At 35.6% G+C, this 59550-nt stretch overlaps 2 protein-coding genes across 2 annotated transcripts in view; one reads left to right on the top strand and one right to left on the bottom strand.

Moving 5' to 3' along the window:
• The window catches only part of LOC113111812 (rasGAP-activating-like protein 1), a 29144-nt gene extending 28143 nt beyond the window's left edge, over window positions 1-1001 (top strand). The window contains exons 20-21 of the mRNA XM_026276910.1: window positions 561-637; window positions 747-1001. Coding sequence (XP_026132695.1) covers window positions 561-637; window positions 747-874 — 205 coding nt within the window. The 3' untranslated portion in view covers window positions 875-1001. The remainder of the gene's footprint in view (window positions 1-560; window positions 638-746) is intronic.
• Window positions 1002-11110: 10109 nt separating this feature from the next.
• LOC113111811 (E3 ubiquitin-protein ligase DTX1-like) lies at window positions 11111-50947 on the bottom strand. The gene is made up of 10 exons (XM_026276909.1): window positions 50775-50947; window positions 48953-49665; window positions 29981-30695; window positions 25347-25408; window positions 23645-23806; window positions 22182-22243; window positions 21949-22107; window positions 19887-20048; window positions 14921-15010; window positions 11111-13765 (listed from the first exon to the last, which is right to left on the bottom strand). Exons 2-10 carry the CDS (start codon window positions 49428-49430, stop codon window positions 13541-13543), a joined length of 2115 nt encoding a protein of 704 aa, XP_026132694.1. The 5' UTR covers window positions 49431-49665; window positions 50775-50947; the 3' UTR covers window positions 11111-13540.
• Window positions 50948-59550: the final 8603 nt, after the last annotated feature.

Below are 59550 nucleotides of genomic sequence, written 5' to 3'. Positions count from 1 at the left end.
CATTAATATTATGGTATACCATTTAAAAATATATTAATTAATATATATTTTCATTTCCATTTTAATTAAACTTTTAGTTAAAGTTTTAGTAATTTTTTGTCAAGTCAAGTCTTATTCATTTTCATTTACATTATCCTTATTAAAGTACTAAATTAAGTAAAAATTTACCTTTTGTCTTGGCAACTATAGTTAAAATGATATAAAAAATTAAAATATGTTTTCTATTAAATAAAAAAAAATGCTATTCTATTTCAGTTAACATTTCAAGTACACATGAAATTATTTTTCGTGGTTTTAGTTTTAGTTGATGATGATAACCTTGAGGTTTTATTTTCTGTGTGCAAAATATTTATTTATTTATTGAACAACCAATGTTTTGGACAATCATCATGAAATTCACCATTTTGCTACAGTTTTGCTACCACCATCACGAGCAAACAATCCCATATTAATTCAGATTTTACGATATGAACAATAACTACAGTAACTCAGGTAAATGTCTATTGGTTAGAAATCCTTGCTGCTCTCCATTACTGACTCTGCTGATGTTTGGGACACAGGAAGCAGTACCTGGAGACACAGGAAGTGGAGGCAGAGGGACAGGAAGTGCCGCTGAAGGCCAGTCAGCCGTCATCAGGTCAGAAACACATTTCAGTTGATCTGTAGATCGGATGTGAGAGGCAGCACAGAGCATGCGTTAAAGCATCTCCTCTCTCTCTCTCTCTGTGTGTGTGTGTGTGTGTCAGTGTCTGCACAGGGCCGATCTCAGCGCGCTCGAGCCCTCGTCGCTCGTCTGCTGGACGCTGTGCTGGATTTAGAGCGAGCGCATTCATCCTTCCAGAGCCGAGAAGCAGACGAGAGCCTGAGCTCATAGAGACCTCGAACTCACTCCAACTGGAAAATCAATCCGACTCCAGTTATTGATGAATGTCCATGGAAATATTTTTATTTTTCAACCTATTTGTACTTAAAGTGTCTTTATTATCTTGATGCTCTGGGATAATTTTATGTATTTAAAAAATGTATATCAATTTTATAAATTAGTTTTACAATTTTAATTTAAAAGAAACTGCATTCTATTGAGATGTATTTTAAAATATTAAATGTATGTGATTATTTTTGCTCGAGAAACATTTCTGTTCATTATCAATGTTGAAAATATGTTGTTCTTTTGAACTTTCTATTCATCTGTGAGTCCTGAAAAATATAATGCATCAGTTTCCACAAAAATATTGAGCAGCACAACTGTGTTCAACATTGATAATAATCAGAAATGTTTCTTGAGCAGTAAATCATCATATTTTCATGATTTCTGAAGATCATGTGACACTGAAGACTGGAGAAATGATGCTGAAAATACAGCGGAGCATCACAGAAATAAATTACACTTTAACAGATACTCACGTAGAAAACAGCTATTTTGAATAGTAATAATATTTCTTTATTTTCTACCATATTTTTGATCAAATAAAAGCAGTCTTGGTGAGCAGAAAAGAACAAAAAAGGCCTCCAATGTGTGTATATATATATATTAAGATAATAATAAAAATAAAACATAATAACAAACTATTGATATGCAAGTGCAAAAACTATATATGTGTGTGTGTGTGTATAAGAAACTATAATAGTATGCCAATCCCGCTCAAACAACACTGACACACATTATAGAAACAGTGAGTAGCATCTTGTTTCTGCTCGCTGGACTCCAGAATCTATTTTGTGCAATTTGCTTTCATGCAGGTGAACTAGTTCTTGACCAAATGCATTCGATTAATATAGCAATTGTAATATATTGCTGGCTTTAAACAGCTGTTTTCTAAATGTTCTGTAAGTGTCAGTGCAGTGGACAGAAGCAGGTCACACTGAATCAGGTCAGCAGTGTAAAACTGAATCGAGGCCGGACGCTGCTCGTGAGTTTGGGTTTGCTTCAGATGTTTTTATCACTTCTCTGGTTGTGGCATTTGGTTGATTTAGGCTGATTTGCTGGTTTATTTATATCTGTGGTTGTGTGAGCATGTGTGTGCTGGAAAACGGCCGAATAGAGTTGATTTGTTTTGTTTTTGGCCAGATATATATTTAAAACATTTGTGCAGAAATTATTTATTTATTTGAGCATCTGCTGTGCCTGTTGACCATAAAACACATCTTCATCAAACTACGGTCGTTTCTTTCTGTCGATCCAGTCTGACCTCAAATAATTGCTTATTGACCTCATAAAGCTTGTGTCTAGCATTTGCACAAGCTCTGTGCTGTTCGTCTCCAGGGCCGGATGACAAAAACAATTTTTGATTTGACAGGAAATATTATTATTACCTGCTGGGAGTGAGAATGAAAAACGAAAGGAATCAGATGCAAACGGTTCATCACCAGTAACGAAGCAAGCTTCCAGCGACGAGTGAAAATACTGCAGACACAATCACAAACAATCAGAGCAGGTTTCATGTGCGATATTAACCCCTGAGTGACCATGAATCAACAGTTAACAACTGATGGAACCAACCATATTTTGTACAATATTTGTGAATAAATATTTGACTCTTATATATATATAGGTCTGGTAACATTTTACAATAAGGTTCCATTTGTTAATTACATTATTTAACACTGAAAATACTTCTAAAGCAATTCTTGATCTTTAATTTGTGTGTGTTAATCTTTTAATGGACCCGAGATAACATGACCTATCAATGAACAGTCAACAAAAAAATTAATAGATGCTGTAACAAATGTATTGTAGTTTATAACTATAATATATATATATAGTGATAATAAAACTTACTTTAAAATTTTTTTTTTTTTAAAAACAATTAGCTGCTGAAAATACTAGTGTTCTAATACGTTTAGCCGCCACTGTATATCATCAACATCAGTAGTGTATCCAGAAAAGAGACTCTGGGTGTGCATATGAAAATCTGGGTGTGCCACATTTGTTGTCTGTGCAAAATTATGGGATAGTATTTTTGTCGCACTGCTTCCGTCCAACCATACTCCTAGTGGTAATTTGCAGGTCGTGTCAAAATGTAGTTGTTAAATGTAATCATTTTCTTCCAAATACGATAATTTTGAACTTTAGCTATCTCATTTTGTTTATTTTTCATTACAATTTATTCACTTTAAATAAATTATGATATATAATTATAGGATTAAAATGAATTGTAGTTGCTCAATATAGATCTTTCTTTCTCATGTTTTTGTAATGTCGAGGAAGCCAGAATGCGCATGCATCAACAGAAACATTTATTAGCTGAACGCTGTTTTTTTACGTGCCATTTATAGCAAGCCATACTACAGATGCTTTGTCAGATTTAAGTTGAAGCGCGTGCCGAACCGTGTGTGGTGAACCGAACGGTTTGGTTTTTTTATTTCAGCCATCCCTATTACCTCAATAATCAATCAATTACAGGACTAAAACAATCATGCCCGAGCAGACGGATATTAGTACATCTCATCACCCCGGCACCCGCGTCTAAATCAGTTGTATGGTCTGGTTTTCAGTCTAAAACAGTTGTGTCAAGTATAAATGTCTCGTCTGTTTCGGGAGGTGCGCGCGCAGTCAGCGGAGGCTCGCACCTTTTTTTCTCAGATTTTGAAAAATCTTAGCGATCGACTTAAAATGCTTCCAAGATCGAATTGTCGACCGCGATCGACGGGTTGGTGACTCCAGATATAGCGACCAACGTTTTTTGAGCAAGCATTGATTATGCGTGACACAGTCTCAATTTGTGGGAGGCATGTATTGGGCTCAAACGCTGTGCGCGCACGCGCTACGCGGGACGCGTGGTCACCCTACCTGGCACACCCGTCTAGAGTGTGTTCACCTTTGTGTGTGGGTCCATGTACATGCTGAATCGACAGGTAAAAAAAAGCCTCAAATCCAAATATTCATTTATCACCAATTAACTGTTTGATAAACACTTCCTGTTTCGATGTCCAGATCTGAATTTAAAAAAAATATCAAACATGCTCCGAAGTCCCGATCTGAATCAACCGAGTCGCGAACAGGCTCCGAAGTGCCGATCTGAATCAACCGAGTCGCGAACAGGCTCCGAAGTGCCGATCTGAATCAACCGAGTCGCGAACAGGCTCCGAAGTGCCGATCTGAATCAACCGAGTCGCGAACACGCTCCGAAGTGCCGATCTGAATCAACCGAGTCGCGAACAGGCTCCGAAGTGCCGATCTGAATCAACCGAGTCGCGAACAGGCTCCGAAGTGCCGATCTGAATCAACCGAGTCGCGAACACGCTCCGAAGTCCCGATCTGAATCAACCGAGTCGCGAACAGGCTCCGAATTGCCGATCTAAATCAACCGAGTCGCGAAAAAAAAAAAAAAAAAAAAAAAAAAAAAAATATATATATATATATATATATATATATATATATATATTCTAAGTAAACAACAATAGCCCAAGTTTTGTAAACATTTTTTATTGAGACTATAAAAAATAATTCTGCATCTATTTTTAGGTGTGCCAGCTGCCACTGTGGGAGGCACAGGCACACCCTGGCACACCCTTGGCTACACCGCTGATCAACATTTATAAATTTATGAGATTTAAAATAATCCCACATTATATCCAGGTTCTTTAATAACTGTGTGAACCTGTGTAATGTAATTAACATTAAGAAAGTTTATGGGAGGTGTAGGATTTTATGTATAACTATGGTATTTTTATGTTTTAAAAAAGTTTTGGTTTGTGACTATATATTCTTGCAAGACTTTTTAGTGTTTCACATATATTTTTGGCTTTTGTTTACACTACCATTCAAAAGTTTTGATAAATTTTTTATTAACTTAGTTGTTTATTTTATCAAAAATGCAGTAAAAACAGTAATATTGTGCAATAGTTGTACAATTTTAAATGTGTTTTCTATGTGAATATATGTTATTTATCTCCGTGATCAAAGCTGAATTTTCAGCATCTCCAGTGATCTTCATCCTAATATGCTAATTTCTGCTCAAGAAAACATTTGTGATTATTATCTAGTATCAGCTAGTGTTGAACACAGTTGTGCTACGCAATATTTTTGTGGAAACTGTGATGCGTTTTATTTTTCAGGATTCTTTGATGAATTGTAAGTTCAAGAGAACAACATTTATTTAAAATAGAAACCTTTTGTAACATGATAAATGTCTTTAATGACACTTTTAATCATTTTAATGTGTCCTTGATTAATAAAAGCATTACAGTCTTTAAAGAAAAGAAATCTCCCAGACCAAGCCCAAAGACACTTACATTACATTCACATTGGATTCATTTGATCTGTTCATACTCACGTCCTCAGCTCTATCCAACCCAGTCTATCCCTTCAGCTAGATCTTTTGTTTTCTTCATAATGATAACAATCACTCCCAACAAGCCAATATTCACTCATCGACTCGGCTCTATTTTAAGCTTTGGAACAATAACTGCTTATGAAACAGAAGAAATAAAGAGGCACTTAATTAAGTAAAAGTCCAGTGAATTAAATCTGCTGCCTCAGCCATGAAAGCTTCACACAATCACTGGACATTAATAATGCCAACAACAGCCATACATCCCAGACAAAAGAGAAGAGAAGAAATACAGAAAGAGCAAAGTCAAATCAATCTCCCTTTGTTGAAGGAGAGGGTTTATTTCACAGGAAACATGCAACAAGATCACAACAGATTCATTAAGACACGTATCATAAAAGCCCTTGTATTGTTTGATCAAACAATAATTTGTCTGATATTTGAAATCAATTCTTTTAATGTACTACATGTTGATTCTATGATATGAGGAACAAATCCATGTTCTTTTATATGACTTCATATGAGAGACCAAATGAAGAAAAAAATTAAAATAACAACTCTGCCCCCAGAAACACACATTAACATCAACCGCTTCACTATTTACCAATGTCCTCTACATATATATCCAGAAAGGTCTCTGAGAAGAGCAGGTTTGAGGTTGTGACACACTTAAATGTGTGCCAGCTACAAAATTATTCTCTTCAGAAAGCGCATTTCCTTCTGGGAAACAGCTTTTCTCGATCCTGCTATTTCAGTTCCATCAAATGCATTTCATTATAAAACGCTAATGAATCTGGGATGACTCGGATCAGCTCGTCAGTGGCTCTTTTTAGGTGCAATATGGTCTGAAATCACCTGCCTGATCCGCTGTCTCCATGTGAGACTCTCACCTTCCACCGCGATTCACGACCAAAGCCAAAAGCCGCTTTAAACACAGACACGCATCTATTATGGCAAGCCGTTTTAACATTTAATCCGTAAAACATTTTCACACGCTTCTAGTATCTAATCCATTAGGTGCTAGTTCTTATTCTTTAGCTGTTAGCACTTATTCTGTAGGTACTAGTACCTTTTTAAAAGAAACTTTTACTTATTCATTTGGTATTAAGCTTTTATTAATTAGATACTGGTAGTCATTTAAAGGCGTTTTAATATTTAATTTATAAAACATAATAGTATCTATTTCCATGCTACTAGAACCTTCTTTTTTAGAACCTAGCTAACAGTACTTAATCTTTAGGTACTAGTACCTTTTTGAAAAAAAATATACTGGTTGTCATTAATTAGATACTACTACCAATAATGGAATGCATTTTAACATTTCATTTTCTAAAACATACTAGTATCTATTTGACTGATACTTGTAAATATTTTGTTAGCTACTAGTATATATTCTATTAAGTATTATTACTTTTTTTATTAGATACTAGCTCTCATGTATCAGATACTAATACTTATTTCATCAGTGACTAGTAACTATTCTTCTGTAGTGACACATTTTTACCACTGGCTTCTATGGGAATCTTTCCTAACTATTCAGTTCTGACTAGTATGTGTATAGTATTAATAAAAAGTCATTAGATTATTATTAAGAATACATTAAAGTATTAATAAATAGTGTTATTTTTCTTTAGGTACATGTACCCTTTCAATAGATACCAGTAGTTATTCATTAGGTATTAGTTCTTACTTATTAGACACTAGTATTTTTTGTAATCATTACTAGCAAAAACTTGTATTATACTACTCACAACTGATTTTTACTTGTCGTATATTATGATTAGGACTACTATCTAAAAATAAGTACTAGTATCTAATAAGTACTAGTACCTGATGAATAATTTCTAGTATCGAAAAATATTTAATAGTCACAATTGGAAAATATTTTCTGCATTAAACAGAACTGAACAGTTGATATGTGAATGACAGATCCCATAGAATTTAATGGAAAAATCCCAAAACATAAAATGTGTTACTAGAAACAATATAATAGTTATTAGTCAAAACTGAAACAAGTACTAATATCTAATTTGTACTAACAAGTACCTAAAGAATAAGCACTAGTAACTATGAATAAGTATTACTACCTAATGGAATAGACACTAGTAGTTAAAAAAGAAGTACTAGTATCATGAAAATGGATATTAAATAGTCACAACTTGAATAATCAAATAGTTGATATCTGAATGACAGATCCCTTTATACACATTTGAAATGTGTTCAATGTTAATGTTAAAGCCCTAAAAACCTTCCTGCAAATGTGGAACAAATAAAGGGTTTCAATTAAATATGTGCAGTTTATTTCCTGTTTGCACCTTGAGATGATGATGGCTGCATCAAAGCTTCAAAACACAAGGCTTGTAAAGTATGTTAACATAAACATATGACATAGATTTTTTGTACATGTTATCTTTAAGGTATCTAGTATTGATATATGAATTCACATATATTTAGTTTTGCTGAGTGTGGTCATAGAATGAGTAAACATCTCAGTGGTCACAATAGTGATGAGTTGGATAACATGAATTTAGGTATACATATAAATGCAATTGCAGTTGTTACTGAAAATTACACAATGACAAAATATTGCACTAAATTAAAAGTTCAAATGATACAATAATGAAAAAATCCAATATGGATGTTTATTTGATAATGTATTTGACAAAAAAAGCAACAATTTAGAAAAACGTTGATGGTTCGTCTTTTATCTCAGTTTTCCTATCAATGTTGTATAAGGGTTTTTTATGCATAATATTAACCCTATAAAGTTTAAAATAGCTGGGCTAAGATATATTTTAAAAAAAATTATGACTGCAGAAATGTGTTAATTCAGTACACACATTATCCAACCGGTCACGACCATAAAATAACATTTTTCACTCTTTTAACAAAAAAAAAAAAAAAAAAAAGAAAAAAAAAACATTATTGATTCTTTCAAAGGGATACTAATGACATCTCATTTGGATATTTTCATGTCTGGGAAAAATTTGGGATTAAACTTGTTAAACTAGCTTGCCATACAACTATTTCAAATCAGTATTTCACCTGAAAGCATTTCTAATGTCCTAAAAGCTCATAATCAACATGAAGCTGAGAAGACGAAGCTCCGCCTCTATAAAACAGCCCATTGGCAGAAATATTATGAATAAAGTCGAAACTGAGTTATTTTGGGATGAAGCATATGGACAGGTGATAAATGATCTAATTAGGTCTAATGAGGGGGGTCTAATTAGTCACCTTTGAAAAGTGCACACAAAGCATGCTGGGTAAAAACACAACATCTGCTCACATGAAAACAATGTTGAACGCATCTCTACAGATTTGCATAATCGGTCCAAGTCTCTCATAAAGCTTTCACAGGATATTTTCAACTAAAATCCATTTCATCCTTTTTCTTTTTACCATATCTTTCATAAAGTGCACATAGACTATGAAAAATATGAAGAACAACAATGCATGAAAGCTACAATGCCTGTACAAACCCAGTTCAAATTCATATCTCAAACATGCCATTCAATTTACCCTCACAAACGTTGCTTAATGTCTGGTAGTATATTGGCTTTTGAAATGTCAAACAGTGACAGCAGTGTCGTAAAATACCACAAAACTTGTATAATTTCTATGAGTGTCATTCTTTTGAGCTTTATAATTGAGAAACTACATGGATCGTTCTTTTCTTACACTACAAAATGATTGAAGTGAACTGTAAAAAAGCTAAAATGAAGTTATAAATGTTTTTAAATTTGGTTAACATGGTTCTAAAATGTAACCTAAAAAGCCGTTATAGTCAAGATTTCTTTTTTATACAAATAGCTTCAGAACTGCATTAATGGTTTATTAACCAAACACATTTATGAGGGTTATTATTTATTAACTACGGTAAAACTACTGAAAAACATTTTTGTTAATTAAAAAATAAATAAAAAGATAACTACAATAAAATAAAATATTCTATTTCATCTAGTTGCCAAAGCAACCTTTTTATTAGATTTTTTGTTGAACTTAAAAATGTTAAACTACATAGACATTAGTAATAATAAAAAGGTTACATTTAAATGTAAATGTTACATTTGGTTAAAATGGTTAAACAAAGTAACCTTAAAAGGGTCAAGTGAAAATAAAAGAAATTAAAACGATACATGCATTTAATAAATGACAAATAATAAACACAAAAATTTTCAAAATACACAATGCAATTACTAACACAAGAAAACTAAAAATCTAAATAAAAAAAATCTAAAATATTAATAAAAAATGTTAACTACACTGAAATAATACTTTCATTCTCCAATCTCAAAGTTACACTGAAATTTGTACAGGCTCAAACAATGCAAAGGCATTATTAAGGAAGACGATGCATATAAAGCAGTGCTTATATGAATGACGAATGAAATATTCCCTGCAGATATATATAAAGGTACTCGACCCATTAGGGTGAGCAAGTTAAAGTCACACAAACAAACCCTTCCCACCGACTGACATCATCAACAGCAACAGCAATCATTGCTTAAACGGCACGACTAATATACAGTAAGACGCTCAGAAAACGGTAACAGTCCCTGACGTTATACTGACAAACTGTCAGATTCAACAAAAAAAGCATGTATCAAATATGTACACGTGTATATGTGTGTCATGTGTAAGTATAAAAATAATTTAAACACTTCAAAGATATATCACACTCTTAAATGTATGTGTTTATATGTTGACCTCTATATATTGTACTCTATTGAGTTCTTCTAAGCATTACAAGACACGAGAGTAATTAAAGATGCATACAGACATTTCAAGACACAGTCTGAGAGATTCTGCGTTTGGAGGAAGACTGCAGATCTGTGGCCTGTTCAATCATCCACAGCGTTAAAAACAACTTCATCTCAGTCCTAAGAGCCGTTCACATTGACAGCTAAAATCTCATGAAATACATTTTTAAATTTCTTTATTTGCTTTTTTTTTTTTCGGAAGAAATCGAACACACAAAATCGATTCAATTGACAGTTAAGACATTTCTGATGTTACAAAAGATTTAGATTTCAAATAAACACTGTTCTTTCGAATTTTTCTATTCATCAATGAAGCCTAAAAATTATGGCTTCTGCAAAAATAATCAGAAATGTTTCTTGAGCAGTAAATCAGTGTATTTTCATGATTTCTGAAGATCATGTGACACTGAAAACTGGAGGAATGATGCTGAAAATACAGCTTTTATCAAATCACATTTGATTATATGTTCACATAGAAAACAATTATAAGAACATTTCACAATTTTACAGTTTTTACTGAGCTTAGTGAGCAAAAGAGACTTATTTCCAAAACATTTTAACTTTAAAACTGATTTATATAATATGTGCAAAAAAAGAAAGAAAAAGATTCAGAATGCACAGATATTTCCGAATGGCTGTAAAGTGAGAAAAACAATTGTTATGAAAACCAAAAGCTGTAAAACGTTGTCAGAGTGAACGGCCCTTCAGAGACTGTATGATGGCGACACGATCTTTGGCTTCCAGATGAAACATAAACATGTATCAGAGTCACCGCAGAAATACAAACATCTCTGAACGTCACAAACTAAATGATTTTAACCTAGAGAGGAGTTTGAGTCATGATTTATCTGCTGCGGGCTCAGAAGCGCTCTGTCACCAAACATGAGGGCTGTGTTCAGAACATACTGCTGTTTCTACATCATCTAGTAAGTTAACATGTCAATTTTCTGTGCATGACCCAATGCATTTTACTGAATGTGCAACTGGAGCACACTGTATGAAATACTGTAAATGCACCATGCCAGTGTTTCTCAACCTTCAGGGCCCTCATTGCCCACAACCATATTTAAAAACCATAAAGCCCTAGTTTTGTTTTACAAAATGCATTTTCATTTTACAAATTATTTTAACTGCTTTCTGAAAATAAAAAAACACCTAAAATACTCCTAATTAAACTTTTAAATAATTACATTGCAGATTCTTTATGAGATGAAGTGTCCTGCTCCTTTTAAGATTTTATTAATTTATATGATTTTTCAAAATACTGAAATCACATTCTCATCCAGGTATTCGAAGACGAAGTTTTTAAATGATCATTTATATTATATTTTATAATTTAACCAATCATTTACTTATTTTCTCATTTTCATTTTTGGTTTAAAGGTTTATGATGTGTGTCGTGCACTAGTTTTTGTTTTTTATATGTCTATATAGTTTTATAAATTTTAGCATCAGTTTTTGTTTTAGTTATTTTAGTACTTCAGGTTAAACTAAATGAAAATTTTATATAAACTGGGCAACAATCGTATTTCTTCAACATCGTAACTGGATGCCACTAACATGCAATTCAAAAGGACAATTATTTAAAGCATTCATCATGAAATTAGGTCTACATTTTAAAAATAGTACTGTATACTGTGTGCAGTAGTCTAGTAAAGTAGTATGCCAGTATTCCAATCCAAACACAGCACAGACAAACCCGTCTGCAGCCAGAAAGACACGCTCTCAGATCAATGACATAAAAGAGAAACAAAGCAAGATAGGATATGAATCATTGCATATTTCAAAAGACATCCTATTCATCTTATTCACTCTAAAAGTTAAAATGCACACAGAAGGATCCTCAAATCTCAGCGTTCGCTCTGAGCTTCGCTAATTGCTCTAAAGTTCAAAAGTAGCACACGAGCCGGAGATAGTGCAGATATTTTATGCATCGCCTGCACAAACATCAAAAGCAGCCCCAAAAATCTACGTAAATATCCATCTACACCGATATCCCTAAAAACACATGATTCTTTAATCAGTTAGGCTACCTATACTTAGGCCAAACTAATGCTGTTTCAGGCCCAAAACATCATGAAAACTGTCTGAAAGAGTTGCAGTTTAAAAAAATCAACATGGAAACAAAACTTCTCCATGTTATACAATGGAATGCACCGATATTGGATGCAGTGGTAGAAAAATATATAAAGAAATGGAGTGAATCATCTGATATTTGATGATTTTGAGATCATCAGCATTAGCTACTAACTGGCAGATTAACAGAGGTGTTCATTTAGCTTACAATTGCCACATTATCTAGTAAATAATTGGTAAAATAGGTGTTTATTTAATTTTACAAAGACTCCTCTGCATTAAGCACAGCCAGCAACACAGTGTTTTTTACTGAATGAATCCATGATTTTGAACTAATCAAGTGAGCCAATGATTCAGTGAATGATACATAAAGACAGTCACTTTTTTAGTTATTGAAATGTTCAGCCGTTTGAATGAATCAAGTGAACCAATGATTCAGTGACTCGTTCATAAAGACAGTCACTTTCTTAGTTTCTGGAGATTCAGCCGTTTGAATGAATCAAGTGAACCAATGATTCAGTGACTCGTTCATAAAGAAAGTCACTTTCTTAGTTTCTGGAGATTCAGCCGTTTGAATGAATCAAGTGAACCAATGATTCAGTGACTCGTTCATAAAGAAAGTCACTTTCATCATTTCTAAAAAGAATCAGCAGTTTGAATAAATTAAGTGAGCCAATTATTTATTAAAACAGTCGCTAGCTATATTTCTCAAAGAATCAGTCGTGTGAATGAATCAGTGACTCCTTTCTGACTGAATCATTGGCTTGAATAAATCACTTAGATTAATAATTCAGCGAATCACTCATTAAGACCATGACTTGCCTCTGCCTCCTACAAGTTTTACTTTAAAATGTATTTGATTTTTTAAAAACCATATCATATTCCAATACTAAAGAAATACTTAAAAGTAAACATTTTTACGCAATGCTGAATCAAAATATTTCTTCCTAAAGCTACTTTTCATAATGGTTTTTCAAAGTCTTTTCTCATATAACACAATAAATAATCTTTTGGGCGGAATATCTCTGATTAATCTGCAGATCATGTTATTAATTCGATTTATTTTTTCTTTAATTATCACTTGACAGCCCTAGATATGTTTTATTATATCTGTAAAGGCATCACCACTGAAAAACCCATGCCGGTCAACCACAACGTGAGTTTATATACAACTACCACACGCACCGGTCTGAGCCAAGATGCATTCTGGGTAGCCTAGAAAAAGAGTGTCGCTAGAGAGAGAGAAAGAGAGCTGAGACAGTCAATGAGAAACAGATTAGAGTAATTTGTATTGATTTCATCACTCCATCATCCACATCTCCTCGTCTCTCACTTGGGGTAAGCGAGGACCGTTGTTCCCAGAGAGGTCAAAGGTCACTCCAGTGGTCAGGAGCTCCTCAGCTTGAGTGTGTGTGTGTGGACTGAGCCTCAGTCCTTCAGGTTGTCTTCTCCGACCCCCTGGGCGGCCAGTTCTCTGATCACGTTGTCCAGATAGTTGGGGTCGGGGAAGCCGTGGCCCGTGAGGTTGGAGCCGAACTCAGTCTTGTGGTGAATCTCGTTCCACACGACTGTGTCCGTCTCTCCTGTGGTGCTGGACGTCCCGATGGTGAAGATCAAACGACGATCCCACGCCATGATTAACAACTTCAACACCTGAAATGAGCCACAAATACAATGTGAACCTGCATTCAGTGCATATATATATATATATATATATATATATATATATATATATATATATATATATATATATATATATATATATGAACAACATTTTTAAATAATGTTTAAATATTTGTCAATTTATATTCACACACACACACACACTTGTCTGGTCAGCTATCCTTGTGGGGACTCTCCATAGGTTTAATGGTTTTTATACTGTACAGACCGTATTTTCTATCGCCCTACACCAACCCTACCCCTAAACCTAACCCTCACAGGAAACTTTCTGCATTTTTAGATTTTCAAGAAACTTCACTCTGTGTAATTTATTAGCTTGTTTACCCGTGGGGACCTCAATTTAGGTCCCCACCGTGTCACAAGTCCCCATGAGTCTGTGTGTATTCAGGTTTAAGTCCCCACCAGAATAGAAAAACAAGTACACACACATGCACACACACACACACACACACACACATTTGACTATAATATACATATTTATTTATATATATATATATATATATATATATATATATATATATATATATATATATATATATATATATATATATATATATATATATATATATTATTTGCATATTAGAGTAGTATATTCATTTGATTTAAAAAAGTGTTAGTAGCATTGATAAACTGTAATTGTATTTCTTTTTTAAATATATTACTATTTATATTTGATTATATACTATTTTAATATTTAGTTTTTTATATATTGGATTATATTATATTTCATATTTTTGCTTCATTTTAAGTAATTTAATTTTAAATTATTATTATATATGTTAGTAATTATATATATATATATAGTTGTTAATATTTAATTCCTTTTTTTAGCACATCACATTAATGACAACTTAATGAAAATGAGAAATGTTTCTTTGGTGACGTTTAGTAATAGCTAAAATACTATTTCAGTACAATTTTTTTTTTTTTTAATTAGATTTATATCTATATATAGTTTTCTATTTTCTTTTAGACTTTAAACAACACTTGATGGAGACCAGAAAATGTCAAAATAATGAAAACAAGAATTGTATTATTTAGAATTATTTATACAATTATTAATTAAATAAAACAATATATAAAAAAAACTAAAGATCCATTGTTTTTCATCAGATATTTTCTCACCTTTCGTCCTTTCTCATTGTCTGGTAAGTAGCAGTGTCGAGGAAATCCACGTGCGCTGTACTTTTTCCCAGGATTCGGGTGCTCTGAGGTCTGGACAAAACACACACAACACACGCGGTGACACTTCACACATCGCATATAAAGAGTTGTGTCCTGATATGTGGAATTCTGAGTAAGGGTCAATAACACTTTACTCCTTGGTTACGTATGTAACCCTCATTCTCTAAAGGAGGGAACAGACATTTTGCCAACAGGATCTCGCTGAGAGCCCAATCACCTTCAAGTGGTACAAAACGAGCCAATGGTACACAAAGTACCTTGGTCTGTGGAATTTGCATCATTGAGCTCCGCCCCGCAGAGCAGGTATAGAAGGAGCAGCGCAAGCAACTCGCATTCAAGTCTTCACTGAGGAGCTGAGCCAGTGACCCAGCCATTAAGCGGAACAGTGATGTGACAAGGGGGCGTAACGTCTCTGTTCCCTCCTTCAGGGAATGAGGGTTACATACGTAACCAAGATGTTCCCTTTCAGTCGGTCACGTTCAACATTACAAACGGGGCCCCTTACAAAACGCCACATGGCCGTCTTCCAGCAAACCGCGTGAGTGATAGCACCCTGTCGTTAGCCCAGCACGAGTGAGGGCCTATAGCTTACACATTATACACTGGGTAGCATATTCCAACTGGACGTATGCTAGTAGGCTGCCTGCCTGTGGGAGGACTTACAGAAGGCAGGTATCCACCGAGGTTGTGATACGTAAGAACTCTGAGGTACCCAGCCCGCAAAGTGGAAGTTTCAACGACAGAGCTGGCAAGGGGCTTGCTGAGGAACTCACCTGAGGGCAATAGCGCATGCATCCAGTCTGCGGAGTGGAATGGCGCAGCAAGCGGATTGACACCGAGCAGGTCTTTACTGGCCCGAAGGGGCGAATACCCTGGAGGACACAGGCTCTACACGGAGATTTATAAAATCTCACGAATGTGTTAGGTGTCACCAAGCCCGCAGCTCTACAAATGTCTGTTAGCGAGGCGCCATGCGCCAGTGCCCAGGAGGAAGATACACTTCTAGTTGAGTGAGCTCTCACCCTAGGGGGCATGGTAGGTCTTGAGCCTGATAAGCCAGGATCCACTATCCAGTGGGATAACCTCTGTTTAGAGACAGCCTTTCCCTTCTGCTGGTCTCCGTAACAGACAAAGAGCTGGTCTGAGGTCCTAAGGCACTGAGTTCTGTCCACGTAGGTGCGGAGCACATGTACTGGACAGAGCAGCACCAGGGCTTGGTCTGCCTCCTCCAGGGGCAGCGCTTGCAAGTTTACCACCTGATCCCTAAAAGGAGTGGTGGGAACTTTGGGCACGTACCCAGGCCGGGGTCTCAAGATAACGTGAGAGTTAGCCGGCCCAAATTCCAGGCATGCTTCGTCAACTGAAAATGCCTGCAGGTCCCGGACCCTCTTCACCGAAGCAAAAGCCGTCGGGAGCGCAGTTTTCAAAGATTAAAACTTTAGCTCTACTGAGAGCAAGGGGTTCGAAGGGAGCCCTATGCAGTGCCGATAGTGATGAAGAGGTTCCACTTCAAAGCATAGGCGTGTCAGGTGGACACGGCTCTAGCTGAAGTGATGGTAGCTACCACCTGTGGTGGCAAGGTACCTAAACCTTCTGTGACCTGTCCAGAACCCACACATGTAGGTTCCACAGATTGAGACGTGGGTGCAAGAGGGTACCCCGTCTCTGAGAATGAAGGTCCTTCCTCAGAGGAATTGGCCAGGGAGGGGCGGTCGTGAGGAGTACTAGTTCTGGGAACCAGGTCCGGACGGGCCAAAAAGGCGCAACCCATGAGGACCTGCTCCTCGTCCTCCCTGATCTTACACAACGTCTGTGCAAGAAGGCTCACTGGGAGAAACGCATACTTGTGCATGCCAGCTGTGTACCAGGGCGTCCGTGCCGACAGCACTCGGTCAGTGAGTAAAACAACTGGCAGTGGGAATTTTCTGGAGAGGCAAACAGATCTACCTGAGAGTCTCCGAAGCGTTTCCACATCAACTGAACCGACTGGGGGTGGAGACTCCATTCCCCGGGGCGAGACTACTGTCGTGAGAGATGGTGAGCATGTTGCGACTTGCGGCGGGAACGTAGACCACCGTGACGGTTACTGTACGCTACGGTCGCAGTATTGTCCGTACGGACCAGAACGTGCTTGTCCTTCAGCAGGGCCCTGAAGCCGTGCAGAGCAAGCCGTACTGCTAGCAACTCGAGACAATTGACATGCCACTGATGTCCGGGTCCCGACGAGCAGGCTGAGGCAGCTGCGCCAGCGGCGGGGTGGAAGCAGTGGGCCGCCGGGGCAGGATGTGTCTGATGGCCTCAGACTGCTTATGGGCAGCAGAGAACTTCTGGGCAAAGCTCTCTACCCAGTCGCCGAAGAGGCCATCCTGGGAGACCGGGGAGTTGAGGAGCTGAGCCCGATCATACTCCCTCATGTCTGCCAGGTTCAGCCATAGGTGGTGCTCCTGGACCACCAAAGTGGACATAACCTGACCCAAGGAGCGCACAGTGACCTTCGTCGCCCGGAGAGCGAGGTCGGTAGCAGTGTGCGCCTCCTGCAAGACCCCTGGGACAGCACTGCCCTCGTGCAGTTGCCGGAGCAGCTTGCCCTGATAGACCTGAAGTGAGGCCATGGCATGCAGGGTAGAAGCTGCCTGACCCGCAGCTCTGTAAGCCTTGGCCACAAGCGTGGATGAGAACCTACAGGCCTTGGAGGGCAGCTTAGGACCACCACGCCAAACGGAGGTGCTATGCGGACACAGTTGCATCGCAACAGAACGCTTCACTGGGGGAATCCCAGCATACCCCTTGGCCGCCCCGCCACTGAGGGCAGTGAAGGTGGAGGAAGTACTAGAATGTTTTCGGGCAGTTAAAGGTGTCTTCCATGAACTGGTTGCTGGGATGCAGGGATTCCCCCGGTGGAGCGTTCTGTTGTGGTGCACATCTGGGAAGAAAGGAACCAGAGGCGGATGCTGGCGATCCGCATGAGCAGCCCCCAGGAACCAATCATCCAGCCTTGAACGCTCTGGACAGGGCGGAGGAGTCCACTCAAGCCATCAGCTCGGGATCGGACTCTGACAACGCTGGCACTCCCGAGGGAGGCAACACAGCCGAATCCTCATCTCCCGACGACTCAAGCCCGCCTTGTGATGTGGCGATCGACATACGGTCCTCTTCACGAGCCCCGAATGAGATGTCAGGAGCATGAGAGTGTCCAGCAAACTCATCCGGAAACTCGACCGGCTGCGGCATATTTTGGGGGGGGGTGGTCCGAGGAGGTTGGCTCGTCGGGGAAGCCTACAAAGTAACCTTCAGATCACCCTGGCCCCCAGCTGAAGTAGCCCTCTTACGAGAAGAGGAGCTAGAATGGGGTGTGGCAGAGGGGACTCTATACCTTTTAAGGTAATCGAGTCTCGATCTCAACGCCGAGATGGTCATGTCCCCGCAATAAGAACATGAGTGCTGCACCTTATATACCCGCTCTGCGAGCTTGAGTTCGCGATGCAAATTATGCAGACCAAGGTACTTTGTGTACCATTGGCTCGTTTTGTACCGCTCTAAGGTGATTGGGCTCTCGGGCGAGATCCCTTTCATAATGTCGAACGTGACCGAAAGGGAACTGTATTTCCATACCAATAAAATACTAGAAGGTATCTCTAAAATAGGATATTTCAATATAATAAAATATAAACAAACAGAAATGTATAGAATAATTGCATATATAAATGAAAAATAAGTTCATAAAATATTAATACTTATATAATGTTTTGATTTTAGATTTGATAAATTACTAAATTACAATTACATTTTTAAAACTCCAACAGACTAGAACTACACAGAACTGCATTTCTCGGCATGTTGAGGGTGTTAGTGATGATGGGATATTTTTTATCAAGTTATTCTTATGTCGTCGGAGTGAGTGGGTGGCTGATGGTGTAAAACTAGTGTGCGAGTACATGAGAGACAATGACCCAGAATGAGCAGGAAATCCCCACGCAGCCGCTTCCTGTCTCACGTATGGTGAAACACAGTGAAAACACAGTGAATAGAAGCCACAAGCCCACGGTCATTCTGCAGCAACACCCTGACATATTAAATATGAGTGCAAAACCTTTCTCTGTGAAAACTGGGCCGCCTGAAGTGAACAACAGATGCTCCAGTTCACATGCCCCTTAATACAAACAAACTTTTGTGAACCTCATTAACATCTGTGTAAATAATGATAGTAATATTCATTTTAATAATATAAAAATAAGTAACTATTGCATTGGTTTTTTTTCTTCTTTATGACAGCATCTTTTTTAGCCTGTTGTGTTTCCAACAGGCTAAAAAAGGCTAGCTGTATTTGCAAACATGCATAATGAAAATAAAATATATATAAAATCAATTTTTTTATTTTAGTATTTACATGGTTATTTTTATCATTGCATATATATTGAAAATTAAGCTATGTTAAAAATATTGAAACACATTTGTTGCAAACACGCACAATGAAAAAAAATAATAATAATGTGTGTGTATATATATATATATATATATATATATATATATATATATATATATATATATATATATATATAATCAAATACAAATCTGTACAAATAACCATTTTTTATACACAAGTATTTACTTGGTTGTAAAAAATCTATTCATTTCTGTATAGAGATCAGCAGTTTACTAAACTAAAATAAAATAAAATAACCAATGTTTTAAAATTAATAATAACTTTTGTACAGATTTAAACTATTTATAAAATAAAAAAATAAAAATTATTATATTATTATTATTAAATCTTAAAAATATTAAAACTTCAAGACATTTTTTCCCCAACGAAGTTCATATTTACTTATTATTTAGCAATGTAATAATTTCTGAAGAAACGTTAAAAAAATAATTTATTTGTTGTACTTCTCTTAACTGAATATACCTGTATCCCAGCGGGAATGTCGTAGATGATCCGTATGGTCTTGTTGTCGGAGCATCCAGGCAGAGAATGAGGAATCACGTGGTACTCCATCTTCCCAGGAGGCTGTGTGCCGGTCTTCTCTCCATAGATGGCCTTACAGGTGGGACACTGCAGACTGCCGTCCTGAGAACAACATCATTAAACACTCATTAAACACCCGAGGAAACAGAACTGGGACGGCTGGGACCCTCACAGCCATCGGAGACATGCTCTACAGTCACACCGAGGATTGTGTTAGATGCACTTCATTAAAGATGAGCAAAATAATGCAGCACGGACACAAAAGCTAATATTTTCAGATGCACAAACATTCGGATACTCGATCTGTAATTATTATACGAAATATAAAAACATTACACAAATTTTACTACGTGTTACTTTATATTTATATGTGGGTCAAAGACGTTAAGATGTCCGCCTCAAAAGAAATGTACAAAAGTGATTTTGTGTCCATAAAAAGCACATTTAAATGTAAGTAAAATGTCTACTTTTAAGATTTCAAATAAGTTTTTGGAGAATAAAATGTCAAAATTTGGTTGAAATAATGTTACATTGTCATGCAGTGTAACACAATATTTTAGCAAAAATTCAAACAACATGCTTATTCTGACGTGTACATATTAAAATATCTAAAAGAATAATGGAGCATACTAAATTTTACTGTGTTTTAAATTAGTAAAAAATTATTTCTGACAAATGGGCAAAACCTGGGATAGTGGCACATGGTAAAAATGTAAAATTACAACTGAAAGTAATTAGTCTTTTAATATGTCATAAATAGATTTTTGTTGTAAATATGCCTGACAAGCTTGTTACACTGAATGACATTTTACTGCGTGTCTTCTGTAAATCAGGGGAAAATGTATGATATTTATTTTTTGCTCAGAAGAACAAAAACAAAATGGCAATTAAATAAAACAGAAAACTTTTTGAATTTTTTGGGGGGAAAACTACAACAGTTCAAAGCAGTATTACACTTGTTTTATGCTTAAACACTTTTTCGCATTTGACCCATATATACATTTGTTTAAACACCTTTTTAATCAAAAGAAAGCCTGATGTTTAAAATGCCTAATTATAAGCTTGTACAGAAATCATCACGAAAACTTGCTTATAAAAAAAAAAAAATGTCTTTCTCATTAATTCTCATCATATATAATTACATATTCTAATATACTTTTTTAATGAGCCCAAATATCCAAATACAATATTTTTTTAGTCAGAAAGCTTTTGGATTGCATCAAAAACATCTTTTTTGTTCTGAAGCTGATCAAAGGTCGTAAAGGGCAAGTAATAAATTAAAGACAGCATTTTTAATTTGGGGCGAGACATCCCTTTAATGAACTAATGAAGATGAAGCTTTCCAAAATATACTTTGGGTTTAAGATACTCTATTTATCTCTGATCATCTTAATGACTCGTTGCTAATTAAACTCATTATCTGCACATTTTCTTACTTACTTTTCAAGCTTTTATTTTGTTTGCACGTAACAACTTTTTAAAGAAATGTTGCAACCATAAAAAAAAAAAACATTTTGTCCTCAGTTTATACATTTGATATGTTTTTTCTGTGTTCTACTGTTAATATAATATGGATTCATATGATTTGCAAATCCTTGCATTGTGATTTTATTTACATTTTATGCAACTATTTTCTGTTTTTTACTATAAAACTATAATAACCCTATAATAAGGATTTCTGTGTTTGCACGAATCTTCAGTGTTTTCCGTAGCATTGATTTTTGATGAACTGCATAGAAACCAATGTATTTTTTTTTAATTCCATTATTTTTCTTCTATGAGAAAACAAACTTTAAAACAGATCATTACATGAGTTTTGTGATTAAATGTTCTATTATGAGGGTTCGTTCTAATGCATCAGATTTCTCAGTGCTTTCTGGCTGTGAACACAATGTCATAAAGTTGTGATAGATCCTGAAACTGGTCGGTTTGGTTAAATACACAGAAAATGAAGGCTAATCAGACTGATATGATCCCAGTCTTCAAGTGAGTGTGTTCTGACCTTATTGCCGTTGTTGTACATGGCCACCAGACACAGAAGATGGTACACGTGGCCACACTTTCCCAGTTTTCCGACCAGCTCGGGCTTTGAGCCTCTGTAGCTCAGCAGTCCCTCGTATCCGGACGCGGTGCTCAGTCGCTCCATGCAGATGGTGCAGTCCTGACGGATATCAACAGTGAGTGACACGGACACACTTCTGCTGCCGAACTCATTAACACAACCTCATCAATCACCTCATCAGGAGCCGTCCTGATCTTCTCTGTGTAGCGCCGAACCACGTCCTCCGGGTTTTTACCTGGAAAAACACACAAAACTAGAATTAAGTGTCAGACAGTGGAGCTTTAGTCATGTGTTTGTGCAGAATTTAATTCTGATGTGAACTCTTATTTAAATCATTCTCAATATATGCTTTTTTCGTTAAAATCTTATATACTTAGCTTATATGCATGTTAAATTACATACACAAACATACACACACATAAATAATAAAAAGTTATATACAGCTCTTTACAGTGTTAAGTTGTTCAGTTAATAAAACTAAATAAAATATAGGAAAATAAAAAATACAATAAATATACAAAAATAAATAATATATAAAAAAAATATATATATTTTACCTTCGTACAGATATAAACTGTTTCTTTAAATGTAAATAAAATAAATATACAAAATAAAATTAGAAATATAAATTAAAATGAAATGCAATATTTTCTATATTGCTCTTATAGAATTCAGCTGTTTACTCAAATTGTAATTAAAAATAAATATACAAAAATAAAATTAAATAAAAATTCTATACACCTTTATACACTTACGTTAATAAAATGAAATAAAATATACGAAAATAAAAAAAATATATAAAATAAAACCATTTTACCTTTGTATAGATATAAGCGGTTTATTTGAATGTATAATAACAAAATATACAAAAATAAAGAGAAAATCTTCTATATACAGTTTACTCAAATGGAAATAAAATATACAAAATAAAATTAAAATATCAATTTAAATATTATTAAATATGAATTAAGCGGTTTACTCAAATTGTAAATAAAATTAAATATACAAAAATTAAATTAAATATAAATAAAAAAAAAAACAAATTGTAACACACATTTTATAGAATTTAGCTCTGTACTTGAATGTAAATAAAATTAAATGTAATATACAATTACATTTAAAATTTAAATAAAATAATTTCTATACACCTTTTATAGAATAAAGCCGTTTACTCAAATGTAGATAAAATAAAAGGATGCAAGGTATATATAGATAAAAAATATAAGATTGCAGCTGGTTTGTTTATTAAGCTTCATAAAAATCTCAGATTTTTAAGCTCTTAAATGTGCACTCCACCAGCGCTGATGCTTTATTTTTACACCGAATGAGGCTAAAGAGAGGATCTGTCAGATTGAGCTGACAAATGCACTCTTCAGAACAGAGCTTCAGTGTTTGTTTCTCAAAGCGTCTTTACTCTGGTGACCTTTAACACACCATTGATTCCTGCAGGAACGGAGGCACAGAAACAATCTATAAGATCTGTGGTAACACGCTTGAGGAGCTGTAATGTAAGAGCAAACTTGTCACTTCCCGCTGTTGCTCGAGTCACACAAAGTCTGCTCTGCTCAGATCAGCAAAAACACGCAGAGAATCAATGGCTAGATAAACACACACACACACACACACACACACACACCCTTGCGGAGGTGCTTTGTCTTGGTCTTGCGCCGGATGCTGTTGATCCCTGGCACAGGTTTCAGGTCGCTCTTGCTGACCGGCGGTGGATGCAGGACGGGTTTAGGAGCCCGAGTCAAACACACGGGGAGCCCGGCGGCACACATGAGGATCCCAGTCATCCCTGACACACACAGACACTAAGATCAGCTCAACATGTAGATCAGGGCACTGTGAGGACAAGGGTTCGAGTCCTGGGAGATGCATCAACTGATCAACTCTGTGCCTTCAATGCAGATTTAAAAACACAATTACTGCATCTTTATACACGGTTAAGCGCTTTACATGCATGTTAAACTAATACTAGATAAAGACATTTCTGTACTCCTATATACAGAGCTTACTCTCATGTTAAAATAGAACGAAAAATTAAATACACTTTTGTACAGAGTTAAGCTAAAAAAAAATAATAAATAAATAAATAAATAAATAAATAAATAAATAAAATAAAATAAAATAAAATAAATAAATAAATAATAAAATAAAATAAAATAACTGATATACATCTTTGGACACAGTTCAGCTGTTTACTTGCATGTTAAAATAAAACAATTAAAAATGTATTTCTATAAACTTTTGTACAAAGTTAAGCTATTTACTTGCAAAATATAACTTACTTTAATTCTTAATCCTAAATTCTTAATTTATGTCCTTTTATTAAAAATATTTGGTTTTTAGTTTATTTGCATATTAAAATGAAAAAAATATAAACATAATAAATAAACAGACAAACAAATAAATAATCACTGACACATCTTTGTACAGAGTTAAGCTGTTTACTTGCAAAATAAAATATATTTTAATTTATTATCCTAAATTCTTTATTTAAGTCTTTTGTTAAAATTATTTGTTGGTACATTACTGGTCTTTTCATGAAAATAAAATAAAATAAAATAAAATAAAATAAAATAAAATAAAATAAAATAAAATAAAATAAAATAAATCATTAATAAACATCTTTGGACACAGTTAAGATGTTTACTTAAAAAATAAAACTAACTTTAAATCTTAGTCCTAAATTCTTAATTTATGTCTTTTTATTAAAATGATTTGTTACTATGCATATTAAAATAAAATATAAACATAAATAAATAAACAAACAAAAAAACAAACATTGACATAGATTTTTGTAAAAATAAAACAATAAAAAATATTTCTTTCCACATTTGTATAGAGTTACAAAATAAATATATATATATAACTTCATATATAAAGTAATATATATTTGAAAAATATTACTTGCAAATTAAAATATATGCTAATTTAAGATCCTAAATTCTTAATTTTTTTTTGTTAAAATCATTCTTTGGTTCATAGTTTACTGGTCTTTTCATAAAATACAAAAAAATAAAAAATAAAAAAAAATAAAAAAAATCACTGATATACATCTTTGTACTTTAAAATGTTTAAAATTAAAAATTATTTCTATAATATTTCTTCCCACTTTTGTACAGAGTTAAGATGTTCTTAATTCTAAATGAACTTGTCTTTTTGATAAAACCTTTCATTATTACCTGTAGGTTACTTGTATATAAAAAAATAAACATTTCTATAAACTTTCATACAGAATTAAGTGGTAAACACACAATAACTGTAGTCTCTGTAATGCTTCTGTAATGTTCTGTAGACTGAAGTGAATCTGATGTGGTTCTGTAGTACTGTACCTGCTAATGCAGGATGAACCTGTCCAGACCCAGTGAGGCTCCTCACAGGAAGTGCAGGAACCCTAAAGACGACAGGAAACAGACAATGATCCATATGAAGTGAGTCAGTTACAGCTCATAACCTGTACGAGACCGTCCAAACCTCTGATGATGAGAAATAAACCTCCCAACACAGTTCATCAAGACTCTAACACACACAACCTTCCTCATCTGCTGAAGCCAGCGGAACCGTCCAATCACAGTGAAGCTCTTAACGGACCAATCAGCATCCAGTGACAAACACGGATCACACATGTAAACAAAGCTGAAGTTACATCCGCCAGCAGATCACATGAGGAACAAAAACTGATCAATGAATCAGAAAAAGAGCCTCTCCAGCATGAGAACGTGCTTTCATCTCGATCTGGAGATTCACATTCAGATCCAATCAGCGTGAACAAGAGAAATGAACCCAGACGATGTGCTGATAAAAGTGAAACTATTTATTATTATGATTATTACTGCATAAAGAAAATGTGATTCTAGGATGCAGGGTTATCTATTACAGTACTGTATTATAATTAACTGAAACTAAAACCATAAAAAAAAAAAAAAAAAACTTTTGTTTCTTGAAATAATCTTAAAATCTTAACTGAAATAAATATAAAAACTAGATGCCAAGGCTACATTTGTATTTTTTTTATTAGTTTAACTTGCATAAAATAACTAAAACTGAAAAAATAATAATAATTACAATACTGTAAAAAAAGCTAATTATTTATGATAAAATTAAATTAAAAATAAAACGTAAAAAAAATAAATAATAGTAAAACAAATAATAAGAATAAATAATTAAAAAGAAAGAAACAAAGGAATAGAATAATAAAAAAAATTTTTTAGAATAAATATTATAAATAAATAAATAAATAAATATAATACATTCAGAAATAATTATAACAAAATCTATAAAAAAATAAGTAAATATATAAAAAATAGAATAATTATTTTATAAAATAAAATAAATATTCATAATACAAAAATAATTCCAAACAATCAATCAATCAAAGAGATAGAATGCTACAATAAAATGAAAAAAGTAATAAGAATCAAATAATAAACAAATATAAAAAATTTAATTTTAAAATAATGAATGAAATCATTTCTATACACCTTCACACAGTATTAAAGAAAAATATAAAGCATCTCCATACACCTTCACAGAGTTTTTGCATGGAGTGAAACAGAGCGTCTTGCGTCGATACGGATCAGGAAACGATTGCTCTTGGCTCAGATCGTGTTTTATCTCATATTTCTGATGCAGCGAGGGAAAGCCCTGCTGCTGATGGAGATGAGAGCGAGATCCTACCGTATGTCCTCGTCCGAGTCTCCATCCGTATCCATCATCTCTCCTGATCTCAACAAACTCCACACACACACAACACAAACTTCCTGCTTTGATCACACACACACATTCACTCACACCAGCTGTGACAGGAAGTCAAACAGGAAGTCAGAGTCAGTTTTAGAGATCATCTGAGCTCTGTTAGTGTTCAGTGACTCCAGACTCGTGTTTACATGCGTTTACTGAAGGACACGAGCCACAAACAAGAAAACACTGAATCTGCCTCACATACCGTTATAAAAGTACCGTGTACAGTAAGACATCAAGACGTCAAGAAACAATAGTAATCAAACCTCAAAACTGTTCAGATGTATTAAATCTCACAAACGTTAATGTTCAGATGAAAAGATGAAGATTAATAAATGCATTAGTCTTGAATAGATGAGTTGCAGAGATTAAACTATGGGATTATGGGGGAAACTGCTGATATTGTAGCACAGTTAGTGTGTGTAACGGTTTGGGGCATCAGGATCTGTCAGACTCTGCCCTCTAGTGGAGGAGCTGAACATCACATGTGATGAGCTCAGACAAGCTCTGTCTGTATTGAATTGGCATTACCTGCTTTAGAAATGCATGTACAATAGAGATCCGCTATATCAATGCATGAGTGAAGTATCTGAAAGAATCAAACTGAATCACAAATAAAATAAAATAAAAAATAAAATAAAATATTTAAAAATCTAAAATAAATAAATGGAAATATATTAAACTTTAAATTAAATTAAATTAAATTAAATTAAATTAAATTAAATTAAATTAAATTAAATTAAATTAAATTAAATTAAATTAAATTAAATTAAATTAAATTAAATTAAATTAAATTAAAAGCCCATGGTCCAGTAAAAAGGTTCAAAACTATTTTATACAGATATTTATGGTAAACTTTTTAACCAGCCAGTTTTGGCTCTGGACCACAAAACAAGTCATAAGGGACCATTTTCTTTTAATTGAGATTTATACATCACAAGAAAAAAACAATTAATAAACTAGGATAATATTTGGTCGAGTTAAAAATCTGGAATCTGATTGTGAAAAAAAAAAAAAAAAAAAAAATTTAAATATTGAGAAAATCATCTTTAAAGTTGTCCGAATTAAGATCTTAGCAATGCATAAAAAAAATTACGTTTTAATATATTTATGGCGGGAAATTTACAAAATATCTTCATGGAACCTGATCTTTACTTAATATCCTTATGATTTTTGGCATGAAAGAAAAATCTGTAATATTTTTTTTCTGGGGGAATATATTGCTACAAATTGAAGATTAATAACCTGCGACTTAAAGGCAGGGTAGGTAAAAAATTTATAAACAACTTTCTTCCAAATTTGTTTAAACTGTCTATATATATCAATACATAATTAAAATGTAAGTACTCTGATAAAAAGAGAATACAAATCAAGTGACTCTAGACCGTTTAATCTGTATTAAACACAGCTCATTATTTCCATTCGGGACGAAACATAGGATTGGCTTATGCGACTGTCACTCTCTCGCAACCATGGCAACCACCCTTTTGGCACACATGACCCGCCCACTTGCGCACGCACGTTTGATTTGAGGAAGACACTTGATTTTTATACTTTCTTTTTCAGAGTACTTACATTTTAATTATGTATTGATATAGAAATACATTTTAAACAAATTTGGAAAAAAAGTTTTTTATACATTTTTTACCTACCCTGCCTTTAAGACTGGTTATGTGGTCCAGGGTCACAATTGTTAGCTGAAACTCAATGTATAAATGGTAAGACAAAAAAATGTGGGGTCATTAATGTGAAAGTCACGTCTATGACAGATCTTCACTGAAGCTGTTCTCACTTTCTAGTTTGTTCATGTGATAATTCATATCATAACACTGCTGTTTCTGCAGGTGTGATGCTTGTTTACACCACGCTGTCTGCTGGAGTGTGTTTGTGTGATACACGTGTGTGTGTGTGTGTGTGTGTGCTAACCGCACTCATCCTGTGTGTGTGAACCGCTCGCCTGGGAACAAAGCGAACTCATCTGTCTTCACAATATCTCTTTCTGTGTCTGTTCGTGTCTGCTCTGCTCTCTGTGTTTCTGCTGAAGTGTGTTTGTGGTTTCAGAAAACACCTCCACTTCACATTTACTATGATTTACACCCCTTCATTAATTACTTTACTCTGTGTGTGTGTGTGTGTGTGTGTGTGTGTGTGTGTGTCTGCTGAGGCTCCGTTTTGCCTTGATCCATTATTCATATTTTCCCCTGTGTAGGCTATCACAGGCTGGATAGCAAACAAATCACACACACACACACACACACACACACAGAGTACAGCACTTAATGAAGGGATGTGGTTTATCTTGACCAGAGATACACGCTCACAGGAAAGGACAAGATTTATAGATGTTTTTACAGTATCACCGCGTGTGTGTGTGTGTGTGTGTGTGTGTGTGTTTGACTGATTCAGTGTCACAGTGCAAAAGGACACTATCGACGATTTCCTTGTTCAAGATGATTAATGTCCACCAAAACTGATAGATTCAATAAAAAAAGGATGAGAATGATACAATGAAGCGGGACAAAATAAAGATCAATCCTATATACAGTGCAGATAGATAGATAGATAGATAGATAGATAGATAGATAGATAGATAGATAGATAGATAGATAGATAGATAGAGCCCTCAAAACCAACAAATCTAAATCTATATCACCAAAACAAACCCACCATCTATGAAAACCCACAGATATGAAACTGGACGATGCTAGCATTCAAAAGCATCTTTTTCAAATCTCCCTGCATATTAAAATAGTTATAAAAATAAATAGTTATTAAAATAAAGCTATAACATAATATGCTTCAAGCAATTGTGCAAAAATTACACTATAATAAACGAAACTCTGTAAACTTGTGTGAAAAGGAATAAAAGGTGTCTGAGTTTTACTGCCTCTAGTGTTCATCTCTTTTGGAAACTGCAGTGAAATGTATTTATTGGTACGTATTCGGCAACTTATAAAAAAGTGCCCTAAGTTATGTTTTTGCCACGAGACCAGGATGTTTTATTATGTTAATATTTCGCCAACCATTATTACATATCCAGGTCTTTAGCGACACGGAGCTCTCTGTCCTGCACGGATGGATTCAACATCTTTGCTCATATTTTAACTATATTCACCAAACTATTGTTTTTTCAGATGTATAAATATAAATATGAGTCATCAGATGTATAAATATAGTTTATATAAAAACACATGTGGAAAAGAGCAGAAATAGTGTCATCTCTTACCCAGGAGGGACGGATCCTCGGCTGGCCGTCACCGTGATCCTCTGTGTTCCCGGCCGGTTCAGATTGTTCTGTCCGTTAATAGTAAGCGTGTGTTTTGACGGCAGCGTCACGATCGCAGGGGTGCATGGGAAGTTCATCCCGTTCATCTCCATCTTCCCGCCTCCTCCTCCGCCTCCCAGTGATATGTTGTTATGGTGTCCCCTGACAACAGTCGTCACGGGCGACCAGAGGGAGGAGCCAGTGAAGGTGTTGCTCTGCCTGACGACGGCGTTGGCTCCGCCCTCCGTCCCGCACAGCTTCCTCTTCTGCTGCAGAGCCAGGATGGCGTTGGACGCGGCCCGTGTGCTGTGGACCAGCATGCACTGCTGACAGGTGCAAGGCAGTCCCGAGCTGGTGCCCACCGGCCAGGACTGGGATTTGGGGATGGATCCGGCGATGAGGGGGTACGCCAGGTCCATGCGTCGTCGGATGCGACGCTTCCTCTGGCTCTGCCGGTTGGTTTGGGACATCCCGTCGAAGTCCACCACGTAGCTGAAGCCCAGCGAGCTCAGGTCCAGCCAGGGGTGCTGCTTCTCGTAGGCGTTCTGGATGCTGACGCACAGCTCCATGTCATACGCCGTCCAGGAGCCGCAGTCATTCTCCCATTCCCACACGATGCCCTTGCCTGGAGCCGAGGACGGGTCGTAGAAATTACGCTGCACGGGACGCATTGTGCCTGTGGCGAGAGAGAGAGAGAGAGAGAGAGAGAGAGAGAGAGTAATACACAGCAATGTTATTGTTCCTTTTCATTTCTGAAAAGTCATGCATGAAAAATTGCATTTGGTGCATCATGCTTTTAACCAAATTGACTTACGACAAATTAAAGTTAAAAAAAAGTTGCATGGTGCAAGACTAAGTTACGTTCATTTACATTTATTTATTTATTTTGCATTTGGTGCATCATGCTTTTATCCAAAGTGACTTAGTGACCAAGTTATGTCTCTAACTCAGTATTTCAGTGCATCATGTGATGCAAAACGACAAGATAATAAATCTCATTTTCTGAAAAAATCATCATTGCCAAAGCAACATCTCACATTTTCATTTAGTTTAACTTGCACTAAAGTAACTAAAACTGTAATAATAATAAAACACTAATATAAATTACAAAAATACATCAAAAGTATTAAAACTTTAAAATGTATATTTATTTTTTAAAATAAGAAAACAATATAAGATAACAATATTGAAATGAAAATCAAATTAATTAGGAACATTAGAATTAAACTTATTTTATTTAAAACAATAATTCCAAGAAATTGTTTTTTTAGAGAGAGAAAAAAATTGCATTATGTAGTTAATTGTTTTATATAATTCACATATTCATTTAAATATTTTGATAATAGAAAACCAAGTTTATTATTATTGAGTTTATTATTACAGTATATCTACAAATTAGGGACGTTTTCTGACCCCACTAGCAGATATTTTGTTCTTGTTTTAAGCAAAAACTCACTTCACTTTGATCTTCTTCTTTTTTCAGAAATAAAAATCTTAATATCTTGAGTCACATTGCTTTCAAGTAAATGTGTATTGATTTAGAAATGTTCCTATACCTGAGCTGGAAAACAATACAAAAATACTAAGTAAGATGCATAACATTAATGCAACATAAGTCACTTTGGATAAAAGTGTAACGCGCCAATTGCATAAAAACTTAAAAGATCTTGTTCATGCACCATCACACACTGCAGATTTAATCAGAGAATCAAGTTTGTGCAATTAAAAACTGAATTAATAGTTGAACTGAATCCTAAGATCAAGACAGTCGCTTTCTCAGATGAGCATTCGATGTGAAGCTCCAGACGGGAGGAAGATGGATGGAGGAAGAGGAAGAGGAAGAGGTGAAGGTGTTTTACGGCTCATTAAAGAGCAATTACAGTCCCACACATGAGCTCATCCACACACACACACACAGGAATGACTTTGAGTTTCCACAGCCCAGCCCTGACTTCCCCGGCCGAGGCGGATCGTAACTTCATCACTGAGCCCAGTTCAGACCACAGCGTGTCACATCCTTAAACTCAATCTGAAGTGTTTCGTTAAAGCGGCCAATCTTTAACCTACAACCTCCATATTCTCCCAGTTCCTCAAAGTGCTGCTGCTGGTTAGGTTACAGGTGAAGTTTCATATGCTTGCTTTCTACTGCATGAACAGTTTATACAAAATCAATGTGTTTGTGTGACTAAAGATCAAGCACTGCTGCATTACAAGCTCTTAATGCAGTCTTCCACGTGAGATTATCTATAAAAACATAGTATAATTGATCAAACTCTTCAAAATATGACACATGAATGGGATGAGCATTACTGAATTTAACAAATTTATTGCTACTGTAAATATTTCTGTTTTAAATAAATGCTCTTCTTTTTAACTTCTATTCATTAAATAATCCTGAAAAAGGCATCACAAAAATATGAAGCAGCTTTCCATAATAAATCATCATATTTTCATGATTTCTGAAGATCATGTGGCACTGAAGACTGGAGGAATGATGCTGAAGATACAGCTGTGAATCACAGAAATAAATTATATTTTAATGTACATTAAAAGATAAAATCATTATTTAACATTGTAAAAATATTTAACAGTATTGCATTTTCCCTATATTTATGATCAAATAAATGCGGCCTTAATGAGCAGAATAACTCCTGTAAAAACAGTCCTCAGACTGAGATCAACACTTGAACACAGAGTTAAGGAAAACACACACACACACACACACACACAGTTTCTCCATGTTTCTTCCTGTATGCGCTGGTCACATCCGGCCGGATCCTCCGATGATTTTCTCCTCATCTGTCCTCTTCTCTGAACCCAAACCTCACACTTTCCCTCAAACCGGTTTCCGTTCTCTCTTCCTGTCAGTCTGTCTGGACCGCGGTCGCTTTCTCTCAAAGCATCAGACTTTTGACAAACAACATGAAGTCTGGACCAGTTATAGGAGCTTATTCTGGTCATTTACACAGAAAGAGACCTGATTATTATATTATATTATAATATTGTAGAGTGCAATATTATGCTGCCATTTTCAAATAAAGGTTTTAAAATAAAAATGTTAATTGCCACATTCAAATAAATATTTTACAATGCAATCTAAGTGTCACTAATTAAACAAGTAGGCTATATATTCAACTAATTGTCAGTTTCTTATGTGCATGCTTCTTGTAAACAATTAGTCAGTATGCATTAGGGCTGGCCTCGACTAGAGATTTTTCTGGTCGACTAGAAGTCGTTCATTTTAAGCATTTGTTGACTATTATTTGCATGTTTATTAATAAACCATATAAATCATCATAATGAGCCTTTAATTGCCTACAGAGCCTAATAAGCTCTCAAGATCATGCACAAAAAGCTTCGACAGCACATCGGCAAATATAATAAATATGAATTTGTTAGGGAAAAGCAAGTTCATTTCGTTAACATTTTAAATTTATTGTAACGTCGTAATTTATTGTTACACTAGTGCTTTCTGTTTTCAGTTTAAGAGATGAAAAGTCTGACAATGATTCATCTCCGAAGCACCTGCATGCATGTTTTATACGGATTACGTGATGCGAGAACATTTGTTTTCTATTTGAATTGGTTCATTAAGTTTCACTATCTATAGATATATTTTTCATGTCTGTAATAAGAGAAGCATAAACAAAGTTTTGAAGTGACGTGCTCGGGTTCACAGAGTCCGAAACAGCAAAAAGCACCATCATTATTTTACAAAAGCACAACATTTCATTGCTAAACTGAGTGCACATGAATAATGAGTCTTCAAAGATAAAAAAAAAAAAATTATGCATTACTCATCTGTATGACCAAAAATGATAAAATATTTTAAGATCAAATGATTGCACCAGCGTCTCCATCTGTCCTTCAAGTGGATTTTTTTTTTCTTTCTGCGACTAAGCGACTAATAAAATTTTGGTAACATGCATATAAACAGCTTTTTAATTAGCAGAATAGTCATGACTGATTGTAAGACATGCAAACATAAAAGAAAACCAAACTGGACGCGAGAACAGCTATATATTAAGGATATAATCAAGCATTTGGATTTGGGATAACCTCTAAGTCAAAGCCTTTTTAAAAGTGCATTATCATCAAAAATGTTTCTAAAATGTTTATATCCCGATGTATATTGCAGACAATAGCCATTTTAGGATAGCTCAGATTTAGTCTTAGTGACTTAGGAGTCGTCTTCACTACTTCACTAACGTTTCACAGATTTAGGATCAAATTTTTGCGCTAAAATGCTTTGTGAAATACTCTTAGAACAAAAATGATGGAGTCCTAAATTAAGGGCTGGCACGCACATTTTTTGTAAGATTTTCTCCTAAATCGGCGAGTTATGAGCTACTTTTATCCTTAAGATATTTTGTAAAAAAACGGCCCTGGAAAATAATAAAATGATTATTAAATCAATAAATCATTAAGTGCAATGGGCATTTTTTTACATTTTGAGCAGTGTTCTAGTTATACCAAATACTACAATATTTTATTGGGTATAAATTAAGAGTAAAAACAACCCTATATATATAGTGCATTTACACATTTCTTTAGTTATTCCAAGCCCCCAAAAATATTGAGAGTAAGAACTATAACTTATAAATCACTAACGACTGGAATTTAGCTGTAAACGATGGTGGGCCTTCAGAAAGGTTTAAAACAACTGCTGTTTTATCCTAAAACAGACACAGATACATGTCATTTTGCCATTGCAACAGATCCACACATTGGCTTCACAGCACTAGTGTGAATCTTGTGAAGCTGCTAATTAGCAGAGAGTTACTGCAGAACTCACAGTTTAGCTGCAACACAAAAAGACTTAAAAGACTAGCTGTAAGCCATAACAGCAGAACACACACACACACACACACACACACTATATGATGTACTACTGTAAACTCTGAGGTACAGTAGATGCTTTGCAGTGTTTCAGATAAGACCACTGTATTTCCTGTAAGAGAAACCAAAACGCATTATCTCACACACCCTCACGCACATATTCGGTGGAAAACCCCGTCATAAACCAGAGCACTTTAACACCTCCACTTTTCTCACAAACTATCTGTGGGCGGAGCCTTCAATCAAACTATCTGGGGGCGGAGCTTATCGTCTAGCGGTCTTCAAAACATGCCAGAAGGGTTTTTATTTAACATGAGATTATTATCCACATTGTAGAAAATTGTGCCTGGTTTTATAGTACATCACCAACACACACACACACACACACACACACACACACACATATATATATATACATTAGTCACTTGCATTTAAGATTTTGACAGCATTGGGCACAAAAGATAATTGGCAAACTTTCCCTGTCGCTCGTGGCATGCCTACAGCAAGTCAATGAATTATGTGAAACGGGTAAAATACTTAGCTAAAACTAAAACCATTTAAAAACGTTACTTGAAATAAAAGACTTACTTATTTTATAGTGACAATGGAATCATTTCTCATTTTCATTTAGCTTGGCTTTAAGTACAAAAATAAGTAAAACTGAAATAAACCTAATTAAAATCAAAAAAATTGTAAATTACCAAAACTTTAAGTAACATGAAAACGAAAACAGGATATATAAAAACAAACTATTTAAAACTATTAAAAAATGCTCGATGATACTAACACTGGGTGCTATTAACCATGGAGAATTTGCTTTGTCTTAAAAAATTTACAAAATAAAAGCTAAAACAAAAATCTGGTTTGTTTTCTCGTGGCTGTATTGCCAAGAAGAACAAGCTACAAACCAGTTTTATTTAATCATCAATAATATAATAAGTACAAAAGTATAATAAAATGCATATAATAAATGTAATAAAATATGATAAGAAATTGTATTATAATTTATTTTGTATTAATAGTTTGGATTACATTTCATTTTAACTTTAGTAAGTTTAGTTTTAGTTGTTTTTATTGATTGTTCATTATAATGTTTATTAATATTTAGAATGACTTTTTCTTTATATTTTCCATTTTAATAAAAGTTTGTGTAATTTTTATTCACCTTAAATATGTCATTTCAGTACACATTTATTTTAAGTAACAAAATACTTTTTAGATTTTATTTAACAATAATAATCCTGTTTAAAACTTTGTGTCAGAGAGTAAAATACAGTGAGCGCAGACCTAAAGGACGTGGCATGTTCTGTCTGATTAAAATTCACCTTGAGACTGCAGTTCCTTCTAAGACCCCTTTGGCTGTCATTCCTAATGAGCAAAGTGGAAACTGTGGCCGTACACTACTCCATTCTGGATCGGCCGCATGGGGAGCTGCTGCCAAAAACCATCTGGCTGATATTATTCATCTCAAAAAGTCAAGACAAGACAAGACAAGTGCTATCCAGACAGAGAGAGAGAGAGTGTGTCTTGGCTCTTCTGCAGCCCCTTTACATGTTAATTGTTTTAAAATGCTTCCAATGTGCAAACTTTAAGCGCAATGTTAAAACAGAAAAGGTTACAGTAATGAATTGCCCTGCAAGTAAATACACACTTGACACCTAAAGCTGCTGTGTCTGATGTTTAGTTTCTGGTGTGTTCTGAATCAACCAATGACGTGAGTTTGGAGGCGGGGCTATCTGTGTGCCTGACGAATAGAAGATGAGGGGAGGAGCACTAGGAAACCTGTTTGGAAACAATAATATATTTTTTTACAATAGAGAGTGCAGAAATTAATTAGCGGCTCCAACGTAAACTAGTATTCAAAAGTTTAGAGTTTTAATGTTTTTGAAATTAGTCTCTTCTGCTCATCAAGGCAGCATTTATTTGATTAGAAATGCTGAGAAAATGTTAAATATTATTAGAATCTAAAATAGCTTATTTCTATGTGAATCTCTGTTAAAATGTAATTTTTTTCTGTGATGCACAGCGGTATTTTCACCATCATTCCTCCAGTCTTCAGTGTCACATGATCTTCAGAAATCAGAATAATATATGATTTACTGCTCAAGAAACATTTCTGATTATTATCAATGATGAACACAGTTGTGCTGCCCAGTAAAATCTTATGCAACACTATAAATATCTTTATTATCATTTTTTTTTTTCAATTAAATGCATCCTTGATGGATAAAAGTATTAATTTCTATAAAAAGACCCCAAACTTTTGTTTTCTGGGAAACTGCTCTCTTCACGTTACCTGTTCACACAGTCACACTCGTAAGTTTCACTCTCAGTAAGAATACACAGGTATGAGAATCTATGCACGTAAATGTCCTAAAAAAAAAAAACACTTATACAACACAAACCTGTATTCAGAGAAGACACTCACACATTCGTGACCACACACCACACACATCAGTTTCCCACGGTCAAAGCAGATCTGTGAAATTCTTAACATGCCAACTATACGTCTCTGTGATTGGTTGTGATGTTTCGGTTTACCTCACTCACACAAAACACGATCAATCATCAACCATCTACAGACACCTTTGGCTATATATATATATATATAAAGCTGTGCCATTTTACAAAAGGGTTGCTTAAAAAAATAACATTACTTTGTGTATTTGGAGTAATAAAAAGTGTTTATGCGGTTTAAGGTTAAAAAATATTATTTTCCACATACTGTACATCATTGTTTCTCCTCTATGCCCCGCCTTCTGAAACGCACCGATTTTTACGAAGCTCATCGGTCTGAAAAGCGAGGTGCGCTCTGATTGGCCAGCTTTCTAGTGCATTGTGATTGGCTGAAAACCTGTGTCCGTTCACTCAAACTGATTTGCTGAAATCAAAACAGGAACGATAATAGGTGAACGCCAGCCAATGAGATTGTTGTTTGTGCATTAGCTCCGCCCACTACCAGAGGAGCTGGCCGTTCTTTAAAGCTGAAGAATTCCAAAGGAACTCTGTTATTTTGACAGGAATATACAACAATGAATATCGTTTACATGTAGTGCATCAATTCTACATGTTATGTAAGACTTTTGCTCACTTTCTCTCACTTCACACTAGAGTTTATGATAGCCAAATACACAAAGACAGATGCGCTGTGCATCCATTGAGATGAAATGAAAAATAGCACAGATCACTTGACAGAGAGTGAAACTCTGAAATGCTCAGGCAGAGTTTTTGGCAAATGAAAACATATCTGTGCTAAACTAAACTTTGCCTCCAACTCACACACTGGTGAATAAAATCAGAGAATTTATAAGCTGTTGGTTATTATAACACGTTATTTAGTCGACCAGAGTGAAGATTTAGTTGCATATGCAAGTGATTTACAAGCAATAGAGAGTTGCCTGACCCCTCACTTCTAGAAACACTTCCCATTTACTTGACAACAGCAAGAAGCACAAAAAGTAGTCAGAAGCAGTCAACCAGCTGCATTGGCACTGGACTGTATTGGCTCTTGGCCAGAGCTCACAGCCAATCAGAGATCACATAGCCAAATTAATATTCATGACCCAAGAGTGGCTGGCCAACCAGGGACCAAATGCTATTATGATTGAATTAGAGTCACAAAAAATTAGTCACACTAATTTCAATATGTTTGTCATTGAATATTATTTTATTGCATTTGTTATGAAATATAAGTAAATTACTCAATTCATCTCTGCCACAGTTTATTGACAATCATAAAAGTCATGACATCATGGATTGTCAGGTCAGTTTATAATGATTTTCGGTGATTTGGGTGACAGCGATTGTCCTGATATTAAAAACAATTATGCAAATTAGCAGCTATGTGACACCTACTGCAATTACGATCTCGTTATCAAGCAAAATATCTAGCCTATTTTTAGTTATTTGTTTTTAGCTGTTTCCTTTTCAAAACATTTGTATTTTTTCCATCCTATTTGTAATCTGATTTGCTTTTTTTATTTTTTTGCTTTTTTTGGGGGGGGAAAAGTGATTTTAAGAACTGAGAATTATAAAGATTCTTCTTTTTTAAGAATTATAAAGGTCAACATGTTTTCTTAAAATATGCTGAATAAGAAATGAGATCCCAATCCAAAATATTTAAAAATGCTGGATCTTTTTTTTTTTTTTTTTTTTTTTTTTTTTTTTTACAAATGCTTTAAATGCTTGAGCAATAGAGCAATTTAAAAATACATTTTTTGAAATTAACCCTTTTTATTTTATGGATAGTTTTTCTCTTAATGTGGACTCCTCACTTGAGGTGCTATATACTGTTTGTTTATCCATCTTGGACTCAGTAGCCCCACTTCGTCAAAAAGTTAAAATTTAGATCCGAGCCTTGGCTGAATGATGTGACTCGTGCACTGAGGATAACCTGTAGAAAATTTGAACGAAAATGGAAAAAAGATAAGTCACAGGTATCTTTTAAAATGTAACGGGAGTCTCAAGATAACTATCAGAATACCGTACAGATGGCTAAGAGGAATAACTTTCCTGAAGTAATTAAAAAAAATCGTAGTAAGTCGCAAGTTTTATTTAATATAGTAAATTCTGTTTTTAATCCAAAATTAGATGTGCTATTTCATCTGCCACCCATTACTTGTGAGACTTTTTTCGATTATTTTGTCCAAAAGTTATCTGACATTAAAACTACAATCAAACCTAGTTTGTTTGATCCTTCTGTTGTTCGGCCACCGTTTGTTACTTTTGACCATTTTGAAATTATCTCTTTGCAGTCACTAGCTGAGGTAATTTGATGATAGCTAAGGAAGCATTTGATGTTCTTGGCACAGTATTTTAATCATTATAAACAATAGTCTTTTAACTGGAGTTGTTCCTAAACATTTTAAATACGCTCTTGTCCAGCCCCTTTTGAAAAAACCTCATTTGGACCCTGCTGTTGTATCAAAAAAAAAGTTACCTTTTTCATCCAAGGTTTTGGAGAAGGTTATTTTGAATCAAATAAATAGCTTTTTGATTCAGAACAATATCTTTGAAGTTTTACAGTCAGGTTTTAGGGCTTTTCACAGTACTGAGTCTGCCTTGATCAGGGTTTTAAATGACTTATTGACTGCAGTCGACTCAGGGTCTTCAGCAGTTCTTGTTTTACTAGACCTTAGCACTGCGTTTGATACGATTGACCATGACATTTTACTCTCATGTCTAGAAAATTAAGTAGGAATTCAAGGTACAGCGCTTGCATGGTTCAAGTCTTTTCTTTCAAATAGAACTTTTTTAGTAAATATTGGTCGAGATCGTTCACAACCCGCTTCTCTGCTCAGTGGGGTTCCACAGGGGTCCATTCTTGGCCCGATCTTGTTTTCCTTGTATTTGCTACCCCTTGGGTCAATTTTTAGCAAGCATGGAATCCCCTTTCACTTTCATGCAGATGATATGCAAATGTATCTCCCTCTGAAAAAGAACAGCAAGAACCAAATAGAGTTGTTGCGTAATTGTATACATGACATTAAATCATGGTTATCTTTAAATTTTTTAAAACTAAATGAAGAGAAAACTGAAGTCGTGTGGTTTGGAGTTCCAAATGATCTTGATGATCTGGGTGATTTAGCCCCCTTTTGTAAGCCATTAGTCCGAAATTTTGGTGTTCTTTTCGACATTGATCTCAGGTTTGAGAGAGAAATTTATTCTATCGTTAAATCTTGTTTCTATCATTTGAGATTAATAGCGAAAGTGAAACCATTTCTGTCCAATCGTGATCTCGAAAAGCTCATTCATGCATTTATATTTACAAGACTAGATTACTGCAATGCGCTATATGTCGGCATAAATAAGTCACTGATTAAACGCTTACAACTAGTTCAAAACACCGCCGCGAGACTTTTGACGGGTACTCGTAAGCGAGACCGCATTACCCCAGTATTGAGCTCTTTAAATTGGCTACAGATTGACTACAGAATAAATCTTTAAAAAAAAAAAAATTCTCATAAATCACTGCATGGTATGGCTCTGTTGTACCTGGCAAATCTTATTAAGAAATACGAACCAAAACGGTTCTTGGAACGTACATTTACTGTTTTTAAACATAAGCTTAATATAAAGAATACCTCCTAGCTCTAACATTCAATGGGGTGTAGTAGTTGCATTATCAAACTGAGGGGTTTATTTCATGTTTTTATGATTGTTTATGTGTTTTTACAGCACTTTGTTCAATGACAAGTTGTGTCAAAGTGCTTAATAAATAAAGGATAAAGGATAAAGGATTTTAATATTTTAAAATTTTTATTATAATAATACTAATAATAATAATGTAGTATGACAGACAAGCTTAAAGTTAAAAGAAAAAATATGTAAATTAACAAATAAATTATTCCTTTCAGACCGAATCTGATTTACAGCTAAAATAAAAAATTTAATAAGAGAAAAATATTAATTAATTTGAGATATAATAATAATAATCAGATTTCCTACAGTTATTACCGTTATGCAGCCTATCGTCTATATGTTAGCCTACATGTTGTGTGAGTGTGTGTGTGTGTGTGTGTGTGTGTGTGTGTGTGTGTGTATATATATATATATATATATATATATATATATATACACACACACACACACATACATATTATTGATTGGCTGATATTTAACATTAATTTTAATATTGATTTAACATTGACTGGCTGATCCTGCATGCCCTTCACTACTGCATATTTCTGGCCTGCTGTAAAGTACACACTTCACACCAGTCAACTGAACAAAACAAATGATTGCAGAGTCACTTTTCAAATCTGTGAGACGTGTAAGAGAAGACGTCAACAGAGCTGCAGAAAACCACAGGCTCTCTCCTGAGACAAACAGATCAATTCAGTCTGGCAAGAGATCAAACCCCATTCCTCCAACACACACACTCACATCCTGCACTGCAATTCACACACACACACACACACACGCACGCACACACGCACACACACACACACACACACACACACACACACACACACACACACACAGAGAGAGAGAGAGCAGTCATTCCTTATCAGAGATGTGATGAAACCTCTACAACTACATAAAAACATGCTAAAAAAAACCATCTTAGAAAGCCTATATCAACTCAACACCCTGGCAACCAGTCACAACACTCACATCAAACTATTTTCCAAATGAACTGAATCCCACATGAAATAAGGCTGAGGAAACCATGATTTCTGGTCTTTTTATTTTCTCTGCGGGGCTGAGTGATGTCAGTATGACCTTAGTGACCAGCTGCAGTTTACTAGACTCAGTCCCATACTGCATACTTACTGCACACGAGGAAACCTCAGAGAAAATCACTCATATCCAGGCAGTAAGGGAGGGACACCAGCACCACACACACACACACACACACACACACACACAGACAAATCTCAGAACTCTAGTCTATTAAGAGAGCTCCATCTGGAAGAACCAGGACAGCTAAAATAAGCATGCATACATACATATAATCCAGAATATTACACAAGCGCTCCAAACCATTACACACACACAAACACATGTGGGCCTTTAAAGGCTATATACAGTACACTCTCAGAAAAAAAGGTACAAAAGCTGTCACTGGGGCAGTATCGTTTCTAAAAGTACTATTATGTACCATTTTAAATAATACGTTATTAACGCTTTCGGTACAAATATGCACCGTTAAGATCTTTGTAAGCACTCTTTAAGGCTAAATAAGGTCCAAAGGGTTTTCTTTTTAAAGGGTCCTGTCCCAGTTACAACTTTTGTACCTTTTTATCTGAGAGTGTAGCTACAATTAGTCTAAAAGAACTGATTTTACTCATAACTAGGCCTGAAACTGACATTATTTGTACATTTAATATGATTAACCGGAGCCTTTCTTTTTTTACGGACAAATTACACAAATTCCACGTGTTGCCCAATGCTGTCCTTCAAACAGACTTGCCAGCTGAACGCTATAAGCATACTATATGGTGAATATATCTATAGCTTTGCTACACATTATGTGCAAAAAGAGTTATAAAGCAAAGGTTAAATGGAGAGTTTAACGGACAAAGGCATTTAAAAAATGGAGATTATAATGTAAATGATAAAGAAAAACACAAACTCATTGTTAATAGATGAGAGGAACACACACATTCACTCAGATTTTAAACCCTAAATTTAAGATTCAATAACAGATGTTTCAGCAAAATGAATATTTTTGCGCTGCATATTAATTTCCCCCTCTGTAGTGCATTCAGTCTTTCTGAAACACTGCCGTTCTTTCAGTAAATTCAGTTTAATGCTGACTGTCATGCAAAATAGAAACACATGCATGCAACACATCTGCACATCACATCTAAGGTCTAGTTTGAAGTTTAAAATAATGCATTTGCATGTTTTGGGCAAATATATATAAATATATATTTATGCAGACATAACGTTATTCAGTGGTATAATATGACACAACTGGTGGAAGATTTCAATTGTGGGCAGATGCGACTAATCGATAATGACATCCATTGTCAAGGATTTTCATAATCGATTATTATCAATTAGTAGTTGCAGCCCTACTCATAACTAAATTTTGACAACTTTCGATATGCATCTCTATATTTATAAGGTTACTGAAAAAATTTCAAGTACAACCCAAATCTATTCTACACACACCTCTAAATAGTCTGAATCGGCCATGTTTTACACCTCCAGAAAACTGCTTTCTGTGCTGAAGAATATTTGCTTTCAGAGTGGACTTTGAGCTTTGTAAACTTGCAGATGTTTTTATGCAAAAAAAAACAACAACATTACACACTAACTAAAGATGAAAAATAGAAAAGGCATAAATGGCTTGCCATAGTGTTGTATTGTTTTTAGATGATGCTCATTAAAATGACTTCTGACCAACTACCATAGAAAGAAAAACCTTCTGCATGGATAGAATTGTGAAAACTCCCAAAAGGAAGGTTCTGTCAGATTTAGCTCATGTCTGGGGATAATTTATGTCCCACAAGTATTACTGCAGTACAGTGAGTAAACCCACACACACACACACACACACACAGAGTCATCTGGAAGCTGGTGGAGCCGTAAAACCACAGAATCAGTGGTCATCATACAATGAGAGACGTTGATTTCTCATTTTAGGTTTAGCCTGGTTTTACGGATTACCCAGAAGGCCAAAAAATCCAGAAGCGCCTTAAAGAGTTTCTCTTTTAAATTCACAGAGGAAGTACTTCCATTTAAACAACCTTCCTGCTGAAAAGTGCAGTTTTGAACAGTTTTTAATTTACATGTTGGTCCAAGCTGGTTTATCACTTAGTATTTTTATCTTGTTTAAAGTAAAATGTAAAAAAAAAAAAAAAAACACACACACACAAATAACAGCAAAATACAAAAATGAAAAATTTTGAAAAATCTTTAAAGTCTCATTCAAAAAATATTAATAAAACTACAATAGTAGCTGAACATTAAATCAAGAAACATTTATTTAAGGAGGTAATAAGTCTTTTTTGGGTTGAATAAACTTAATTCAAATGTAAAAGATTTGTTTTTCTTAGATTTTTTAACTGTTTTAGGAATTTAAGAAGTCACTTTTTTTCTTTCTTTAAAAAAAATACTAATCATATGTGATTTTGCTTTTTAATTGTCAAGTATCTTGATTAAAGAATGTTTAGATAATTTATTGAAAAATAAGACTAAAATACACTTTTGCTGTGTAATATTGGGGTTTCAAAGCAACCAGCATCCAGGTCACATGACAGCAACATCAAAGCTATGCGTGCCATCTTTATAGCACTCTCTCTTTGATCTAGTTTGATACAGGAATGTTTACTCAACCCGTGAACGTTTGAGGTCGGGACTACTGTTTGTTTGACCAATCTCTGAAGGAAAACATGAATTTTGAAATACTTTTAAGTGATGTAACTGCCACAGAAATGGACATTTTCACACTCAAAAGTGAACAAAAACATGCGCCAAAATAACACGAAGCTCGGTTTTCCATGGAGCATCCCATGTGTCCTAATTTAACCCTGAACCGTTCTACTTTAGGTCATTTGTTCTCTCATGAGGGAAAACAGTGGCCTGCGGCAATGGCATCATACGAAGAGAGGAGCCCTAGGGACACACCGATCTGTGTGTGTGTGTGTGTGAGGAGTCTTTAGAGAGTAGCTGCTTTTGGTAGGAACTGCACAGATTTTCCAAACAGTCCAAAAACCCTCAAGCTGTCTATGTTCATCTAGTTGACTTCAAATGCAACATAGCACAAACATACACATGCATTCATGCATGATCACACGAGTGCGTCTCTCAAACGATCCGTTCAGTTTCTCCTCTGATGCACTTTTGCTGAACGTTTAACCTTTTCAAGGTGTGCTTTTGACAAGTGGGAACTGTAGTAAGTGGTTATATAGCAGTCTCCACATTAACTGTGCTCAAGCCCTCTTGGGAAGTTCATATTTACAAGTTGGGACTTGTACTTTAAGTTGGGACTTGTACTTTAATCAGAAGAAGATGGCAATGCAACATTTCTACAAAAAAATCTGAAAAAAAATATATTTTTTTTTGTAGAGTACGTCTTCAAAATGATTAATAAAGAATGTTTTTGCCTTTTTATGCATTTATTCAACATCTTAAGGTGCTATAAATTTAATTATTATATAAAAGCTTAAAAAAGCTAGTTAAGGTCAAAGTAAAGATCAAAGTTTATTTATATAGGACCCAGGGGAGGATCTAGAAAAATATTGATGGGGTGGCGAGAAGGGGGAAGGAATTTTTTAGGGGTGGCAACATATGGCAGACGTATATATACTGAATTTAGTCACAGTTATCACAGTTTGATGATAAATAGTATATGTGCACACTACAAAAGGACACAGGCTATCATTTACAAACTTAATCTCATGCAATCAATGTCTTGCATTTGAAACGGTTCATATAAGGAATAAGTGACCATACCCCATAAGCACCACACACTCACTAATGCATACAGTATGCATCCACATTATAAAAGGTTCAGTGTTATCAATATGCCAATTTATTATAAGAAACACAAGACTTTAACAGCCAATGACATTTCCACCTGGGGAGACTCAACTGATTTTCTACTGTTTAGTGTTAATCATCATCTAACTCAACCAGTCAAGAGCTACATTTAGCCTTAGATGTTATATGAATATGGTCCTGAAGCAGAGGTTTTATTAGCTGATAATAATAATAAATAAATAAACATTATAGGCACAAATACAAATGTACTTTTAGAAATTGTTTTTGAAAAATATGGTGTTATTGTTTTGGCAAACTTAAAATATTAAAACTTCTATGAAAATATTCCTGTGATATTCCTTTAAAATAATGTTTTAGTATATCTTTAAAATATATTTTACTAAGCAATTTCTTACATAATTTCTTTGAGTTAGACAAACTTTTATTTTGGTGGGTTGTAACCAGAGTTTCTGTGTTTTTTAATTAACTATTATTATTAGCTAATAGGAAGTATAGCATATCAAGTATGCTAATGCTTGAAGTATAACATACTCCTCTGTGCAATAGTACTATATTTCTGTTTAAATTTCTTCAAGTTATACCGAAATTTTATTTTGACAGGTTGTCCTAAAGACATTGCCATTTCTGTCAGTCTGTGTATACGATACGAATGAATGATGATAGTTTTATTAAATGAAATGGTGAAATCCTCTCATAGCGCACTGACGTACACATGTGTAGCATACATCATGCATCAATATAGTGAAGAGCTGAAAACACCACGCGTGCTTCAGTGTGTGTGTGTGTGTGTGTGTGTGTGTAGTAGAGCACATATTCCCAGAGACGTGTATAACAACACCTTGAGGGTTCCCATAAGCAGGATTTATTTTTGTGCCCCCCTTCCTCAAATATGATGATGGAAAAAAAAAAATACTATAGAGGTGAAAAAATTACTTTAATCAAATAAAAAACTAAATGAATAAATTGTATTATTTACAAATCACAATTGTAGCTCTCGACATTTACCTGTGGCTATAACTTTATTATGACTCTAATTTATTTTATAGTCTCAAGCATTCAGAAATCATGCAAAAGGAAACTAAGCAATTTTACTATGATAAAACCATGGTTTATTTTTGTAAGGGTTGTGATATGCATGTTTTTTTGTTGAAGAAATTACTTCGTAAATTATTAGAGTTTGGGGATCGCGAATCATTTGAATCAGTTCGGGAGTTCGGAGCAGGTTCGCGAATCATTTGAGTCAGTTCGGGAGTTTGTAGCGGACTCGCGAATCATTTGAGTCAGTTTGGGGATTGCGAATCATTTGAATCAGTTCGGGAGTTCGTAGCGGGATCGCGAATCATTTGAGTCAGTTATGGGGATCGCGAGTCATTTGAGTCAGTTTGGGAGTTTGGAGCGGGATCGCGAATCATTTGAGTCAGTTCGAGAGTTCAAAGCGGGTTAGCGAATCATTTGAGTCAGTTTGGGGTTCGCGAATTATTTGAATCAGTTCGGGAGTTCGTAGCGGGAACGCGAATCAATTGAGTCAGTTATGGGGATCGCAAATCATTTGAGTCAGTTTGGGAGTTCGGAGCGGGATCGCGAATCATTTGAATCAGTTCGAGAGATCGGAGCGGCTTCGCGGATCATTTGAATCAATTCGAGAGTTCAAAGCGGGTTCGCGAATCATTTGAGTCAGTTTTGGGATCGCAAATCATTTGAATCAGTTCGGGAGTTTGGAGCGGGTTCGCGAATCATTTGAGTCAGTTTGGGGATTACGAATCATTTGAATCAGTTCGGGAGTTCGGAACGGGATCACGAATCACGAATCACGAAAGATTCATGCTTGTAAATTTTAAAATTGGTCATAACCTTTAATTCGTTGCTGCCAACTTGGCAGCAGGGGTAGATCCACCCCTGATAGGACCTTAAAAGAACACGAATGTTGACCAAAGTGCTGTCGAGCTGAGCAAAAAACACACATAGTAAAAACAGAACATGACAAGGAATAAATCCAATAACTTAACAGAATAAAAAACAAAAACTTTACTAAAAAACTAACCTGGTACATCAAAACCCCTAGCATTAAAGAGAGGCATACAAAGTAAAACCAAGTTATGAGTAAACCTGAGGGAAAAAAAAAGGTAGGTTTTAATTGATTCTTTAAAATCGCTTAATGTAGGAGAAGCTTTAGTCGTAAAGGGAAGTGTTCCAATGTTTTGGAGCATATACTGAAAAAAAACGGTCTTCTTTTGTTTTCAAACGAGATTACGGGACATTTATGTGAAATTAGTGGTGCTGCAGTTTAGTTGCATGTATAAAATAGATGCACAATAATTACAATAAAATATGCATAATGATTCAATTTTAACAATAACTGACAAACATTCAAACACATAGGTTAATCGATTGTCCATGATAATTCAACTTTTTTTTAAATAATCATGTTAAATAGCAAAACTTTTATGTGAAAAACCACATTACCCATGATGCTGTGCAGAAAACTCCTCTAATCAAACAGTCTCATAAAGCAAAGTGCAAGAGAGATCTTTAGCTCCGCCCACTCCCATTAAACGCTGTGTAATCAAGCCAATCAGAAAATATTACAACCACAAACAAAACTTTAAATAAACAGTTTTATTTTTTCTTTGATCATATTAAATTCAACTATATAATTCACAATGCTTCATGGGATTGTAGTTAATTCCCTCATTTAACCAGTGGTTCAGTTCACAGACTTGTATCTTTGCCTTTTTTTTCTACTGTTTTTTAAATGTTCATGGGAACAATTTATTTAAATGCCCATGGGAAGAATAATTTGGGAACTGCAGCACCACTAAAAAAAAGTGGGCAGGCACTAATGCAGTCTATTAGTGATAGGTTCTTTATTTAGAAGGCGGGGCTTATTCTATGTTGCAATTTCTCCCATTCATAGTAAAAGCAAGCTGTTTTAGTATTCCTTAAGACTTTGTTTGAATGCACTTGAAATTATAATCACTTAATAATTAACTTCCCGAGAAGGCTTGAATGCACTGAAATTTGTGGAGGCTTTCATGTGCATTCAAAGTGACTTGAATGCACTGATTCAAATTTCCAATTTTCACATTTCACAATTCAAATCCACTTTACATAAGTAAACAGCATGCCTCTGTGACTCACCTGTGTCTTGTCTGAACTGATGCATGGACTGCAGGTCTATGACGTATGGCGTGAGCTGCGGATCCACCTGCCCCAGTATGACTGTCCCCCGTGCGTCTCCCTTCAGGACGTTTTCAATGTGATGACAAACAGCTGCACTGTATGGCCTCCAGCGGCCGTGTTCATTCAACCATTCCCAAACCACCACCCTAGCCATGCTCTGAGACGAGTATCCACCTCCCAGCGACACCAGAACCCCAGATCCGGGACGAGCCATTTGATTCAACTCCACACCAACAGCAAACACAATAGACTTTGTCCCAATATACACAGGGGAAAACTGTTCCAAGAGAATGTTCCTATTGAAAACACATCGTGAAGATCCAAAACTCACAACGAGCACACAAACTGCAGAAGTCAATGCACATCCTCCAGCAGAATGAATTAGACGCTGCTGTTCACATGAGGGATCCGCCGATGTAATTGAGTTTGCCCACATAAACTCGATTAGTCTCTAGTATTCCAGCTCTGGAAGTAATCATGCTATCCGAAGTAACTCCTCCTCAGCAGAATAATCCACAATAGATGATCTGAGACGGAGTCCAGTCACTGCTAGTGATGCTCAGATAATCCTAAAGTCCTGAAGTCCAGTTTTCTGCTCTAGACTCAGTTGAAGGAGAACGCACTGCTCTTGGTCAGGACTGCCAGGTTTTGCATCCAAAAGATTTGCAATGCTATTGTGTACGAAATAAAACAGACAGAAAAAGAGAGTGAAAATCAGGCCAAAAAAAAATATATGATCAAACTTCATTTTTTGGAGGTCCCAGCATAAATTAGCATTAAAAATAATTAATTTATCATTGGCTGCTGTGATCTTTCATCAGGGGTGTTCTGTATAGTTTTTTTTCTTCACATTTTTATTTTGCAGTAACATCATTTACATTAAACTCTATGATTGCTTTAATGCAACAATATTACATTAATAAAATTATTTTAAATTAAATCTTATTCATATAATACATTTTTTTAGTACATTTTAAAATTATGCATTATGGAACATCTGCATGCTTGTCAATAATTTTTTTTTACCATTTTAAATGCTTTTACACATTAATTATAAAGTCATATATTAAGTGGCTTAGCACTTTTTTTTTTTAAAACAATAGTTTTACAGGAATTGTTTTCATTGCAATTTGACTTTTGTCATCAGTAGATAATACTGTGAACTGCATGCATGCATGCTATACTGAAAACACACATATGCATACAGAGCGAGAGAGAGAGAAAATCCCTCTCCTCCTGGTACCCAAGAGCCCTTTAACAACCCCTAAGGAAAGATCCTGTATCAGTGATCAATAACTGCAGACCTCTCGTGATTTACATGATAAACTCATCATAAATCCAGTGTTCTTCTAAGCGCAACCCAATCCCGATTGAATCGCATGTGGCCTCGAATCTGCTCAATTATAAGACAGTTTTCTAGCCAAACATCTGAGGTCCGTGTGAACGTGCATGCACAAATGATCTCGTTCTTCTCCGTATGGGCTCCAGCTCCTCGTCTCCTCCGGGTTTGATCATCAGAATCTCATCAGCGCATCACACCGAAGCAAACGGGACGATTTAACGCGTGAATTCATTCCTAGATTATGAAATCGGGGAATATGCGCGATTACTGATCTCTAGGAATAAACGGGATGCACTTGAGCCGTGGTGAATTCATTAATCCAGGCTCATTCTGAACACAACATCTCACATGGATAGGAAATTCGTGTTATTACCCTTCATGTAGAGCGTGTTTTACATCAGCACAGACGCAGAAATGAGGAAAAAAGGAATCAGTCACCTGTGATGTGAAGCGTCTCCGCAGAACCGAGGTCTGATCCAGAATAACAGACGAGAAAATAAGAGACTGGATCAGCGAAGTGTTTCTAGATCACATTCCCGACGCTAAACGAGCAGAAGAGAGACGGAATCCACCGTCTTCTGTTGTCTATGAGCGCGATTGGCTGTTGATCATGGTGTGCGCATCCTCCGCCGCGCGACTGTTGCGTGTGTGCGTGTGTGTGTGTGTGTGTGTGTGTGTGTGTGTGTGTGTGGCTCTGTTTTACCTCAGCCTGGAAAGAAATCGCAGTTTCAGCATGAGAAAATCAGATTTTCCTTCCAGATGACTACCACAGCTCAGAAATCCCATTCAGAGAAGTGTACAGTCATAGAAATATAAGATATATAATGTGTAATAAATTACAAAGCATCACAAAAAATAATGCATTACAAAACATTATTAAAACAAAAGTGATAATAATACATAATTTGAGAAATTTACAATAAGTTTCATACAGTACAGTACATTAAACATTAGTTAACTAGAAAACATGAATATTGCATCTATTGCACTCAATGTTAATTTCAACATTTATGAATGCATTAAAAAAACTAAAATAATAATTGCTGTAAACGTCATCTTTTGATAACAAGTAAGAACTTATTTTAAAGAGTTATTTTTTATGGTTAAATAGTTATATTTTTAAGCAATATGACAAGCAGGAGATCATCCGATGTGTTCAGAACAACATCATGCTTGTGATATTGCATTATATTAGAAGTTGTAAATGGTCACTGGTTAAGAAGATAGTTTACTTTTCTGTCAAAAATGGCTGGTTAGTTTCAATATTTCTTCTGCACCAATGAAAATGCCGAAGCATCAAGCTTTATCTCTGAAAGCCGGTCTGAAACAGCGCATGTGAGTTGTTTTCCATGTTCCACTCCCAGGTAAGAGAAACACTGACGTCTCTCGCTCTGCTTGCGTTCAGCATCGCTCACACACTGATCTGAATCACTGTAAGCACAGATGAGTGAAGAGATACCAACAGAGAAACATCCCAGTGCTGTTATACTGGACCCTCCTCCTCCTCTGAGGAGCTTCAAGACTCATTTAAAGTCATTATGATAGCAACAGGACGTTATGTTTGTATGGATGTCAATGGTGAAGATGCATCATGCTAACGGTCAGCATTAGATATATTACTGGAGTATGCTGTGGAAAAAAAAAAATCTTAATATGTATATATTTTATATATAGATTGGTGGGTTTTTTTGATGAAAGTATATCAAGCAAGCAATCAATCAATCCAGGGATTAATTAAAAAAAAAATCTTATTTTTTTAATACGACATATAAAATATAACATTATTACAATTTCAAGCATTATTTAGCAGCTGTACAGAAAGTCTTAATGTAATTTCTAATTCCTTTGAGCTTCAGCATAACACAAGTTTTATAGCTCGACGAAATGATGATAATGTATATGATATAAGTGATCTTCCATTCAGATAGAACTCACACACATCAGCGCATTGCATGATTTTTGTAAACTGAATCAGTCAATTGACTTCACCCTCAAAAATCATAATAATTTTCATTCTTAAATGGACACTGATATTAAAAATCTTTACATTTTTAACTGAGCATTCAGTGATCAACTGTTTTTTTTTATATATAAATACATGTTGAATTGACTAAATGTGAAATAAAAGATGAATTATATGAAATTGTATCAGATATGCATCATTGATATGTGCTAGACAACACTAAAACTACAATAGAATTACAGGCATCAGCCATGGTTTAGATTTGATTGCTTCATCCACTAGCTGAAGTTTTTATGGTGAACACAGTGAGTCACAGCGTCCTCTAGTGTCTGAAGAGGTTTAATGTACTTCTAAAACACAGGTGCTTTAATGTGCCTGATGACAATAAACACATCTCTGGGTGTGCGAAATACCTTTCAGCTCTGTACATTTAATTACAGTATTACAGCATTACTAAACACTCATTTCTGACTATTCACTTCCTGACTGTACCATTGAAACACTTTTTGTGAAGCTGCTTTGAAACAGTATGCTTCTGAAAAGAGCTGTACAAATAAATCTGAATCAAAGCACATTTATTAGTACTTTCAGCAATATACAGTATACTGGTCTCACTCAGATACTTGTGTGTTGGTGCTGTTGTTGTCTTTTGTAAGAAATAAATCCATAATTTTTTACTTCAAAACATTGCTTTCGGGTACTGTACGTGTGTGTGTGTGTGTGTGTGCCAAGTATTTGCCTAATTAAACATGTGGGACTCTATTATTTGTATTTTTATTTGTTTAGCACTTGTTTAGTACATACTGTATATAGCCTACACTGCATTTACAAATTGCATGAATAATGTTATGAGATTAATACATTTAAATATAATAGATATAAATATATAAACTGGAATATAAAAATAGAATGACACTTTTGAATGTGAAAAAAAATTCAATCCATTCTTTCAAAACAAATGATTCAGGAAAGAAGGGAGAAAATGTGTTTTTATGAAAGGATCAGGGAATCATTGACTCGCCAGATTTTTTTTTATTTTTATTTTTTTTTTTTTATTGGTCTTATGAAGTATTTTAATTTGCTGAGATCTGAATCGATGGGTTTTTGTTAAATGTGAGCCAAAATCATCACAATTAAAGAAGACTTAAACTACTTCAGTCTGTGTGCAATTAATTTATTTAATACACGAGTTTCACAATTGAGTTAAATTACTGAAATGAACTTTTCCACGACAGTCTAATTAATTGAGATGCACCTGTATATTGTACTATTGACCATTCTGAGAGAGCTGGGGGAACCAATGCATTTGTGAGAGATGTTTTCCCTCATGTTCTCTCAGTGAGATGTGAAACAGTCTGTATGTCAACGCACTGTCTGTCTCAGTGTCTGATGTTCTGTAATTCTTGCTTAGTGGCAAAACTTAAATGTAAACTATTCAGGTCATGAATATGATGTTTTAACTGACTGAAGTTATGATTATTGACTTTATATATTCGAATGTGTATTTTCAATAATCCCTTCCCGGGTAGATAGACTTATCGTGACGTAATCGCGAATGTCGTCATTGCGTCTGGGCGTAAAAGAACCGATGAACCGGTTCATTGAAACGAACTGTCCGAAAGAACCGGTTCGCGGAACAGAACAGAACAGATTTCGCATCACTTTCATTGTGTTGTGTTCTTCTAGCTGTGGGTGGGTATGTATATGCTCCATTGTCTCAATTTAGTTATATATATATATAATCGATTAAAAGGCAAGTTGAGATTTTAAGTATTTGATGTTTATGATTTAGTTAGGATACTATTTTGACCGATTTATTTAATAAGTTAAATGGCCGTTTGAAAACTCTTGTTATCAAAGCCACGAAGTTTTTTTTTTTTTTTTTTTACATTTTATTTAGGTCACCTGCATCAACACACATACACGCTAAAAGGGTGATTTATGTCAATTTACATGGATGTCTTTTTGTATGTTTTTATTTGTTATTAACATTTCTATATGTAAAGTGTGGTCGCGTGTTGCGGTGTTGTTAATGCTGTTATGAGGGCAATGTTGTTGTTGTTGTTGGGACACAATTTCAGGAAATCTCACACTCATCCAGGCTACACAGAAAAAAAGGGCATAAATCGCACCTTTTGGGGTAGGGGAGAGCGGGGTCTAAAGCAGGGGGGGTGGTTCTAGGGTGAGTGGAGATCCGGGGCTTAGCCCAGAAAAATCCATATATGTGACTTTTTTATTTTAATAAATCAGAAAGATTTACCTTGTTTAAAATATACAAAAACAATAAAAACAAAAACAAATGTAAAACATTTTATTTAAAGTATTGAGGAAAATACATTTGCTTTATGCAAACAAAAATTAAGAATTGCAAAACAAATGAAACAATACATTTTTTTTTGCAATACATATTTTCCATGGTCATATGTATTAATTTATTTGCAACGTTGCTTTTATTTTGCGTGTCAGTCTAGTTTGAGCTTGCGAAGCCATTTTTCCTTTGCGCTTCACTTTTCTCCAGGTCTCTCTTTGCTGCACTGTTTTGACGTGGGGGCGGAGTCAATGGACGGGGCGTGTACAACATGCCTCCATGGAAATCACGTCATCAGCCCTAGACGCAGCTCACTGATCCAGGTGCTGTCATGATGAGCAGAGACTTTCGAGTGGATCGTTTATTTTTATTCAGTAGCATTAAAACATTCATGTTTTCGTTTTATTTACTTTATTAACAAATGTATATGTATTAGCAGCGTTTGCTCAAGTTAAAGAAGTTGTTAACATGAACATCTGCTGTTTATTTCTCTCGATGTGCACACTTTTATGTGTATTATTGGGATCGCAAATCATTTGAGTCAGTTCGGGAGTTCGGAGCGGGATCGCGAATCATTTGAGTCAATTTGGGGATCGCGAATCATTTGAATCAGTTCGGGAGTTCGTAGCGGGTTCGCGAATCATTTGAGTCAGTTCGGGAGTTCGTAGCGGGTTCGCGAATCATTTGAACCAGTTCGGGAGTTCGTAGCGGGATCGCGAATCATTTGAACCAGTTCGGGAGTTCGTAGCGGGATCGCGAATCATTTGAGTCAGTTCGGGAGTTCGCAGCGGGATCGCGAATCATTTGAGTCATCTGACTCTAGTTTGGGAGTTGGAGCGGGATCGCGAATCATTTGAGTCAGTTTGGGAATCGCAAATCATTTGAATCAAAATGTAATGTTAAATCAGACACAATTTAAAACCGAAAAAGAAATATAATAAGATTAAAAGTTAGGGGGGGGGGGTTACTTCCTTTTTTTGAAGAAGAAGAAGATGAATTTTGCAATATCCATTTTAATTTTCAAATAAATTGATCTAGTAAAATACTACACGCCAACAAACCACCTGCTCATTTCATTGGCTGGATCGTACAGACGCTCATCGATGGTTGGCCAGTTTACATGTCAGTCAGAAGGACTCAGTGGGCGGTTTTCGTCGGGAGTGAATAACAACGTGTAACTTACTTGGGTAAATTTACAGACACTGTGGACGTGAGAGTCGAGAGATATTTTATTTATTTATTTAAATTCTAATATAAATTACTTTATTGGGCATGAAAACTCATTGATGGCATGGTAGTAATAAAAACATTCGGGGCTTTACTTAAAACATTCGGGGCTCCAGCCCCCTTAGCCCACCACTAACGCCGCCCCTGGAGTCTAAAGTAACGTGGGAGGAAAGTAACAAAGCAATTTTCTCAAAGCCTTTTTCTGCATTTACATTCCAAGCTATGACAGCATGTCCAGCATGCCACCCTTGATAGAGCTGAGAAATATCACGTGATTTCGTCATCGTTTCACGTTATGTCCGTAAAGCTGTTTTCGAGGACAAAAGGTAAATTATTGAAGCGGTCATTTTTTCTAATTAGTTGTGTTGTTTTTCTTGTCTCATGTGTCATAGGGATGATCTGTCTACAGGTTATTAGTGCTTTAACACATGCATTTTCAGAGTTTTTCAGTATAAAAGTAAATCGGGTTTAAATGTCAGGAGTTTCTGTCGGGATGAAAGTAACAATTGTCCCGCTACAGTGACCAGAAGTATTTATTTTGTTCCGGTACATGTGAATTTCTGTGTCATGCATCGCTTATTAAAAATGTTTGTCATATTATACCAAAATAATAATGTTTAGCTTGAGTGTCAGACAGACAGAGGTCTGGTTTTATCCAGAAGTTTATGAGAGGTCGTTTCTGGACATAGAGGAACATCTCTCTCTGGGCAGCTGCTACTGTACCTCGCATTTACTTTGGGTATATTTAGGCTTTAGCCGTACCTTAGCGTTTACACCTCCACCTATGAATTTGCAGTGTTTCCAGATGTTTTAATGCACATTTTGAATGTATGCATAAAAACAACTGGATGGAAACATGAATAGGGCTACTGTTACATTGTTTAGAATTTATATTATGCCAATGCAATTACATTTTTATATTGTTCATTCTGTTGAAAAAATGTTTTAGAAAAATACATTGAAGTTGACAATAAAAAAAAATATTTTAAACAATTCAAGTTTGTACAATTGGGTTTTGAGACATTTGATGAAACTTAAATCTAAAATGAAAATATGTAACAATGTGCAACTTATGTTCGAAGTGAAATTATACTGAAGTCTTTCTACATTTCTACAAAATACCACATGGTATTGATAGACCACACTTATGAGTTACTGGCCACAGCAGAAATATATCTCTATATACAACATCATCTTTTAAAATGATGTTTTTCTGACAAATGGTACTTTCATGGTGCTCTCCCCTACATCTTTGTATTTTTTTTTTTTTTTACCCCTAGTAGGAACATATTAGTACATTCGAGCAGTAATTAATACCCTTAAGGTAGTAAATTGTAGGCCAACCTATAGGGTAAAAAGGAATTTTTAAGGGTCCTGTTCCAGTGACAAGCTATTGTACCCAAAAGTGCAATTTTGGCCCCTTTTTTCCTGTATATAGCCAATGCATTCACAACAATTTCGGAAACCAGTCAACCCTATTATCTGTATAGTTATCACATAAAAACTCTGGCGGTGCAAGCACTGATTATAATAAGAACTTCTTGCCACCTGTCACTCAAGTGGCCACACCCTTAATTATGTAGCACTTTAAGGCTTAATATAATTTAAACGGATGAGTTATTAAAAAAAATAACTCTGGCGCTGCTGACTCACAGTCTGAAAGTATGTTTTCATATTTAAAGCATATGCCACTGATGATTCAAACGTGTTTCAAACAAATGTGTTGAGAAGTGTAGAGAAGAGCTTGTTGTTTGTCGTTTCTCCGATCCCAAATGCAGACATGGTTTTATTATTACACTGTGTGATACTCAACGCAACACGTAAAAAAAAAGTATGTCATTATAATCAGTAATTATGTGCCCGCACTGGATGCCACAAATGTGTCATTTGATAGCGTTTCCTTAGATCATGAAATCTGAGCGAAATAGCACACAGGTACACTATGCGTACACATTCATCACACCTAGTGGTGTTCCCATACGGTGATGTCACCACAACATCTCGTTCCCTATTCAGGGAACCGTGGTTACATACATAACCGAGATGCTTTTTTTGCGTGTTTCAGAAAGGGGGGCATAGAGGAGAAACATGTAATGTTTTTTTAACCTTAAACCACATTAACAATTTTCATTTCACCAAATACACAAGATAATGTTTTTTAGCAACATCCTATGACCCCTTTAAACACAGCCGGATTTTGGAAACCCAGCAGTAATATATATGAAGTGTAATGTCAATGTTTGAGAGACACTTCTGCTTTTCACAGAGTGAAAGACTCAGTCCTTGCTGTCTGTGCGTCTCAGAAAGCTGTAGTCTCTGATCTGTGACAGCATGAACCAGCTTTATATCCTTTTGGCCCTTTGGGCAGCTTTCAGTAAGTGGATTCTATTTGTTTGCCTTAGATTTTGTGTTTATCTACTATATGTTTGGAGTGGACAGGATTCAGTGTGAATTTTTTTTTTTTTTTCAGATCTGTCTGATCCGTGGGGCACAGATGAACATACAACACAAGGTGCATCATTAAATATAACAATTTTCAGTTCAAGTTTATTTGTATAGTGCTTTCCATGATATAAATTGTTTTAAAAGTGCTTTCTCTCCAACAGTGAGTTCACACACAGCAGTCCTAAGTGTCTGCGGCTCCTGTCAATGACTTTTATTTCAAAGAGCAGTTGTATTATGAAGATACTGTTTCTGATGGCTACAGGAAGGTTTTGATCACCACTGTGTTCAGTCTGGACCTATAGGGACAGATAACATTCCTAAATGTCCAGATCTAAGTGGTTTTGCTGCTTTGTGTGGATGCAACAACTCAGTGAGATAAACTGGTGCAAGATTATGTGACGATTAACCAAAATGATTTTTTATTTCTTTACGATTATACGGCTAGCCACTGCTGAGATATCAAATGTGCTGAAAATCGTCTCAGGTTACGAATGTAACCATGGTTCCCTGAGAGGGAACGAGACACTGCGTCCTCTAGGGGAGACTTTGGGGAACACCTCGTCGTGACCCGTGTCTGAAGCATACTTTGAAAAACGCCAACGTGTCGGTCGGTGACAGCATCTGACGTCACTACCGGCGCGACTATAAATAAGCGCCCGTAGGACCCGTCACTTATCTTCTTTGTGAAGCATGCACCGAAGCATGGCAGGGAGCTAGAGGATGCAGTGTCTCGTTCCCTCTCAGGGAACCATGGTTACATTCGTAACCTGAGACGTTCCCTGTCAAGAGAACTTTGAACTGCGTCCTCTAGGGGACACTTTGGGCAACAGTATACCCATGCCGCCATGCTGAGGGGAGTGCAGGCCAGAATCATGGCAAACACTAAATACCAACTTTACCATTTCACCGGGAGTCGCCCCTGGGACGGTTAAACGGCTGTCCATGACATTATCCCTTATGGCCAAAGGCCTAAGCTACATACCCAACTTACCTGTAGGGCCTCGGCCCGGGGTAGAGCTGAAGGCTCGGAATCACGAAAGATTCCTTTAAAGGGATACGGCTAAGAACCTAGCATGTTCTTTACCAAGTCTTGCCTGTCACACAGGGGCTACCGTTAGCTTTCGCAGAAACTTGCCGAAAGAGCTGTCCCAACAGTTCTCTAGTAGCAACGGCCTGTTCTAGATAGGTATCAGAGGATACCTGGGTGGAGTGGTTCCCAAGATGAACGGGGATTTAACCGACTCAAGAAAGGGCACAAAGCAGCAAAGCCC

This window comes from Carassius auratus, chromosome 12, assembly GCF_003368295.1.
Source record: "Carassius auratus strain Wakin chromosome 12, ASM336829v1, whole genome shotgun sequence".
Lineage (NCBI taxonomy): Eukaryota > Metazoa > Chordata > Actinopteri > Cypriniformes > Cyprinidae > Carassius > Carassius auratus.
The sequence above is the reverse complement of the archived record's forward strand: the minus strand, read 5'-3'. Positions and strand labels throughout refer to the sequence as shown.

What these genes read in the sequence shown, in the direction of transcription:
- LOC113111811 (XM_026276909.1), bottom strand. Translation starts at nt 49,430, where the DNA reads ATGTGGGCAAACTCAATTACATCGGCGGATCCCTCATGTGAACAGCAG. An exon ending in TCAGTTCAGACAAGACACAG is followed by an intron (nt 30,696 to 48,952) that starts GTGAGTCACAGA and finishes CTCTCGCCACAG; the next exon opens with GCACAATGCGTCCCGTGCAG. An exon ending in GGTTCATCCTGCATTAGCAG is followed by an intron (nt 23,807 to 25,346) that starts GTACAGTACTAC and finishes TGTGTGTGTCAG; the next exon opens with GGATGACTGGGATCCTCATG.